We start from the raw sequence: 64,379 nt of genomic DNA on the forward strand, positions 1-64,379 counted from the left end.
TATGTGTGTTATGATTGTGTTTATAGTTTGTTTGGTTGTTTGGTTGTTTGTCTTTTGCACAAAAGTCCGCGAGCATTGCCACTTTCATTTCACTGCACATCTCGTATGTGTATGTGACAAATAAACTTGACTTGACTTGTACCTTGTGGTCATCGCTTTCGAAGAGTCCACTGGAAGTTGGACAATTTTTTTAGGCTGGTCAATTTTTACATTTCAAGAGAGTTAGACAGAGCTCTTAAAGATAGAGGAGTCAAGGGACACGGAGAGGGTGCAGGAACGGGATACTGTGTGGGGATGATCAGCCATGATCAGACTATTATCTAAATGGTGGCCGACTAGGAAAAGGGGAGATGCAGCGAGACCTGGGTGTCATGGTACACCAGTCATTGAAAGTAGGCATGCAGGTGCAGCAGGCAGTGAAGAAAGCGAATGGTATGTTAGCTTTCATAGCAAAATGATTTGAGTATAGGAGCAGGGATGTTCTACTGCAGTTGTACAGGGTCTTGGTGAGACCACACCTGGAGTATTGCGTACAGTTTTGGTCTCCAAATCTGAGGAAGGACATTATTGCCATAGAGGGAGTGCAGAGAAGGTTCACCAGACTGATTCCTGGGATGTCAGGACTGTCTTATGAAGAAAGACTGGATAGACTTGGTTTATACTCTCTAGAATTTAGGAGATTGAGAGGGGATCTTATAGAAACTTATAAAATTCTTATGGGGTTGGACAGGCTAGATGCAGGAAGATTGCTCCCGATGTTGGGGAAGTCCAGGACAAGGGGTCACAGCTTAAGGATAAGGGGGAAATCCTTTAAAACCGAGATGAGAAGAACTTTTTTCACACAGAGAGTGGTGAATCTCTGGAACTCTCTGCCACAGAGGGTAGTCGAGGCCAGTTCATTGGCTATATTTAAGAGGGAGTTAGATGTGGCCCTTGTGGCTAAAGGGATCAGAGGGTATGGAGAGAAGGCAGGTACGGGATACTGAGTTGGATGATCAGCCATGATCATATTGAATGGCGGTGCAGGCTCGAAGGGCCGAATGGCCTACTCCTGCACCTAATTTCTATGTTTCTATGTTTCTATGATCACATTGAATGGCGGTGCTGGCCTGAAGGGCCGAGTGGCCTGTACCTATTGTCTATTGTTGTCTGGAGACAAAAAAGTTGGAGAAATTCAGCGGGTGAGGCAGCATCTGTATCTATGGAGCGAAGGTCTATAATTGTCTCCTAACTATTAGCCCGGGCGGGGCCGTCCAATCGCCACGGCCCGGAGCCGCCGGCAGCCGGGGATGAGAAGGCACCTTTCACTCAATTGACGGCGGTCCCTAGTGGACGGGGAGGGTCACCTTGCCTCTAATTGGCTGCGTCTCAGGGGGAGGGGTGGGTGGGACGGAGCTATCTTTTACCTAATTGGCTGCGGTCCTTGGTGGGCATCTTACCCCTGATTGGCTGTGACATTCAGTGGGCGGGGGTGGGAATCTTGCATCTGATTGGCTGCGGCATCCAGTGGGCGGGGGTGAAACCTTCCGCCTGATTGGCTGCGGCGGGGTGGGTACCTTGCATCTGATTGGCTGCGGCATTCAGTGCGCGAGACCAACCGCCACAACCGCCACCACCCGGAGCCGCCCGCGGAAACCTGCCACCCAATTGGCTGCGGCGTCCAGTAGGCGGGGCGATGGGGTTGTTCACTTGTCACAGAGACGCTCAGTGGGCGGGGCCACCCACCACAACCTGGAGGGGGGGGGGATGGGGGTGCGCACCTTTCACTTAATTGGCCGCGGCGTCGAGTGGGCGGGGCGGTGTTGCGTCATTCAGCGCAAGGCAGGGAGTGTGTCACAAAAGGCGGTCGCTGGGGAGACGGGGTGGCAGAGAGCCGACAGGCAGTCAGACAGATACAGCCAGCGAGCGGCGGCCATGGGCACCTTGGTCGGGGCGATTGACCAGGGCACCAGCTCCACCAGGTTCTTAGTGAGTGCATTCAACCTCCTTACTCGCTGCTGCTTCTCCTCGCCCCGCCCGCCCGCTGCCGCCGGCGTCCAGCAGGTTGTTCGCTGTCAGGCGGTGCCATGTGCAGCACCTGCACCTTGCCCCACCGGCACAGGGCACCGCTCACACCAGCATTGTCCGGGGACTGAGCATGACATTGTTTATCATCTTGTTGCATCTGGCGGAAGCACATTTGCTGGGCGGGGTTGTAATTATTGGGCTGAAACATCAAGGGGCTGTACACTCATGTTGCTCCAGCATACGATTGGCAGTGCAGGCTTGTTGGCAGTGGAGGGTTATGTTATCAAATGCGTTACCATAATAAGTGTCATATTAACTTAATATGATAACATTATATATCATGTTATAATATTAACCATATGTCATTGTACCAAGTTATATGTGGATATTTGATTATATATGGAGACATCAGGAGCTACAGATGCTGCATTCTTGAGCAAAACACAAAGTACCAGACTAACTCAGCGGGTCAGGCAGCATCTGTAGAGGGAATGGATAGGGAAAATATCGGGTCGTGACCCTTCTTCAGACTGATAGGAGGGTCTCGTCCCGAAATGTCGCTTATCCATTCATTCCACATATTCTGCCTGACGTGCTGAGTTAGTCCGGGACTTGCGTTTTGCTCAAGTTATTATATATATATGGCCTACTCCTGCACCTAATTTCTATGTTTCTATATGATGGAAGTCCATTCACTGGAGCGCATTGTAACCGGCTTTCGCAGCAGATCTGAGATTCAATGGACGTTTAAAGATGCTCAAAGCTTTTTTGTTGTTATTCGTAAGATGGGATGGTACTCTGCAGAATTGCACTGCTGTAGCTCGTAATGAATGCTATAAATGAGACGAAATGATGATGACGTTCTGTTCCTGATTCGCCCGATCTCGGTACATGTGTTTTACAAAATGTTCGGTACAAATTGTTGCTGACACGTCCGTCTTGTCAGTAATTCCACAGGTTAGCTGGCAAATGGAATATTATGTCCTGTCTTGGTATGGGGCAGCAAACAATAAACAATAGTCCACTTTACCTTGGGTGAAGGGCAGGCGTACTTGGATAAGGTTGAAACAAAGGTTGGTTGGTTTATATCAAAGATTGACACACAATGCTCTGGAGTAATTCAGGAGGTCAGCCAGCATCTCTGGGGGAAAAGGATGACATTTCGGGTCGGGACCCGAAGAAAGGTCTTTATCTGACACCCTTGTCTCTTTCTCAAGGGCACTCGGATAATTTAGAGAAGGGCAAAGATTATTTCCTTCCAATTATAGTAGGTTGAGATATGGATATTTTCAAAATTATACAGTGTCAGCAATGGAACTGGGAACTATTGCTATTGGGAAATCTTGAGAATTGTAGAAAACTGGTTTAAATTGAGTGGTGAACCTGTAATTCTAAAACAGAATAGTTATTGAAGGAAGATTCTTCAATCATGAAACAAATAAGGTTCATATGTCACAGAAGCAGATCCATGTTGTAATGTCTATAAAAGCACACTTTCAAAAAGAGCTGAAGTATGGAATCCATCCATTCAATCCTTTGTCTTTCAAAAACAGCTGAGGTGCTGCATTGAAAGAGTCAGGGAATCCCCCTTCCCCCTGTACCCTTCCCCTCTCCTTCCATTGATATCCTTCCTCTGGCTTCACATTTTACTCTTCTCCTTATCTGACACCTTTGCCTCTTTCTCATCTCTCTGCCCATCTGCTAATCAAGTTCCCCTCACCTGTGTCCACCTGTCACTTGACAGGTTTGTCCCACCCCCAACTCTTTTCCAGCTTTCTTCCCCCCACTAAAATCATTCTGAAGAAAGGTTCCAACCTGAAACGTCACTTGCCCCTTCCCTCCAAAGATGCCGCCTGACCCGCAGGGTTACTCCAGCACCGTGTGTTTTTAAAATTCTGTAAACCTGCATCTGCAGTTCCTTGTGTCTCCAATGTGACTAACAAGATTGGTGCTTGGGGAAACGTGGCACAGATTTGCTACATCTATTTGCAGACAACACTAGGAGTTGAATTAGAACATTTGTAGACCAGGACTGTGTGCATGTAAGATCCACTGGAATTATGTTATCAATACTTAGCTGAATTCAAGCTCTGCACGGTATATACAAAAATTATTGTACTCAAGTCATGGAGAGAGAGAGGATATGTGTTAGAATAGATCAGCGCAAATCATAACAGAATAGGTAAAGAATTTGATATGGTCCCACGTGGGAAACTTGTCCCAAAGGTCTGACTCCATGGGAAATAAACCGAGGTGGGAAATTGGCTTGGTGATAGGAGGCAGGGAGTAATTGAGGAGCGGTGAGGTTGTGATTTGGAGGATTTAAAAAAAATTGGAAACCAGTGACATACCACATGGCTCAGTGTTGGGACATTTTACTGATTGTATATACACTAATAATTTCTGTATGCATGTCGCTGATATGATTAGTAAGATTTCAGTGCCATTGTTGACAGTGAAAATAGTCTATGGTAACAAGATAATATTGATCAGTTAGTGAGATGGGCTGTGCAATGGCAGGTGGAATCCCGATCAGTGAGATAATGCACTTCACGAGGTATAAAAAGGGTAGGACATATGCAATGAATGCTAGAGCCATTGAGAGCAATGAATTACCGAGGGGTCTTGGTGTACAAGCTCAAGGATCTCTGAAAATGACAGCACAGATAATGTGATTAAAAAGGCAAATGGGGCCTTTGTCTTTGTCAGGACATAGGATATATAGAGCAAAGAAGTCAAGGTATAGCTTTATAAAATATTGCTTGGGACTCAACTAAAGTTCTTTGTACTGTTCTTGTTGCCACACCAGAGGAAATATATGATTGTACTGGAAGGGATGTAGAGAAGATTTGCAAGGATGTTGCCTAGGATAGTGCATTTTAGTTATGAGGAGAGGCTTGACAGATTGTGTATGTATTTTCCTTGGAGCAAAGGAGCCTGGAGGGCAATATGGTGGAGGAATACAAAATTGTATAGGGCAAATACAGGATTGAGGAAATAAACTTTTCCCCACAACAGTTGTCCAAAAGGAGAGAAAGCATAGGTTTAGTGCTAAAGGCTAAGGGATTTGGAGGTCTGAGGAAGACGTTATTTTCACTCAGAGGGAGGTTACATTCTGGAATAACCTGCCTGAAAGCATGGTAGAGCAAGGTACCCTCGCAAAATTTACAATTAAGACGTGCGCTTAAATTGCCACTGTATCCGAGGCAATAATCATGTGCTGGTAAATGAGATTAGTATGGATAAGCACTTTGATCATCAGTGTGGTCAAGTTTATTTTGCTGCTGATACTATGTTACATTGTTTACTTAATAGAATGTCTCACATAGATATCAATGGAAATGGTTGCTTGTCCATTTCCACAGTAACTTAAATGCTCTTCCCTGGTGAAACTGGCAATCTGTTCGAAGGGGACAATGATATCTGATGACTGGGAAGATTACACATAAACAGGATTTTTAAATGCAACACCTGTAATTCCCAGAAGGACTGAAAGACTCTATTGTTTTTCCAAGACAGCTTTTGTTTTTCTCTTGTCAATTTCCAAAGTAGCTCTTTTATCTCATGATGAAATTGGCAGTCCTTGATGCAAGGTTTTGACCCGAAAAGTGATTAATTCCCTCTCAGATTCTGTTCGACCTGTAGATTTCCTTAATTAGATTGTTGCCTACTATTTTCTGTGTGCTTAAGCAAAGCAAGAATTTCATTGTCCTATACAGGGACACATGACAATAAACTCACTTGAACTTGAACTTGCTCCCGTTAAGACAATGCATTACAGTAGAACTACCTGTACTTCAAAGATTGTTGATCCTTAACAGTACAGAAGTCTGGATGTAGTGTATGAGGAATTATTAAGATAATTGGGATTGTAAGGAAGTATAGTCTATGGCTGCAATCATTTAGTCCTTCTGGGAATGACATGTGAATTTGACAGGGAATGACAGCGGATCAGGCAGCATCTCTGGAGAACATGGATAGGTGACTTTTCATGTCGGGACCCTTCTTCAGACTGATGTACATGGTAACAGTGCAAATTCCACCTGGCATGGATGAAGTACTAAACAAGCCTCTGGTCCAACTGAACCCCAAATGCTTTTTATCAGAATACTTTAGGATTGGCACATGTACTTTCTGGCTTGCTTTGGTAGCTAAATTCTATTATGATGATCATTTTATTCAAATTCTACAGTTCCTGAGTGAACTTTCAAAAGGCTTTTGAAAAATGACTGCCAAATAGAATTGTTAGCAGAATTATGGACCATGGGATTACAGCTACAATGTATGCAGCATGAATGCAAAACAAATGCAGACTGAAAGCAACCATACAATACAGTACTGAAGAGAAGTATACAGCAATGTCTATCAGGAGGTAGTTTTGGGACCTCCAACACATAAATGACGTGAACCATTTTTCCCCGAAAAATAGCTCTTTGTTGCCAAAGGGTTGAAGTACCAGTGTAGATAAAAGGCTATTTACAATCTGAGGACTGGCTGTAATGTATCCAGATTTGTTGTTGAGCAAAAAAAGTACATGGAAAAAATAAGCTATTAGTATGTGATGGAGGTGGAAGGGAATATAATCTACATAAAAGACAGGCAGCGAAGTGTGAAATGAGCAAGTAGGAAATTATCCACTCTGTTAGGAAGGAAAGCAGAATGCTTTTTTTAAGTTAGAGTTGTAAATAGTTTTGTTTTCAGTGAGGTGGTAGTTTAAAAAAAAAAGTAAATTGCAGATTGAATTTCATTGCAAAAAGTTTGAAATAGAACACTAGATAAATGTTCTGGAAATTGTATAGGACTTTAAGATTTGGAATGCCATTGGCAGTTTGGTCTCACTGCAGAAGTATATACTTGTTGAGACATGAGACAAAATAACAAATGTCGCCTGTCCATGCCCTCCACACATGTTGCCTGATCTGCTGAGCTCCTCCAGCACTTTACGCCAAAGATTATAGAGGAGAGCTCCTCTATAATCTTTGCTTTACACCTTCTGACCTTGATGTCACAAAGGTTCGCAGTATTGATTCATGGATTGAGAGTGCTGTTCAGTAAGGCGAAATTGACGGTGGGCCTAAACTCTCAAATTGAAAAGAATGAGAAGTCTTGTCATCTACAAATTCGTGAAAATAGGGAGATGATTTGAGAGGCTGATTCCTCTGGTTGGTGAGTCCGTAACTAGGAGTGATGAACACTGGATAATTGGCCAATCATTTAGAATTATGTCGAGGAGACATTTCTGCACCTGGATTAATAATGATGAATTTGGCCTGTATTTGCACATATTTGAGCAATATTTTCTACACTTTGGTAGGTGCCAGAGTTACAGTGTACAGGAGCAAGTTGGCCAGAGAGGTCTAATTCTGGAGCACAGTGACCTCCCCGTTTCTTAACATCATGTAGATTGTATTGAATTGACTGAAGACTGAGATTCATACTGAGGTTGTGGATGTTGCCATTGAATGTATTTAAGAAGGAGATGGATAGATATTGTACAGAAAATGCATGAAAGGTCATGGGAGAGAGCAGGAAAATGAGATTGAGTTGCAGTACAGACTTTTGACAGCAAATGTACCAGAACATAGACTACACTTCCTCCCACCCTGCTTCCTGGAAATACTCTATCACCTACTCCCAATTCCTGTGTCTACGCCGCATCTGCGCCCAGGATGAGGTTTTCCATACCAGGTCATCGGAGATGTCCTCATTCTTTATGGAACGGGGTTTCCCTCTTCCATTATAGACAAGGCTCTCACTAGGGTCTCCTTGATATCCCGTAGCTCCACTCTTGCTCCTCCTCTCCCCATTCATAACAAGGACAGAGTCCCTCTTGTCCTCACCTTCCGCCCCATCAGCCGTCGCATACAGCATATAACCCTCCAACATTTTCACCACCTCCAAAGGGATCCCACTACTGGCCACATCTTACTATCTCCACCCCTTTCTGCTTTCTGCAGAGACCGTTCCCTCCGCAACTCCCTGGTCAACTCATCCCTTCCCACCCAAACCACCCCCTCCCCAGGTACTTTCCACAGCAACCGCAGGAGATGCAACATCTGTCCCTTCACCTCTCCCCTCGACTCCATCCAAGGACCTCAACAGTCTTTTCAGGTGCGGCAGAAGTTTACTTGCACCTCCTCCAACCTCATCTACTGTATCCGCTGCTCCAGGTGTCAACTCCTGGATATCGACGAGACCAAGCGCAGGCTCTGCGATCATTTTGCTGAACACCTCCGCTCAGTCCGCCTTAAACTACCTGATCTCCCGGTTTCTCAGCACTTTAACTCCCCTCCCATTCCCAATCTGACCTTTCTGTCATGGGCCTCCTTCATTGTCAGGGTGAGGCCCAGTGTAAATTGGAGGAACAGCACTTCATATTTCACTTGGGTATGAATATTGAGTTCTCTAACTTCAAATTGCCCTTGCTTTCCCTCTATCTCCATCCCCTCCCCCTTCCAAGTTCTCCCACTAGTCTTACTGTCTCTGACTACATTCTATCTCTGTCCCGCCCACTCCCCTGACATCAGTCTGAAGAAGGGTCTCGACCCGAAACGTCACCCATTTCTTCTCTCTAGAGATGTTGCCTGTCCCGCAGAGTTGTTCCAGCATTTTGTGTCTACCTTCATACCAATGGGTTTACAACGTGAAAACTCCACACATGCTGCACCCGAGGTGTGAATCGAACCCTGGTCTTTGACTCTACCAACCATGCCACTGTGTTGTATTAAAGGTGCCATCTTATCAATTTTCATCGTATTCATTTTCTCTTCTATCTTCTGATATTTTGATAAACCTAATGTTTGAGGGGTGATGTCCTTCTGTGCTGGTGGGTCAAGCTGCTCCAACTTCCTTTCTGCGCATTGCAGCCAGGTCACAAATCAGCTGGATGTTAAATGTCATCTAACCTCTTGCTTGACCATTGGATTTGGCTCCGAGTTAAGGAGCAGACCACAAACATCATAACCTGAGGATCCAGATACTATCAACCGGCCCCTCCTAACTTTATGCCAGCCATATGTGCAATATAATGTGCAACTCCATCTTTCGTTTGATTGGGGTTACCAACCTTGATCGATTGTTTTTCTTACTCTTTATTGTAGGTTATTATACTTGAAGTAAATTTTTCTTTTATAATTTTGTTAGGAATTTGAATCCTTTCTTGAATGCTTAAGTGTGTCTATTTACAGACAGTGAAATAATTCCAAACCCTGAAGCCATTGTACAGTTTAGGAAAATTGGACTCGTTTGTCTGCCTGAAAACACGGAGACCAGGCTAGATCGAGTACAATCTGCCCAAATTTTTCACTTAATATTCCAACAATGCCTATCCCCTTGATGCGTAGATAATCTCTTTGATAAATGAACTTCAGCACTTGATTTATTGAAATGTGTAGCTGCTGATGCTTTGTCTTGTTACAGTTTCTCGTGTCGATTCCAACAGTGAATGTGGGTGACACGATGTAATTTGGCAACAAATACATGCAGTTGTATGTTTGAATGTTAGCGTTTATGTTTTAATGCCTGTTGTGTACTTTGAAGGAGTTGACACTATTTAACCACCATTTTCACAGCTCTTCAATCCCAAGACGGCTAAGGTTGTGGCTGATCATCAAGTGGAAATTACACAGCACCTTCCAGATGCAGGGTAAGTAATTCAGATGCGCACTAAGTTTCCTCATTATATCCAGTAGTTATATTTGTGTATGATTTAAAACACAGAACTGTTGGGGAATATAAATAACCATGACATTCTAAAGTAAGATCATTTGTACAAAATAAGTCTGCAGCCGAATATATACAGAAAAAGATCATGGATAGAGAAGTCCTGCTGAATCCTTGACTGGTATTGTCTAATTTTTCCTTTTTCCCATTATTGTGCTTGGTATTTTAATTTTCTTACTCAGTGGAACATGGGGCACCTCAAAAAAATTATAGTGCGTTATTAATGTGTTCAATATGGCAATGTTATGCTTTGATTGTATTCTGTTGTGACCTAACTTAATGTCATAATGATGTATTTGACAATAGACAATAGATGCAGGAGTAGGCCATTCGGTCCATCGAGCCAGCACTGCCATTCACTGTGATCATGGCTGATCACCACAATCAGTACCCCGTTTCTGCCTTCTCCCCATATCATTTGACTCCGCTATCTTTAAGAGCTCTATCTAACTCTCTCTTGAAAGCATCCCGAGAATTGTCCTCCACTGGATTCTGAGGCTGAGAATTCCACAGATTCACAGCTGTCTGGGTGGAAAAGTTTTTCCTTATCTCCGTTGTAAATGCCCTACCCCATATTTTTAAACTGTGGCCCCTGGTTCTGGACTCCCCCAACATCAGGAACATGTTTCCTGCCTCTAGCGTGTCCAATCCCTAAATAATCTTATATGTTTCAATAAGGTATCCTCTCATCCTTCTAAATTCCAGTGTATACCAGGCCAGTTGCTTCATTCTATCAACATATGACAGTCCCGCCATCCCGGGAATTAACCTCGTGAACTTACGCTGCACTCCTTCAATAGCAAGAATGTCCTTCCTCAAATTTGGAGACCAAAACTGCAAACGATACTCCAGGTGTGGTCTCACTAGGGCCTTGTACAACTGCAGAAGACATCTTGAGTTTTGTAGCTACTGATTCGTGCTAATTGTATAATTTGCCAAGTGTGGCTGATTATCAGCTAAGCATATGGTAAAGTGTGCTTTTGAACACACGTCTTTTTCAAGGCCTATTCCAAATGCAGCAGAAAACAGCATTTAACAAGATATGTGAACTTCCTTCAATTTCCATATGTAGGATTATTGATTGATTTTTTCCATAAATAGACACTCAACACTGCACTGTTCTGTTTGGCTATTGCAAAACTTTCATTAACTTTTTTTTGAGTTATGCATTGATGGTCTTTTTGAGTTATGCAAGATGGTCTGCTTTCTCCTGTGGGCGCATGATCTCATCATTTACCCTGGATTTCTGACTGTATCCGACATGTTTTCTGACCACTTCCCCTTCAGAGGTTTATATTGTGAGATACTTAACTTTTTTTAAATATAAGACACCGCATTTGTATCTTTGCAGTGTGTTTTGGAACTAAAAGATCTTGCATCCCATAATACACAGTATTTGTGGAAACAGTTGTGGAGCAAACTGCCAAGATCTGAAGAAGGGTCTCGACCCCAAAGTCACCTATTCCTTTTCTCCAGAGATGCTGTCTGACCCGCTGAGTTACTTCCACTTTTTGTGCCAAGTACTCTATTGGTCTGGGTGTCCTTTCAGTGCCTGCTTAATGTATTCATGGTCTACTGCATGCTGTGTAGAAGTATGCACAGTATGTTGCATAAGTATGTCTACATCTGTAGGTCACTTAGAATACTATAGATTCTTGCGATACGGGAATCTGGATCTTCCTGCTATATGTGGCAGATATAATCATTGTGTTTGAGAGATTTGTACAGATACTTGAATAAGCAATGATACGGACCTGTTGCAGATGCGTATCGATGGGCAAAACAGCATAGAAGTCTGAATTGCTCACTTTTGCCCGTCCTTGTGTTCTTCACAGGGCTCCCCAGAAAGGAAATCTCCAGACTTTTCATGGAGAGTGATTTAGGACTAAAATGCAGAGATATGGAATGTCCTTTCCAAGCATGGGAAGGAGCTTCATACTGGGTGATTGTGATGGCAGTAATGGCAGATATATAGACAACTGTGCATCAAGGCAGCATTGTTATACTCCCTTATAAAAGTAAATTAGTAATTCCTGTGATCTGTTGGAATAGATTGCTCAATGTTGTGACGTCTGCAAGAACGTCCAAATAACTTGCTTGACAATGACTGAGATTCTGCTGTAGCACTTGTGACTATGATGTCCGTATCCTATACTGCAGTGATAGTTCCAATGTCAATCCTTAATCATTGCTTTGTCGTTGGGTCCACTATTGTGTGAATATTCATAATCCAATGTTTCTAGCAGGATATTTGCCCGCTGTGTGCAGAGCTGTATATCCTGTTTTCAGCATGCATCTTGGCAGACTTCCAAGTATATTTTGCAAAGAACTGAGGTTTTCATTGTGCACAGTCTAATGCTGTCTTTCTTAACATCTGAGTCCTCTGCAGCACAACCCGTGTTGCAACTTTGTTCTTGATGAGCTGATATCTGTGTTTTCTTGTTTTCTGCCGGCTATAAATCACAGGGGAATTAAGAGGGATTCCAATCCTCCTTTAAATTTATAAATCATCTCGCTGTTTCCTCTTCACTGTCATCATCTGACTATTATTCTACTTGCATAGTTGAATTTAGTTTAAGTTTTTAGTTTTAGAGATACAGCGCTGAAACAGGCCCTTCAGTCCAGCCAGTCCACACCGACTAGCGATCCCTGCACGTCTACCCATCACACACTAGGGACAATTTCATTTATGCCGAGCCAATTAACCTGCAGATCTGTACGTCTTTGGAGTGTGGGAGGAAACCGAAGATCTCGGAGAAAACCCACACGATCATGGGGAGAACATGCAAACTCTGCACAGGCAGCACCCATAATCGGGATCGAACCCGCGTCTCTGGCAGTGAAAGCGCTGTAAGGCACCAACTCTACTGCCCTAAGTTGAGTTGAATTTGATTTCTTGTCACGTGTACCGAGGTACAGTGAAAAGCTTTTGCATGCTAACCAGCCAGCAGAAAGACAATACATGAATTAATAAATATAGCAAAATCAGTGTTGAATTTTATGCTATGTTGCATCATAGCCATCCAACAGAAAACCATCCATGCATTTGCAGTTTCTTCTGCCTCCATCAATCGTTACTTTATATTTTGTGCTATCGAACTAACTTTGAACTCAATTTGCCACTCTCTTGGTTCCGAAGAGTTTTTTTTTGACTGACTGGTTACATGGGATCTTATTCAAAGCCTTGCCAAAATTCAGTCAAATTTGTCGATTAAACTTTCCCATAAAATCTTTGTTGACTGTCCTCAAATAATATTTTCTTTCTTGGTGAAGGTTTACACAATACCTCAGAATCTATTCCAACATTGTTCCCAGCAATGCCGTTAAAATAACTTGCCCATTATTATTAGGTTTATGGTTTCATTGCTTTTTAAATCGTGGTATAAAATGAGCACTCTGACTATCATTTGAGACCACTGATCCGTGATACTCAAAAAGAGAAATGTTATTGAATGAACTTTGATCAATTTGTGTGATGTTAGCATCCTGTTTAAATAGCTGGCAAATGTTAATGCTATGCTTAGATGTAATTATGAAATGAAGTGTGAATCTTGGCCGAGTCTTGAAGAATGGAGACATTTTGCTAGATCAGCGATGGAAAATTGTGAATCCAGTGGTGTTAATATATGGTGATTACAACGTGAGATTTGGGGACACAGTTGCGGAGCCATGACCACTCAAAGGGCTTTGTTGAACTTATGATACCATAGGCAAGCCTTTGAGAATTAACTCTTGGCATTGACTTCCACACCTATTATCTTCTAACCCTGTTATCTTCTGACTGTGTGCCTCGTGAGGCCATATCTGTCCTGCTCTACTTTGCAGCGCCTCCACCAGTCTCCATTCTGTAAACCTTTCAACGTATCCTTAACTGTAATATATCATCCTTCAAAGGTTCCCACATCAGATTTGCTTGTGTAATAACCACAATAAACCTCCCTTAAGTGCCAATTTGCTTTAACAGTGATAGCTACAGTTTCAATGATGATGCTTATCATGTGGTCTCCTCTTCACTGGAAGTCAAACACCGATCGGGTGACTGTTTTCAATTCAGTCTGCATTGACCTTGATCTTCCTGTGGCCTGTTGAATTAATTATTCACCCCAATCCTCGTCTGACATGTCTGCCTGTAGCTTCCTGCACTGTGCCAATGAGGCCTGCTGACACCAGCTTACGAAGCACCATCTTGTCATTATCATCCATCTGTGCACATTGCAACCTCTGAGCTGTATCACATTCAACAATTTCAGATAACTTGCATTCTTTGTTCAAATCGGAATTGGTTGTTTCTGCTGGAGGTTAACAGTATGCTTTATGAACTCATTTTCTCCTCTTGGCACTCCTGACTTGCTGGAAATTACCTACATTACCTTGACCCTGCTTTTCACAACTTGTACATGTTATTATATTTTCGTTCTCTGGAATTGCTTTCATTAACATTGAACACAAAATATGATTGTTTACAATAGTCGGCAGTATGATCGGTATGTTAACACTTATTGGAGGCTTTACAATCAAGAATCATGACCTTGAGGTAAAGGGTCAGCAATTTAGAATTTAAACGAGGGAATGATATTTAATAGAAGGTGGCCAAATTATTTAAAATCTCCATTCAAAACTGTCACCAATTAAGTTTTGTATAGCAACGGAATCAAAGAACTATGTCAAAAGAGTAAGTTGAGATAGAAGACTACGCAAGTCATTGGTAAATTTGTAGATGGCAATGGAGTTGTGCTTATCCATACAGTCATGGTGTGAAGAGAGGAGATCAGGGGGCTGAGCAACAGCCCTGAGGTGCACCTGTGTTGATGGTCAATGAGGAGGGGGTATTACCAATCCACGCTGATTGAGATCTGCCGATGAGCAGGTCAAGGATCCAGTTGCAAAGGGAGGTACCGAAGCTCAAAGTAATTCCAGGTTTTCACATAAACCTGCTTTAAGCTTCAGTTGGTTCTTATTGTCCCGTAATGGTTACAACAAAAGGGATCCTAATATGTTTGTATCTTGCGTAAGTTTAAAATGGTTTATGAAAAGCAGCAAACTGCAGACGCTGGAAATGTGAAATAAAAACAAATTGGCAGAAATGTTGTATAGGCCAACCAGCATTTAGTAGTCTGAGAAACAGTTCATGTTTCAAGTCAATGATATTTTATGATTACAAACACAGAAAATTGAAGCATCGATCACAAAACATTCCAAAGATTTACAACACTGCACATAAAAATCATATCATCTCTCTCACTCTCTCCCTACCTGAATCTTTTCCGTCTTGATAAGGCTTAAGGGCTTGTTGTTCATTCGTTAGCTGGCTTTGAAGTTGATCTGAAATTTTATAATTGAACAGATAAAACAACATGCAATAGCTGACACAAACTTGATCATTGTACTTTGGACTTGAATAGTCCCCGCCATACATTGGCATTTTCCATGCTGACTCTCACTTCTCTGCCTGCGCTTGTGCTGTTTGATTTTTATGTGAAATAAAAATTGTCCACCTTCAAGTAACTTATTCTTTGAGGTTAATCATCTATTTCACCTTACTTCCTGTTGTTTGTTGCATGTTGGGTTAAATTGAGGGGCTGTTCTACAGCAGACTACCATTTTTATTTTGCTTACAATTAAAAGATTACTTTCTTAATGTTGGAAGGCGTCAGAGATGTCCTCTTAGTGTTTTACGTATTTACAATGGATTATATATTTAAATTATTCAATTATACAGTTCACAAGTACCTAGGCACAGTGAGATGCTTTGTTTTGCATACAACCCGGTAAAATCGTATGGCAGACCTCACCTCGACAGTTGCCACGTTTCTGGTGCCGACAAAGCACCAAACAGTCCTATCTTCTGCCTGTCACCGCATGTGGCAGCAGGCGGCCCTCCAACTCGTCCCACCTACGCTTTCAGCGACCCTCTTCCCCCCCCGCTGGGACCCACCTACACTCTCGGCAGCCCACCTATGCTGTCAGCGAGAGTGTTGTATTCTACAAATACAATTGTGGTGGTGCTCAAAGTGGTGATTTGCATCTTTCACCCAGGAACTAGAATATCCATCCCTTAAGACAAGAGGCAAATCTTAGTTTTGTTAAGGTACTTGGAGATATTACGGTAATTGTACCATGTGGGGAAATCAATTGTTAGGCAAAGGACACGAGTCACCAGGGACTAGTGTTAGGAATGTTGTTACTTGACCATCTTTAAAAACAAGTGTAATCTGGGGGAAAAGTCATATCTGAAGAAAATATATTTTGTTAGCATTTTGGGTAAGAAATAGCATGGAAATACCCCTTGATTTGTTGAAGTGGGTACATACTTGGCATGTAACATTTGAAGTAGTTAAATGAAGAGTAACATACTTAAAGGGTCAACCCCATTGATATGGATAACGGGCAACATAAGGCTTCTAAGTAGAAGACCCATTGTGTTATTGTGCAAATGTCATTCATTGCTCGCTTGTGTCAAAAAATGTTAGCCTCTCAATCTACCCCTAATCAATGTTCAAGGAATATCTGTGACCTGTTTCTATTTGTGCCATGCTATCCTAATCTCGGTCAACAAATTATTTACAAATCTGTCAAACTCAAACTTTAACCTAAATTGATTTAGCAGCAAAAGACTTTTCTTTCAACTTTTACCATTCTTTGTGTTTAGAAAAGTTTTCCTGAGTTTGCCAGCAGGATCTAACTTGACAATCTGCAAGTCCAAGATTGCCCAATGAGCTGTGTCTGTGTACCTGTCCTAATACCATTTATATCCCCAAAACCCCACTCATATTATCCTATAACCATTATTTAAATGTCAAGGAATACAAATACTCGTACACCTAATTTTTTTTTTCCTGGTGCGGTCTAGCTCCTCCTTTAATCTGGAATAAATTACAAGAGCGCACTTGCAATCCTGCCCCCTGAAAATGTGACACCTAGGCTGGGTGAGGCTGCTGATCTCTACCTCATCGGGACTTCCATGCTGGCCATTTGCCCTCAGCAGCTGGGGCTCTGGAACTCATGCCCGGTCTGAGCCGGCATATCCGTTCTCATGGCTGACTTCCTCTGATTTTGCCTCCTCTGCGGCCGGGATTCTGGAGCTTTGGCCCAGCTGGAACTGGCAGATGCGTTCCATAGCCACCTTCTGAGACCGACTGTGGGCTGGTATTTTTGCGCCTAGGCGGGCCGTTCCGGTACCTTTCAAGTCCTGTCGGACCACTGATCCGGCAAAACGGATAATCAAGAAAGGCTCTGTAACGAAGTCTGCTGGAAGATCGGTGATGGACCTGCAGTAATATATCCCTGTAAATTAATCTTTGTGGCCCGATTTGTTCAGGGTGTTCAGTCGCTCCATCCTTATTTAACAATCTCAGCAATAGAAGCAATGTTTTTCTGATCCATACTTTTCCGGTTTACTTAGTTCACTGGAACAATAGCAATATATCCCAAATATTTTTTCCTGCCCACTTTATTTGGACTAGAAACCATCCTTTTATGGGATCTTGTTGCATTTAATTTCCACCTCAAAGTTGTTATTTTGCTTAGATAGTTGTTATTTTGCTTTAGTGATTTGATCAGGTTGCCCCATGGTACTTCCCTTCCCTAATATGATTCCAAAGGTCTTGATCACTCACTGTATTAACACGATGTAGATAACCTTTTTATTTGGTTAAACTTGGTAAAGTTTAATTGGTTAGTTCAGGGTTCACAAGCTATTAAAATGGCTTAAGTCTTCTATCTCCTTTCACCCCCCATCCAAGATATCCTAAAGTACTTCACCCAATGAAGTAATGATTGAAATTGTGATTTTTTTTTTAGATGGTTGTAATATAATTTAGTCTGCAAACTTAATCTGGTTCATTACTCATTACACCCAATCAGGCCTGCCCGTCTTGTTTCTGAGAACTAATGCAACAACAAAATACCTAACCACGCAATAATTCATTATCTTCTGATGTGAACCACCCAGCCCACCCCAATCTATACTCTCCCAGCTCCTGGAATTGAAACAAGATCTCTTGTCTAAACACTGAAGCATTTATTAGTGATATAAAAATACTTCCATGTTTCTATGTACAGGAACCTGGTCAGATCTGTTCTCAAATGTTGTAATTTGTGAGGTGAGTGAGCGGTCAGTGATTACAATGGCATGAGAGATCCATCAAGAACTGACCCAGATATTTTCCATTTTTTACTTCAATTCATTCGACTTCATCCTTCCAGTCTTGCTCTCAGGCTGTTGTCAGGACGGAACACACTATTCTTGTTCAGTACACACAGTTTTTTCAGACTTTCTGTCAGGTTGATGAAGACGCAATATACATGTGCCCCTCATTTCTGAAATTAAATCACAAATTCAGCCTCATGAGTACTTTAATTAAATCCAATTGAGAGCATAGCCAAGAGGTTTATTTGGTTCCATTATGGGATGCTTAAATTCTCATCGGCATTCTTATTTCTGTATTTCTTGGTAGGTGATAGGTTGCAATGTCTTTCTGTAGTCTAAAGACATTGGGAATTTTTTTTTCACACCCTGTATTCCCTGAACTGACTCCAAACCCATAACTTATGTAGCTCCTTGCCCGACTCCAGCACTCTGGCAAAATGTTGAATAGATGCATCAAAATAGCATATCCTTGTTCATCATATTATGAAATATATAAAAAGGCTTGTGTGGGCTGCCAGCCTAAGAGCTAAATTTAAAAATACAAAAATAATTCTGCCATCAACCTAGATTTATCAGGGAGGGGTAGGTATAAAGGTACAATTTGTGAAATATGAAATTGGATTACATGTTGGTAGATAACTTTGGTTTGTGGCCAATACTTGAACAAACCATTGGGGTGAATCACGGGGTGGGAATGTATCAATCATAGACTTTCAAAAGGCCTGCTCGATTGTCTTTGAGATGCAGAGAAAAACCTTCAAGCATGTTTTTTCTTGTAATAGCTTGATTGCTGCTTTCCAAAAGACTACGCGCATTGCCTGTGGGGATAATGATGCATGTGTGCATACTACGCCAAGCCATTATGGGTAGATGACTGAACCAGGTAGTCTTTGTAAGCAGCATTGTGGTGCAGCTGGTAAAGCCACTGCCTCACCATGCTAGACCTGGGTTCAATCCTGACCTTGGGTACTGAATGTGTGGAGTTTGCACATTTTCCCTTGACCGCGGGGTTTTCCTCTGGGTGCTCCTGTTTCCCCTCTCATCCCAATGACGTGTGGGTTTGTATGTTAATTGGCCTCTGTAAATTGTCCATAGTGTAGATGGAGTGGATGTGCAAGTGCGATAATGTAGAACTACTGTGAATGGGTGAACAGTAGACAGTGCGGACTGGATGGGCTGAATGGCACGTTTCTGTGCTGTATCTATCAATCGATAAACCCCTCATGATTGCATATCTTTTTTCTCAAAATCTATACTCTAGTTGAAATGAATGATAGATGCTATTCAGCCATGAAAAGTTCTGGGGGAAGTTGAGCATAGATGCTGAGAAGCTGGTTCCTCCAAATAGTGAGCCAAAAACAAAGACACTTTCAGAAGTCTGAATTGGGGTGAACTGTCAGGAGTACGTTAAGGAGAAATTGGTTTATACAAAAAAAATCTGCTTTCTACACCTTTGGAAAAGTGTTTGAGACTTTATTGTGATAAATATTTAAGGCTGTAATCATTTTGTTTTGCACACATTGAATTAAAGGAGATGGGGATATGGCAGGGAAGTGAACAAAAGATCACGCATGATTTTATTTAAAGGAATAAATGCAAGAGAGTGTATGGCTTGCTGATGCTTTGTAAACATTTTTATTCATACATTTTCTTTGTTTTCTGCTAAAGATGGGTGGAAGAGGATCCCAAGGAAATTTTGCATTCAGTTTTTGAATGTATTGAGAAGACATGTGACAAATTGAAGCAACTTGGCATAGATATTTCCAGTGTTAAAGGTATAAATATTTTTTAAATCTTAACAATAAGCGCGGTAAAGTGTGATATGTTGACATGTTTGAGAAAAGTTATTGCTCCTAGAGATTGCCAATGGAAGTGAAGTACTCAAGCAATTTGTGCAATGAAAATTATATTACAATAAAAAAACACATTTATTCACTTCTGCCTGCAAATAGTCACATGATTAAGATGATATAGTAAATTGTATTCCCACTTTGTACTTTCCAGTTAAACACATGTGTGTTCATATTTGCAGTGGGCTGCAATTGCAATGTTACACTGTATTTGCATGGAATTAATTTGTTTAACTGCATTTTGGCATTTCGGGTTCAGTTCACCACATCATCGCTCTTTGCAAGGATTTATTGGTCTTGAAATGGTTTGATGTAAATAGCCAAAATTGTCCAAAGATTAAAGAGAAATAATGAGGAATTTAATTAATTTTCACATAAAATTTTAACAAGTGATCTGACTGAATTGACTGAAATGGTATGATAATGGAAAATAAACTTCAGTTATTCCGACAATGCACACGGGAGTAATGGAAATGGTGGGGGGGAGAATCTTCATGGAGAAAAGTTTGAATTTTTCAAGATGACTGCAGAGCAAGGGTATGAATGGATATACAACTGAGTCAGATAAATATGATTCAGATTGACCATATCCAGCCGAATGGCAAAAAAGGGTCAAGGTGCAGAAGTGCCTAATGTTTGTGTTTTTGTATTCATTTTAAGTTTTAATAATTTGCTGTTCTTTTGTACTTGCACTCAGCTCCTATTGAAATTTGTACAACTGTCTACATTGTACTATTGTTGGTATTAGGCTCTATGTTTGGAATAATATCTGCACATTAAGCCAAGAAAGTAGTAAGAAGGCAAATACTAATGCACTATCAAAATAAGGGATGAACCATGAAAACAACAAGTCAATACCTATTGTGGAAAATCAAGAACAAAACATTGTAAGAAAACCCTTGCATAATGTTATTGGGCTGGGGTGCCTGTCTGATATAATTAATTTTGTCATTTGGTATTTTGCATGTTGGGGGGAAAAAGTTGAGATATTTCTGTACAGTCAAAACATTATGGGGCTAATTTAGAAATATGATTGATTGTTTCACTTGGTTAAACAAAACATTTTAATTTGTTCAATTCTAGCAATTGGAGTAAGCAATCAAAGAGAAACAACAATCATGTGGGACAAAATGACAGGATATCCGCTCTACAATGCAATTGGTAAGAAGTTGTCAATTCCTGCTCTACAATACAATTGGTAAAATGTTGTCAATTCCCGCTCTACAATGCAATTGGTAGGATGTTGTCAATTTCAGCTCTACAATGCAATTGGTAAGATGTTGTTAATTTGCTTAGCTCATCACAAAAATGTTGGTTTCCACTAAAGGGATAATCACTATTTCAATAGCCAATGTTAAAACTATCTTTATTGAAAGAGCTTTTCTTTTCAGTTTTGAGCAATATGACTGCAGCGCGACTGCTGGGATTTTATTTCACTAAAATCTGGTAAACTGGCGCCGCACTGAGGTGAAACGCGAGGATCAAGAGTAGTAATGGTTCTTGAAGTATGTTTTGTGATTTGGGTTTGAGTTGACTTGGTATTGAATCCTGGGATAATTGTAAAAGGCTTAATCACAGCTTTAGATGTTAGATTCTGCCTCTAAATCGGTTGAGTATGTGCAGTTCTGTCCGTGTCGTACCTTTCTCTCCAAGGTGCATTTCATATCTTTTTATTTTTTTTTTATATTTTATTTTATTAGAAGTAAGTACAGTCATATGGCACCAAAGTGCCTAATATATATTTTCATAATACATTTTATGTACAACTTCTTTTTTTTTTTTTGTTACACTGAAAAAAGATTAGAACAAGAAAAAGAAGTTAGATAGTAAAGGATAGAAAGATGTGAAATATAGTGTGTGAAAAAAGAAAACGAGTAAATGAAGAAAGTTGAGAGAGAGAATAGAGAAAATAAAATAAAATAAAAAAGAAAAGGAGATCATTATTTATAATCTTGACCAACCCTCGTCCAGTCCTGAAACTGTTATTTTTTACAATTGTGTTGCACCATATGATTCCAAAAAAACGACGAATGGAGACCAACTCGTTATGAATTGGTCTGATTTATCCATTAGGAGGAATCGCATTTCCTCAAGATGAGCGGTGTCCAACATACTTGCAATCCACATTTTAAGCGTTGGTATTGATGTACCCTTCCAAAATTTAAGAATTAATTTTTTTGCTATTATTAAACCATAGTTAAGGAACTTCATATCTTAAGTGAGTCTCTCTCACTCGGCTCAATCTGGGTATTCTTCCTGCCCAACCTGTACAGTTGAAGGATATACAGGCTTGACATTAGGAGGCAGTAACCTCGGTTCTTTGCTCATGCAACCTTCCTGAACACCCTTTTCTAATGTTGCTCCATGTCCTACCACGTGAATATTTTGCTGATGGACATGTATCTACTTTCCATCCAATATAGCCATCACATCTCACCATAATTTTATTCTATAAATGTGCTTCAACCAAATATGCCTAACCTATGATTTTATTTTGCTGTTCTGTGCTTCGGCTTTTGGGCTGCTGGAGGTTCAATTTGCATATCTGTTCATATCTGCCTGTTTTTTTTCAGCTGATAAAGATTAAGACAAGGTGAAGACCAATATATAAACATTACTAAAAGTCATATTTCACATTTTTCTGACTGCGATGCAAGAATTTCTAGGCTCGTGTATATAGCTTAACAAGGTTTTTGTTGTGTTTAAAATATCAGGTGTAAATACTAGCCGTTCAACATGAGGTCCCCTCCAGACTTTCCAAAGCTTTGTGATTATGGTTTCTGCACTGTTTTACTTTATTCAATCTTGACAAACGTCAAGGCAATGGTAGTTACAGATGTAATGATAATCCCTACATTTTGTACTTTCAACAGATTGCTCAACTGATCATGACCCTCGATATTCCTTGCACTAAAAGAAAATATCAAATATTTAGCTTTTGCTAATAAAATGAGCAAATCAATTCAGTAGGATTTCCAGAGATGGCATTCTGTAAAAATGTTTTTAAAAAATGGCACTTGGTCAACATCTTTAACTTGACTGTGTAAGGACACCAAATTCATTTGCAAAGTGTGAATCAAATTCTTTCAGTTGAGTAGCAATTTCATTTCATCTGCAAACATTAAATGGCTTAGCCATTTGAGTCAATATTAAGCTGAATAAATAAGTGTAAATGAGAGAGAGAGAGATGCCAGGGACAGAGAGGTGGACAGTGTTGCACAAGGCCAGTTCATGGGCTCGTCGGCCTCCTGTATTTTTGCGGCGATGTAAAGATCGTGTTCGTGTATATAGCTTAACAAGAACCTGGATAGTGTTGAGAACTTTTGTGTGTGGAAATCATTTCTGATCAAGTATCTATCTATCTCTGCCTTAAAAATATATGTCAGGGGTTATGGGGAGTAGGCAGGAGAATGGGGTTAGGAGGGAAAGCCATGATTGAATGGCAGAGTAGACTAGATGAGATGAATGGTCTAATTCTGCTCCTATCACTTATTACCTTATGACCTCCACTCAACATCTACTCATTCTGTCTTTCGTGGTTTCTGGTAACCTTCCCAAAGCTAACATTGTTTCCCGAAGCAGAGCTCCTGCATTGGAAGAGACAAATGTATAGCATTATATAGTTGGAGGTATTTTCAAACTTGCTCCCTGTGAATAACAATTGTGATTAAACAGTGTGGTTTGTGCCAAACATAGCACTCGTATTGAGGTGAAAGGATACATTTTATGTACCACCTACAGTGGTTCAGACTAACACAAGTTGATTGACCTCCATTTACTCACCTTCCATTTTCTAGTCCAGTTTCTGCAACAACAGTTTTATATTTACATTAATTCTAGATTTAAATGGATTTGTGAGGTTTCTGTATCGAGTGTGCTATCATCACCTACTTGATGTTAAAAACACACTTAATATAGAAACCTATGACTAGCTAAGGGTTATAATTAAGCTTGAAAGTTGTAGTAACGACCTTTATGCATTTTCTACCAGTTTATTTCCTTTTAATTTGGTGATTCATTCATTGTAACAAGCTCTTTTGCCATAAGATTATTAACATTTCAGCAAATTAATGCTCGCACTTGTAAGTGGCTTTGTCTACGTGTCTGGCAAAATAGCTTTGCCGTTCTCTGATCATTTGCTGTGAAACGCCAATGCTGCATTTATGGTCTCTGTTTTTCTTATTAGTGTGGCTCGACCTCAGGACACAGGCAACTGTGGAAAAGCTCATCAACCAAGGACCAAAGAAAGACAAAAATATTCTTCAGGTGAGGGATGTAGCAGTGAACTACAATTTATATTTAGTGTTAGCCAGTGACTAAAGATGTAAAGGTTAAAAAGTGTTTTGCTTGTTTGCTCTAAACATGGTTCATGACCAAGCTATCAAGATGAAGAATGTGTTATATAGAAACATAGAAACATAGAAATTAGGTGCAGGAGTAGGCCATTCGGCCCTTCGAGCCTGCACCGCCATTCAATATGGTCATGGCTGATCATCCAACTCAGTATCCCGTACCTGCTTTCTCTCCATACCCTCTGATCCCCTTAGCCACAAGGGCCACATCTAACTCCCTCTTAAATATAGCCAATGAACTGGCCTCGACTACCCTCTGTGGCAGAGAGTTCCAGAGATTCACCACTCTCTGTGTGAAAAAAGTTCTTCTCATCTCGGTTTTAAAGGATTTCCCCCTTATCCTTAAGCTGTGACCCCTTGTCCTGGACTTCCCCAACATCGGGAGCAATCTTCCTGCATCTAGCCTGTCCAACCCCTTAAGAATTTTATAAGTTTCTATAAGATCCCCTCTCAATCTCCTAAATTCTAGAGAGTATAAACCAAGTCTATCCAGTCTTTGTTCATAAGACAGTCCTGACATCCCAGTAATCAGTCTGGTGAACCTTCTCTGCACTCCCTCTATGGCAATAATGTCCTTCCTCAGATTTGGAGACCAAAACTGTATGCAATACTCCAGGTGTGGTCTCACCAAGACCCTGTACAACTACTGCAGTAGAACCTCCCTGCTCCTATACTCAAATCCTTTTGCTATGAAAGCTAACATACCATTCGCTTTCTTCACTGCCTGCTGCACCTGCATGCCTACTTTCAATGACTGGTGTACCATGACACCCAGGTCTCGCTGCATCTCCCCTTTTCCTAGTCGGCCACCATTTAGATAATAGTCTGCTTTCCTGTTTTTTCCACCAAAATGGATAACTTCACATTTATCCACATTATACTGCATCTGCCAAACATTTGCCCACTCACCCAGCCTATCCAAGTCACCTTGCAGTCTCCTAGCATCCTCCTCACAGCTAACACTGCCATATCTATGAATGCAGCAGATGAGGTAAATAATGAAAGTCTGCACAAAAGGACACAGTGCCAGAGTAACTCAGTAGGTCAGGCAGCATCTCTGGAGAACAGATAGGTAACATTTCGGGCCAAAACCTTTCTTCGGACTGATTGTGTAGGATGGAACTGCAGGTGCTGGTTTACACTGAAGATAGACACAAAATGCTGGAGTAACTCAGCGGGACAGGCAGCATCTCTGGAGAGAAGAAATGGGTGACCTTACGGGTCAAGACCCTTCTTCAGACTGATTGTAGTGGGGGAGGATAAAGCTGGGAAAGGGAGAGGCTTTGTTGGTTCTGAACTGGTGTTTGCAGCTGCAGGTGGCAATGGACAGCTGAATCAAACGACACCAGAGAAAAGCCGCTTGCTTATTTGTTTGTTGTATGCGTATGAGTCCATGTAAAAACTGCAAATGTAACTGGGTTTTGATACGACTGACATTTTTGTTTTCTTTCTCATTTAGGCACAAACTGGTCTCCCGATTAGCACCTATTTTAGTGCTGTGAAACTGCGTTGGCTCCTTGACAATGTGGAAGCAGTTAAACAAGCTGTAGCCAAACAACGGGCTATGTTCGGGACAGTTGATTCTTGGCTTATATGGGTAAGACATCTCATATTTAGGACATTTCCAGCAACCTACTGGTTATTTTTGTGTGTCTCTATCAAAATGCAGATAAATAGGCTTAAGCTGTGAAGAAACTATAGGAACAATTTAGACAATGTTAAGGAGCAAATTGTGGTTAAATCATGCCCTTTTTCAAAGATTTGTATACAGGAAATACTTGAGATTTTGATTCTTCCATTATGGGGCTGATTTTGAAAGGCTTGAAATAGTTAATGTGCTGAATCAGGTCATCATGGAAGGTTAGAACACAAAGTAAACGGCAACTATCTCGATACAGTAGACAATAATGATCCCATTTTCACAAGTGGATTGGTTGTATAAGCTCACTCCATCTCCATCTTAAAATTCTAAGCCATTAGTTTTGATGCAGGTTCCGATTATCCAGATTTATTTGAACAATTTAACTTTTACCATGATTCCAGTGTACGCATTAGGATTTTGGAATCTCTCTCCATTGTTGCTCTCATTGACCAAATGTGTAATATTATAGTGTGGTCCAAGGGTAATGCTTGTGCTAAAAACCTGGACTGATAAAAAGCTTCAAATGCTTCAGCCTGCCCACACCTGCCATAATAAAATGCATAATTTTTGCTCCAAATTAGACCTTATCCTCTTAAAACCTTGAATTCAAACAGTAGAAAGGTTGCCAGCAAAAATATTCCAATTCAACTACAATGCTTTACATGATGACAAAGGTTAGTACCAAAAAAAAAACTTGCTCTGAATAGTTTTATTCCAAGAAGTTAGACCTTTCAGTGTCATTAGGCGAGTACAATCAAAAAGTTTATTGCGTTAATAATGAAAGTTGTGTCTATGAATTCAGTGTTTGACAGGTGCAAACAATGGTGGTGTTCACTGCACAGACGTGACCAATGCGAGCAGAACTATGCTATTCAACATTAACACTCTTCAATGGGACCCTGATCTCTGCAGGTAAGTTGCAAGTTGAAATTGCGGCATTTTATGACGTTGTCAAAATAATTATGTGTCAAAAAAATTAAATTTACATTTTGTTTTTACTCATGTGGGCGGGCTGGTTTTTGAACTGATGCTCAAAATGTCTTAATTTGCAAAATCTTTGAAACAGAGTCAAGTTCAAAGTTCATAACTGTAAACATCGGCTGAGAGGCACTGCATTATAAAACTTTAAAGGGCCTGTCCCACTGTACGAGGTAATTCAAGAGTTATCCCGAGTTTTCCCCTGATTCGCTCGGAGAATGTACGTAGCGGGTCCATAGGAGTTCGTGGATGTCTCGTAGCGGCTCGTACGAGTAACGGTGGGCACTCGTGAAATCCGGTAAACTCGTGACGTTTTTTCAACACTGTGAAAAATGTCCACGAGTAAGAAAATACTCGTGATGAAAAAAATGGTTACTTTTTACTCGTACGAGCCGCTACGAGACATCCACGAACTCCTACGGACCCGCTACGTACATTCTCCGAGTTCGAATCAGGGGAAAACTTGGGAGAACTCTTGAATTATCTCGTACAGTGGGACAGACCCTTAACATAATTTCAATGCAGATTATCTACCCAGAGCCGCAGAATAGAAAACCATGAAAATCTTGCAAATGATGGGAAACTAAAATAAATGTTCAGCAGATCTGGCAGCATTGGCTGGAACAGGAAGAGGGTGGTCTCCCAACAGGTGCTGTTTGACCTGTTGAAATTGTGTAGCATTTTCTGTTTTTTACTTGGGTTGGAGAATAACTCGATTTATTGGCTCCGAAAATAATGACAATTACCAGAATTAATAAAGTACGAAATCACGCAAGAAACATTGGAACCATGGCGAAGGCCATGTGGCACATTGTCCAAGAACAGGAGCATGGCCGCAGAGCTCGGCATGGTGAGTGGCAGCAGAGCTTTCCCTTCAGCTGTCAGCCCAGTGGAAACAAGGCCTTGCCTCCAACTGTCATATTAACCTGATGAAAGTATGAGGCCAAGGCTACTGTTCCAGTCACCTCAGACAGAAATGGTTGCTCTCTCCTTTGCTCCTTTTTAAAATCTCTGCGAGCACTCTCATTTGAAAGTCCACTTGCCTCTTGCTACCTCAATCAGTTGACCAACCAGGTACCCTGGTGGGCTAATCCTTCCTGAACTAACTGCTCTCTTTTTACAGTGACATGGGTTTCATTAACATTTAATGAAATCCGTTTCTTTCATCTGTCTAAAGGTGGGGACCCAGATTCCTTCACATCTTAGTGTGCTTTGTTCTCTTTGCAGAGCGTGTGGAGCTCTGTACCAATGAGCTCAACTGCCTCTCTGAGCTTCAGCCAAAAAACCTTGTTTTCAAACCATTTACACTAAATACCACATTTTAGTTCAAAAATGCTGTTTCATTGTTGTTAATCTTTCCTTTACGTGGCTGTCTCCAATTTCACAATCATTATAGGTTGTGCTATAATGTTTTGAGCAGTGACTGAATTGTGTTATTGTCATCCTGGAAGCTTGTCACCTAATTTCAAAACATTGATAATAATTAATGTTAAAATCTTTAAATTTCACAATTGGCAGATAATATTTTGGAACACACAAGGTTTTTCAGCCCACTGTATATGTGCTGGGTCTTCACCAGAGAAATGTAAACTAATAATTTTGAGGTGCTTTTCAAAAATCACTTAAAGTTTTACATGCATCTGTTTCTTCCATCTTTTGATTGTATTATTATATTTGGGCACCATAATTGGTGAATGGGAAGAATATGACTGATCAATCATGACTTAGATTCATAGTTGCACAGCCATTATGTCTACATGCCTATGCTGACCAAAATTCCTGTGTATATCAATCCTATATGCCTGTGTTTAACCCACATCCCTCCAAACCTCTCCAATGCATGTCTATGTGCTAATGTCTTTTAAACGTTGCAATTATACCTGCCTCTACCACTTCCTAGTGGCAGCTCATTGTATATACTTACTCTCTGTGGAAAAACACGTCTCAAAAATCCCCATTAAATCTTTCCCTCCTCACTTTAAATCTATACCCCACTTCACAGAAAGTAGTATTATTTACCCTATTCCTCATAATTGTATTAAACTTGTATAATGTCACTCCTCAGCCTACTTTGTTCCAAGGACAAGGCCTGTCTAATATTAGGGAACTTCATATTACCTACTATTACAAACCTATTATTCCTGTAGTACGGAAAAATGTAACAAGGAAACACATCACAATGACAACTGTTTTGACAGCAGCGTTTTGTCGAACTTTTTCTGTACTACCTGAAGAAAAGTTTTCATCCTCAGGATCCACCCCCGATGTGTTATAATAGCTGCAGCATCATGACAATTGTGCAGGAGCATTTGTTATTGTTTGGGATGATTTAAAACATACAAGCATTTCATTGTAATGTATATCTGCGGCAATGGTGGACTTTTGAATAGAATGTTTTAAAGGACAGGTAGAGATATCCACCAAGCAATTGTTTTAACCTTCAAAATCAAAATTTTGAGGTCTGTATCTTCTAGTGCTGCTTCTTTTCCCAATGATCAGTTGATTCTTGTGTTGGTTTGATGTATCTTTGCTTTGTTTGTTCACTATTTTAGCTTCTTTGGCATTCCAATGAGTATTCTCCCAGAAGTAAGAAGTTCGTCGGAGGTTTATGGAATAATGGTAAGCAAACCAAATATTATTACATTATTATTATTATTATTATTATCAAATAAGGGTATTCTTATCATTAAATGCCACATGTTTGATGATTCAGTGTATTAAATCTATTCTGTTGCATTATATCTCACTGCCGTAAAATATGCTTGAATTGATATAGGCTGACCATCACAATTGGCAATGTTATTAATTAAAGCATTGAGATTTTGAAGATTGACAAAATATCAGATTGTATAAAATGTGTTCCATATGTTGAAACCTATAGTGTAAAGCCTAAACCGTTTCAATTGCGTAAATGTATCTTGCAAATATGTTTCCGCTGCATGCTTAATAAAGGAATGCTGTTTAATTAGCGATTGGGTTATCATAGGGTCCCTGGGCAATGATTTCATAAACATTCTGCAATTCATTTAAAGGTAACAGCAAGCATCAGATGGCAAATCATCATCATCTAATCTTTCATTAAAAGGGATGCTGAAGGCTAGAAAGTGTATGTTGTATCGCTAATTTTTGGGTCTAGCTCCCAAATGGAGTGGAATTCTGATTGTGATAATCACAACCTTAAGGCATGCCTTGCGCTGTTCATCAAATTGAATCGTGTAGCTCTGTACATGTTGTGTACATGTATGCAATCACATGTGCTCGCACCCCTCCAGAGTACAGTGGTCATTAATGACTCAAGTCCTTTTGTGCAATGCTAAGTTCATAAGTTCTTGAAGCAGAGTAAGTCCATTCGGCCCATCAAGTCTATCCCACCATTCAATCATGGCTGATCGATCTTTCACTCTCAACCCCATTCTTCTGTCTTCGTCCCATAACCCTGACACCCTTACTGATCTGGAATGTCAATCTTCGCCTTAAAAATATCCATTCACGGCCTCCACAGCCGTCTGTGGCAATAAATTCCATAGTTTCACCACTCTCTGACCAAATAAATTCCTTCACATCTCCTTTCTAAAGGTGCGAGAGTGAAGTCCATCTTGCAAGTTGTGGGAGGATAGATTTACCGCACTATGAATCAAGCACCTGTAACCATGTTTGAACAGCATGGAGAAGCTACATCTGCACTACTTTAATACATTTACAAATAATTGTGCAGGAGGACAACTGTCTAAGTCGATGTGAAGCTGAGTCACTGATGTAATTACAACATCAGTATTCAACAGAAGTGGGTAGCACAGTGGGGCTGCTGGCAGTCTCACAGCGCCAGAGACCCAGGTTCAATCCTGACTTGGGTGTGCTGTCTGTGTGGAGTATGCATTTTCTCCCGGTAATAATTTTAATCAATAATTTTGATCTAAAATGTTGTTTAATGCTAGTTTTTGCTGTGGGGATAAAGAATTCTGGAATATATTAATGGTTTAAAATGTCTTTTTTATTATGGAAGGTGGGGCCTGGTTAGGCTGTTATTAAGGGGGGAAGAGTTATGATGGACCTCCTTTTCAATGACGAGTGGTGTATAATAATTTGTCCTACTCTTTAAAGTATAATGTGGTTGTTTATCTTTTAGGGATATTCATTGGTATTAAAAAGTGTTTTTGTTAGTAAAGATTATACAAAACCCTTTCAAATTTCTTTCTTCGTATGAAAGATGTATGTATACTTTTGACAGAAACAAATTTGTGTCACCCTAGTATTTAAGTTTAAACCTACATGACATTGTGTCTGGTTTCATGGAGGATGCTTATCATTTCAAAAATCAATACTTGAGACGGGTTCTGTACTATGGGAATTAAAAACGACACCATCTCCATCTCTTTTATTTGATTCATTGTTAGTAAAAAGGTATTTTTATCAGCTGATCTGATGTAATTTCTATGGTTAAGCAATTTATTTTGAATCTCAATTCAACAAATGGAACCACATCTTTAGCATCCAATTGTAGAAAATGCATTTCTTTGCTATAGCATTGAGATGAAAAAGAATGATGTGAGGGTTCTCATCAGGCATCAAGAGCTTGTTCAAATTAGTCACAAATTAGTCCCACATTGTTTAACATGAATACACTCTGTGCATATTTTAACATATGAAACTTTATTGTCTTTTTAAATAGAAATGTGGAGCGCTGGCTGGTGTACCCATTTCGGGAGTAAGTATATTTTACATATTTACAGTCTGCAGGTGTTGAAAGTTAATTGTATCTCAATTTTTTCCTTTGACTGGAAAGGAGCAGTGTAGCTAACTTTAATTAATCTATTATCAATTTTAAATAATTCCAAGTCTCCAGCAGGGAAAATGTCATCAAGTTGGGTAAGTGATCTGTCAGATCACAGGATTCTTGTAGCAAACCAAGAATGAAAAGCTTCAATTTTAATTAGCTATTAAAATGTTTTGATGAGCCATAAATTTTTTAAAATGGAGCACCCACCACAGTATTCTTTATTTTAATTCGATCATTACGAACTATTGAGCTTTAAATTAAAGTAAGACAAAATGCTGAAGTAACTCAGGCAGCATCTCTGGAGAGAAGGAATGGGTGACATTTTGGGTAGAGACCCTTCTTCAGTTGATGCATGTCCCGCTGAGTTACTCCAGCATTTTGTGTCCATCTTTGGTATAAACCAGCATCTTTCTACACTTTGAATTAAATTCTCCGTTATAATATGTGTTTTCATAATGCAAATCGAATATAATGTGACTGTTAAATTAGGGAAGAACGTGTGTATTATGCCGGCTGAATTGGTTATAAAGAGATTTAGATCAGGAACTGGAAACCACTTAAATAATATTTTGGAAATAGTCAAACAGAAAAAAGCTGTGACTGTCTCCATGTAACTTGCCCGCAGTAATCAGACACTTATAAGCACAGCTAACATTTTAACTACAGACCGCCATTCAAATTAACAAGCACTCACATCTATTGACACATGTGCAACTATACTCTACTAAACAATGTAACAGCCTTTAATATTTTTAGTTTGCAGTAACAAAGATAAACTTAAAGCTGTATTAAGAAGGCCTTTATTTGTTTAAATCCTGCAGGAAAATATATCTTTGTTATTATGAGTTTGAAATTCAGCCCCAACATCCTTTCCTTCATTGATACTCTTGTTTTATAATGGATTTTTATACAACGCAAGGTTTCTTCAGAACCCAACTATTGCATTGCAGTAGAACTATCTGTACATGTAAAGTTTGCTTTGGGGACCAGAGTTTGCTGGTCCATAACAATAATGGCATCGCCTGTCACTTTCTAAACACTTTGATGTTGTGCAACAAAGTGTAGTGCATCTTCCAGAGGCTAATTTTGCTAACATCTTAATCAATTCAGCTAATTTTCTCTGCACTTGGTGGAGAAGAAAGAACAATGGCATAGCCCGTGAATGATGAATAAACTACTGCCAGAAACTTTGTGATCTCTGTGACAAATTTCGTATGCACAGCAATCCTGATGTCTCTATTATAAACAATAGAGATTAGGTGCAGGAGTAGGCCATTCGGCCCTTCGAGCCAGCACTGCCATTCAATGTGATCATGGCTGATCATCCACAATCAGTACCCCGTTCCTGCCTTCTCCCCATATCCCCTGACTCCGCTATCTTTAAGAGCCCTATCTAGCTCTCTCTTGAAAGTATCCAGAGACCCGGCCTCCACCGCCCTCTGAGGCAGAGAATTCCACAGACTCACAACTCTCTGTGTGAAAAAGTGTTTCCTCATCTCTGTTCTAAATGGCTTACTCCTTATTCTTAAACTGTGGCCCCTGGTTCTTGACTCCCCCAACATCGGGAACATGTTTCCTGCCTCTAGTCTGTCCTAACCCTTAATAATCTTATATGTTTCAATAAAATACCCTCTCATCCTTCTAAATTCTAGAGTGCACAAGCCCAGCCGCACCATTCTCTCAGCATATGACAGTCCCGCCATCCCAGGAATTAACCTTGTGAACCTGCGCTGCACCCCCTCAATAGCAAGAATGTCCTTCCTCAAATTTGGGGACCAAAACTGCACACAATACTCCAGGTGTGATCTCAAAAGAGGTCCTTCTGCCCTGTACAATTGCAGAAGGACCTCTTTGCTCCTATACTATTGATAATGCCTTGATAGGTTGGCCTTTCAATGACAAAATCCTTGACTCATTGTACCTGAGGTCTTGAGATTATTCAGGTTTTTCTTTTAATGTTACAAGCAACATCAATGAATTTTTCTCAAATGGTTCCATGAGGCAAATTTGTCTGTTTGGTGTCAATGGTTTTAAGTTTTACAAATACTTGCTAAAATATATTTTTGTTTAAATTTTAAAGCGTGACCAAAGAATTTAATGATGACGGGCAAGTTGAGTTTTATTTGTTCCCTGATGTTATTTCTTTCACGGCCTTTGGTATCCTATTTCAAACCAGACATTTATATCTCTCTGAATTATTGTATCCAACTGGTTAGAACTCCAGTATGAGAAATATTTTTCTTTTAATGATTGTTTGAAAAAACCTACCTTAGATGTGGAGTACAGGAGAAACATTTGGTGTGTGTGTGTATGTTCAGCTAAACAATAAAAGTTATCCATTAATGGAAATCCTTAGATGCACAGGAGAGATTAGCAAGTGCAGACATCTTAGAAACTGTATTAACAATGGCACAATGCTGTGTCACAATTTACTCTCCATTTTGTATTAACATCTTTTTAATAGATTCTAAATACATTTTATACTTGTGGTGTGAAACATTTTTGAGGAAGTATAGATGCTTACAATGTTATTATATTTATCAGTGTTTAGGCGACCAATCTGCTGCCTTGGTTGGACAAATGTGTTTTAAACCTGGAGAATCGAAGAATACGTAAGTGTGAATATTTAAGAAAATCTCCTTCCGTTTGCCACATTGGCGCGTGAAAAGGGTAATAATCAGCTTTGGCTAGATTTGCTTTGAAGGAGACTCTTTCCTTCAGCTTCCTAAAGATCGCCACAGTGATCACTACATTTTTATACTGGATTGGATCATATTGACGTAAGGAGTTAATTATCAGTGTCTTTCACCAGTGTAATTGTCTAGGTTTTACCTGATTATAATTGAGACATGAGGCAACTGTGGCTCTATTGAGCAGCAAGGACAAGCGTGTATCTCCATACCTATTGGCATTTAAGGATTGAGAAATTGATATGAAATAGTGTCAAAAGAGTAGTATGAAGATGCAAACTTTGTAATCTACCTGTTAACTTCCTGATTTTATTAATTTAGTTAGTGTAGTTTATTGTCAGGTGTACCAAGGTTCAGTGAAAAACTTTTTTGTTGCATACTATCCAGTCAACGGAAAGACTACTTGATTACAATCAAGCTGTTCACAGTGTACAGATACAGTATAAAATGTTTAGCGCAAGATAAAGTCCAAAAGAGTCAAAAACAGTCCGAGAGTCCCCAATGAGGTAGATAGAAAGTTAGGACCGCTCTCTAGTTGGTGATAGGATGGTTCAGTTGCCTGATAACAGCTGGGAAGACACTGTCCCTAAATCTGGAGGGATGCGTTTTCACATTTCTGTACTTCTTGCCTGATGGAAGAGGGGAGAAGAGGGTGAACCTCATCCTTGATTATGCTGGTGGTATCAAATATTTTGTGATGGTAATGTAATGTTGCAACAACTTCTACGTCACTGTAAGCATATGTGTTTTTATGCTGCCATTTTTAAATTTCCAACAGCAATTGATTACTTGTTAGGATTGAAATAGACAGTTCACATTGCTCCACTTCTGGCCAGAGATGTTGACCGACACTCCATTAATAACCAACATAACTTTTCAAAATGTTGTTCAGATGTAAAGTTCAGGCACTAACTTTCAGCAGCAGCTTTAACCCACAAGTAATTTCAAAGTGCAAAAGCTTCTCAACAAAATTGATTTCTTAACAAAAGTAAAATGTTTTTACTTTTTGCAAAACAGCAGTGAAGCAGAAATCAGCTTGCAAGTATGGCGACTGGTAATTCATGTTGTTTACTTTACCTCCCCTGAACTCGGTGACAAATGTGCACTATTGTAACTATATGCATCTTTAGGTCATTGTTTTGTCGTCATGTATGAGCACAATATCTGTTGAAATTGAAAATCAAAGAACTACAGATGCTGGAAATATGAAATAGAAATAGAACATGCTGGAAACATTCAGCAGGTCAGACTATCATGACTTTTCCTAACTATCCCTCTCTCACCCTCTCTGCAACTTTAAACTAACTTTTTTTCGCACTTTCCCTGTTCTTAGGAGGGGCCTTTGATCTGAAATATTCACTGTTTTCCTTTTCGCAAATCCTCCCTGACCAGCGGAATCATTTTTATTTCATTATTTAGGATATAAATATTGTGCATAATTATTTCTTATTTGCTAACTATACATAAATTGCTGGTTAATTTTCATCAGTCTGCTCTTTAGTTTTGTTTTAATTGACTGTTGATGTTTATTTTCACAGTCCATTCATTGTACAGAATCTTGTTTCCCAATCGTATTTAAAAAAAGTCTCTTTGTGTACCCCAAACAAATATATACTTCTTAGTCATATTCAAGGAAAATGATTTGTATTTCTATGATTGTCTTTTTTCCCTCTGATTGTGTTTTGTATTTTTCTGCATGAGGAAAGGATGACAAAGGTTTGCCCCCAGGACATGTGCCCTGTGTGGCTCTACTCCTACCTTGCTCTCTTGACTCCACTGCAAGGCTTGAGAATTCTCTTTGCCAAGTTCCTTTGTGGCCAGGCTTAGCACCTGACCCCTGAATTTTACAAGCATCCAGTTAATTTAGACCTTTTTAAAATACACTTTTTGCACATATTAACTTTGTTCTCATCTGACCACCCAAATCTTCCAATTTTGCTTTTCCTCAAAGTGGTATCCTGATTCCATCAAGGTAGCAAGGACAAAATCAGTGCCTTCTCATCAACACTTTATTTCCAATTCTGACTACACAACCTTGGATTAATTTGTGCTCTTTGTAGATTGAATTTGTGACCATTTAACAAGATGAATGGGGTGGCACAATGGCGCAACGGTAAATTTGCAGCCTTGCAGCACCAGAGACCCGGGTTCGATCCTGACTACGGGTGCTATCTGTATGGAGTTTGTACGTTCTCCCCGTGACCGCATGAGTTTTCTCCCAGTGCCACAATTTTCTCCCACACTCCAAAGACATACAAGGTTGGTAGGTTAATTGACTTCTGTAAATTGTCCCTAGTGTGTACGATAGAACTAGTGTACAGGTGATCGTTGGTCGATATGGACTCGGTGGGTCGAAGGGTCTGTTTCCACGCTGTATCTCTAAAGTCTTAAGATTAAGTGTTTTCCTTTATTAAATATTTTATTCTTTTTTTGGTAAATCCTATTCTACCGCAGCTAGAGTAATTGAAGTATTGCCATCTTGTGTTGTGATATACAATTGAATCATTGGAGGTGGATAGAATTCATTCAGTGAAATTATTTAAAGAGCCAATACCAAAGTCGAATAGTCTTTTTTAAATCAGTATGTCAAAATGACAAAATAAGTAACATGTTGTAACATGCTGTGCATAAGTTAAATGGGAACAATGATTACGGTAAACTAATCTATTGTCCTTTGCATGTTTTATATTCACATTTCTGTAGATACGGTACAGGTTGTTTCCTCTTGAGTAACACAGGTCAAAAGGTTAGTTTGTACTTTAGTATCTGAGATTAATGCATAAAATTGAAAACAATATTAAAGAAAAAAAATTAAAGCACTCAACATTATATACTGGTGGCCAAAATCTGCTGTTGTATTAATTTTATAATTTGCATGTGTGTTAGACATTTCCTTGTGACGGGCAATTTTCTGTCAAAATGCTATTTTAACAAACTTGTTCTTTGCAGCCTGTGATGTCTCAGCATGGCCTTCTGACAACAATAGCCTATAAATTGGGCAAAAACCAGCCGACAATCTATGCACTGGAGGCAAGTTGTATTTCTATTGATCCTAAGTTTTTGGAATCTAGTTCTTGAATTTCAGTATGCATTGCAAAGAAGATACAGGCACTCCCCGACTTACATAATAGGCCAGCAACATATAGGCCAGACTAGGTAAGGGTGGCAGATTGCCATCACTGAAGGATATAAGTGAATGAGATGGAGTTTTATGACCATGCAAGTGTCAGTCATCAATAGTCGACATTGGTGTATTTTATTAATTTGGAAATACTTTTTAATTACCTGAATTTAAATTGCCAACGTACCATGGTGGGAGTTGAATTTATATCATTGTATCCCTACACAATCTCCTGCTGGGCCACATGGGCCTTGGGTTAAAGAAATAATGCAATTTGTGACTACACAGAGAAAAGCATTTTGTTTTTTCATATTTGGCTGCCAATTGACATGGGAGGATTATAGTGTTTATTTGATAGCATCAGTATTTAAAGGATAATCAGTATTAATGTTAGCTTTGTGCAAATCAATAGCTGAAATTTGAGCACTAGCTTCACCAGACAGTTTTCCATGCGACTATTTTATTTCTCAGCTTGGCATAAGCGGAAGTTGAGTATCAGAATAATAGTTGCTGTGCTGAGATTTCAAAATGTTAACGTTTTGTTTAGTTTAGCTTAGCCCACCAAGTCTGCACCGACCAGCGATCTCCGCACATTAACACTACCCTACACACATTAGGGACAATTTACACTTGTATCAAGCCAATTACAAACCTGTACATCTTTGGAGTTTGGGAGGAAGTCGAAGATCTCGGAGAAAACCTACCCGGTCACGGGGAGAACGTACAAACTCCGTACAGACAGCACCTGCACTCGGGATTGAACCCCGGTCTCCAACGCTGCAGGCGTTGTAAGGCAGCAACTCTACCGTTGCGCCACTGTGCCGCCCTTGGTGTGTGCAATAATGTGCAATAAAATTAATTAAATTATATTCATATATTTATCAGACGAGTCATTTACATTCAAAGAATGACATTACAACCATGAATACGCTGTTCGCCTTTGACACCTGATCTTTTTCTTGTTTTTTTAGGGATCAGTTGCTATTGGTGGTGCTATAGTGCGCTGGTTGCGAGATAACCTTCGCATAATCAGTTCAGCGGATGAAGTGGGCAAGTATCTTTTTGTATATTTATGAGTACAAAATATTAATAAGAAAAGGGAATTCAATTTGACTTTTTAAGCCTCTCAGTTTTGTGTTCATCCTAGAATAAGCTTGTGGTAATATTTCATTGAAATTCCAGATTTGGAAATGATAGAGTGAAGAATTCACACAAGGGCTATTTATGAGAAATATGAAAAGTCCAGCATTGCAAAATAAACACTGTTTTAGTCCATGACGATGATCTTTAAGTAAATGTATTCAAGAGTTGTATAATGGTTGATCATAATTTCTTTCCAGGTACTCATCAGTAAGTTGAACTATTTCGACTTCCGCTGAGTCCTTTGAAGATCCATTCTTATTTATTTAATTAAACTAATAATTTCTCATTTATCGTCCCTGAAATGTGTTTGCAGAATCCGTGGGTTACATTAAATAAGCTTGGGAAAATTTACATGGTATTTTGTGCTAAAATGGATGCCAGTTTGTCAAGATGGCTTGCGAGTTACATCATTGGCTTAGTCTGCATTTGGTGACAAACGCTAGCTTAGTGAAGGGTTCCCACATGCACGTAAACAGGTTGGAAAAATTGATTATTTTGAAGATCGGTGTCTCCTCTTTGCTTTATACAAAGACTGATGTTTTCACACCTACTTAACATCATCCGCCTGCATTCCTCATCTTTCTTGCAGAGCTCGTAACTTGCAAGGTTAGCTCCATAAAAATTAAAATGGTGCCTCACTTGCCAGTAAGCTGAAAATCACAGTGCAGCAGGTTTTATCCTGCAGAGAAATTGTATAAAGGAACAGTAAAATGTATGAATGTTTCGCTCAAATGGAAGAACTTGGACAAGTATGGCCATAATCTGAGAAATTTCAAAACCATTTCGCAGCATTGGCATGCACTTGTTCCAGTGTAGAAATTGGTCACAATCAATTTGTGACCAAGTGGCCCTGCTAACCTACATTTGAAAGGCCAGGGTTAAACATTATAGCAACCATATTACAACACTATTTAAATACCATTTGGACAGGTACATGGATAGGAAAGGTTTAGAGGGATTTGGGCTTAACGCGGGCGGGTGGATGGGGCGCCTTGGTCGGCATGGGCAAGTTGGGCTGAAAGGCCTGTTTACATGCTGTATGACTATGATTCTATAATAATGGTTGGATCTGTTCTCTTCTGTGAAAGAGTCATGGGTTTTTCAATGCTCTGTGACATGGTCGCAGATTCACGTGCCATTTGAACAAAAAAAATTGGCCTTCACTTTGTGCTCATGTTTCTGAGATTTGAATAAAGTATTCGTGCCCTGTGCCTAAAGTGCCACCCTTGATCCCGAGCTATCTCAGATTTTTGATCATGACAAGTTTATGGAGAGTGCAAGCGGACAAATAATAACACATTAAAATGCTGAGGAAGTGAGAACTACTACTATTTGATATCGCCTATCATTGGACATCAATGCTGAAAGTGCTTTTTTTGAGAAATGCACGTTTTAATTTTGTGTCCTAATGAATCGTTTTTGTTTGTTTTTCAGAAAAACTTGCTGCATCAGTGGGTTCCTCTCATGGCTGCTATTTTGTGCCAGCCTTCTCAGGGTTATATGCGCCATATTGGGATACAACAGCAAGAGGGTAGGAGCTTTATTTTCATGCCTGTGTCAAACAAAAACGTTACTAGTTTGCGGTGTACCTGAATAGATTTGCCATTGTTGCACTTGCAATGGTTTGGTCTTTAGAAATCTCTAGCAGTTCCTATGATCAATACCAATAGACCCAATGGTGCCATTGTATACTAAGCAACTCAGCGGCTTTATTTGTCTGATAAACAATATATGGATTATTTGCTGATCGAGCAGTCCTGTGTAATTTTACGTTGTGCATTCTATGCAGGCCGGACAGTATCTGTGCAGATGTAACAAAGTTTGCTTCATATGGTTGATGACATTGCAACAGAACTGGAAAAGGTTGATATTCAGTTTTAATTTATAGGGAAAAGACGAAGGAGAACCCATTAAAGATATGTATGAAAACATGAAAGGCAAGAGAGACTAAATAACAAAGTGTGTGGGAAGGAACTGCAGATGCTGGTTTAAACCGAAGAAAGACACAAAAAGCTGACAGGGTTGTTGGTACAAGGTGTAAAAGGGAATCAAAATCTGGAGAAGGTGTTAATGCAGAATTATTTGTTATCATTCCCAGAGGAAGTGATTGCCGGGAACCTACAGAAAAGATTGTCAGAATGTTGAATTCCTTGTTGAGACAGTGAGCCAGTATGGCTATAACGTGCTAAGTTGAAAAACAAGGTTGCCGTTCTTCAAGGATATATTGCAGTTCACTGAAAGACATAGCAGGGACCGGCAGGGCAAACGGCGTGTGATGATGATGATGAAGAATTGAAGCGGCCGGTGATTGTAAGCCAGGGAATGAGTGGACATGTTGCTCAATGCAGTCACTAAATTTACATTTTATCCTCCCAATGTGACCAACCCATAAGCAATGTCCACAATTGGTCGGTGTACAAAGCAGTCATTATTTCATCTGCAAAGTATGTTTATTGGCTCTACATTGTCTAAAGTGAAAGGTGCTACAGGCTATCTAAGCCACAAACTATTTCTAAATTTTAGATTTCCATCAAGCACATCTTTAGTTTTGTACATAATTACTTGAATTATTTCTGTAATAATAATAATAATAATAATAATATATATTTTATTGTCATTGCACGTCAGTGCAACGAGATTTAGTGTGCAGCTCCACTGATGTACAAGAAAGGTAAATAAATACAATACATAAATAAGCAAGCTGAATTGATTGACGTGACCATCTGAGGGAGACTGTCCAAAGGGAGTGGGTGGGGGGGCATTCATTAGGGCCGGTTCAGAGCCGCTATAGCTCTTGGGATAAAACTGTTCCTGAGTCTAGAGGTTCGGGCGCAGAAGGCCTTGTAACGTCTGTCGGAGGGAAGTAGTTGAAACAGACCGTGGCAGGGGTGTGATGAGTCCTTATGGATGCTGAGGGCCTTCCTGAGGCACCGCGTGTGGTAGATGCCCTCCAAGGCTGGTAGCTCTGTCCCGATGATCCGCTGCGCTCTGTTGACGACGCGCTGAAGAGCTCTCCTCTCTGCCTCCGTGCAGCTGAAATACCACACAGAGATGCCATACGTTAGTATGCTCTCTGTGGTGCAGCGGTAGAACGTAAGACTTAAAGCTAATTCTTTCAATTAGTATTTCATTCATCACACCTCAAACCTGGCAAGATTTCTTATCAAATATAATTAAATGAAGTAATTAATGCCGCGGAGAGGCAAATTGATGCTGCACTCCCTGTGAGAATATCTTTCATCATAATAGAAAATTGAAGTAATTTTGTGACTCGCTGAACTGATCAGTGTAAAAATTTTTAACCAACTTCACTCATTCCGAAAACGAATGTTTTGTTGCACTCGTGCATTTTTTGCCCCCTAAAGCTGAATCGTACTTTAACTATCTTTTATGGAATCTTCTTTATGTGATTTATTCGGGTTCGACCAATTGACAAATGATATTTTGTTTGGAAAATCATTTGGTAAAGATATGCTCGGTATCAATTTGATCTGGTGGTTTTGTACAAATGATTCACTTTAACTTCACTGTGTGGAGTGACATTAATTGATACATGAAGTACGACAGTTGTTACTTGCATAATGTCTACACCGCACATCAGGATCTCAAGCGTGGGGGTATTTGAACATTCGAACAGGTTTTAACTGAAGGCATACTCTGACATTGGTTACAAAGCCCCTCCCCACATTGGGAGAGACACCGTGAGGCATTAATCTCCCAAGAGGAAGGTTCCCATTTATATCCATATTGAGTGTCACATCCACCCTGTCGAAATCTCTTGTCGCAATTATCCCACCATGCTCCCAATACACAGTGTGATCCTCTGTCCACTAAGGTCTCTCTGCGTCTCGACCTAACCCCAGATTTCTCCATGGCTTCTCACCAACCTCCTTCCTGCTCCCCAGTTATCTTCCAGGAATGAAGCGGCCCTCCATGTTCTCAATTGGTTTAACAGCACCCTCCATGTCCCCAGCCGGATGCTCAGCACTCTCCCTTCATCCACTTCCTCCATTCTGCAGAAAGTGAAAGCCTCACTGTCTTAACCAATCCACACCCATGCTCCTCGGACAGTGTGCCTTCACCAAGTGGAATCACATGATGAAGACCTTGTAGCTGTGGTTAAGTAGAGATTGTGTGACCTTGTCCTAAATGTTGAGTAATTCCAAGTCCATGTCAATTAACGTTTAACATTTAAAGCTCTCAAATCTTTACATTTCCAGCAATCTGCTCTGGGCTTATGTGGCCTCGTATTGTTTAAGTCTACTGCATAAAATAAGTAATACTGATGTATTTTCACTCATAAAATAAAAAACTATTCTTCCCTTAAATACGGCAAGACTCTGATAATCCAGCACATTGAGTTCTTCACTGCTGAGACTTTGGCTGATTTTCAGACCTATGGGATGCCATTCCTAACGAAAGCCCAACACATCATTAATTCTCAATTTTTAAATGTTATTCAGGAATGTGGCATTCTCCAGTGAACTGGGTAAGTTTAAAGGGAGGACCAGAGTGAGAACCCAGTGAATTTCAAGGGAGTGTGTGGAAATGAACTGAGTTGAGTTTAACTGAGGCACTGGTGTGTTAGAGGGAATGAGGGAACCAGAGCAATGATGTGTTCAAGGGAGCTCAGGAACCAGGTGAAAGTGTGTCACAGGGAGCTCAGGACCTGGGCCCCAGTGTGTCAGAGACGGTGCAGGAACCAGGCCCCAGTGTGCAGAGGGGGTGTGGGAACCAGGCCCTAGTGTGTAGAGGGAGTGTGGGAACATGGGCCAGTGTGACCTACAGCCTTTGGTCCTTTCATCTCTGGCCTTTTTCCAACCATCGTCCTCTCAAAACCCCCTCCTGTATCCACCTATCACTTGCCAGGCTTTGTCCCCCCCACATCTCGCTTCCAGCTTTCTCCCCCACTATAATAGTTCTGAAGAAGGGTCCTAATCCGAAACATTGTGCCTATCCATGCTCTCGAGAAATGCTGCCTGACCCACTGAGCAATTCCAGCACTTTGCGTATTTTTTTGTAAAGCAGCGCTTGCAGTTCCTTGAGTCTAATAATTATTGTTACAATACAGTAAAGTAGAATAATGTTACAATGTTATGTTACGAAATTGTTGAATGGTACAAAATGAATAATCATTGAAGATAAAAACAATTACAGAATATAAATGATGTGCATCTTGCTTCAAATTTTTTCCCCTTTGTTCCTCAGAATAATATGTGGCATAACCCAGTTTACAAGCCGAAATCATATTGTATTTGCTGCATTAGAATCTGTCGCCTTTCAAACTCGCGAGGTAAGCTCGAGCTTTGTTCTATGAGGTAATCTTCGGTGCATGTTCAATGTCTCTTTGTGAATTGTTACGGCAGAACCTAAACAGAGCATTGGAAATCCTGCAGCATTGTAAATCTTGTTACTCCAGTAATTTTCCAGAGTTCAATCACTAATCTCTCCCGTAGCACTTTATGGAAGACCAATAGACCCCATCCTTTTACCCGTGTCTATTTAGTGTGCAAAACCTCAACAAAACAATTCCTTTCAAATGTGAATGTGATTTTTCATTCATAAATCCGTGTTGACTCTGTGCAATCCTGCTATTATTTTATAAATGCAAGGAAAATATCTGTGACTTATTTGTAGACAACTGAAAATGTAGCTAATTATAAGAAACTTTGTATTTGCAAAGAATTGTATTTGCAAATATATTTGCAGAATTGAACCAGCAGGCAAGGAATCCAGAAACGTCAAGAATTCCTTGATCCCTTTTGATAGAGTTAGTGTGACAAGGTGAGGATCAGTCAAAATATAGACCTGACCCGACCTGCAACATCACCTATCCATGCTCTTCATAGATACTGCTTAACTCGCTGAGTTACCTCTGCACTTTGTATCCTAAGGTGTGAGTCTGGTTCTTTAAATCTTCCTGTGAACTGTGTGTGGTGAGATTGAAGATCAGCGCAAAAAGGAAAATGGCAAAGACGCCTGATAGGTCCCAATACACGTGGATTTAATAGGGAGGGAGGGAAAAACATGGAAACAGCCCACCAGGTCCATGCAACCATTAATCACCCATTCACTGAAGAAGCATCTCGACCCAAAATGTCTCCCATTCCTTCTCTCCAGAGATGCTGCCTGTCCCGCTGAGTTACTCCAGTATTTTGTATCTATCTTTGGTGTAAACCAGCATCTGCAGTTCCTTCCTACACACTAGGTCTATGTTATCCCATTGTCACACCCACTCCATACACACTAGGGACAATTTTCAGAGGCCAGTTAACCTATAAACCTGCACATCATTGTGAACTATTTGCTGCTGCTGATTATTAGCTGAAATAGCAAGAAAACCTTGGCCAAAATGCAATGTTTGCATCTAAATTCCATGCTTGCATCTTTAAGTGAGTTTTTTTAAGCTTTAGGTGGCAAAGTACATGATAAGACAGAAACTCAAAGCAAATTAATTTAATTTGCAAAGCATATGCAAGATCATAACTTTTCCTTGTCTTCTGTAAATAATTTATTCCCAGAGGACAAATGTACAATTTGAGCACTGCATGTCCATGTGAATCTTTATGGGCCTGTCCCACTTAGGCTACGTTTTGAGCGACTGCAGGAGACTTTGCAGTCGCCACATGTTCGCGGATGGTTGCCGGGGAGTGGCTTTCATGGTTGTGAGGAGTTCCCACATTCTGGGAACTAGTCACGGCCTCATTATGGTCGCCGAGAATTTTTCAACATGTTGAAAAATTAGCGGTAACTAGAATTAAGTCGCCATGGAGATTAGCGAGAATTCTCGAGCCCTAGGTGGGTCGCCAGGAAGTCCTAATGGGTTGCCAGGAGGTCAAAGGTTCTTGTAGGTTGGAGCCAGTGCTGACCAGTGAATTTCATTGGCTCATTGAGTAGGAAAAAAACGTAAACAGTAGTTTTCAGAATCAAGGAACCGACCGATAATGTTAAATGTCCGCCGAACTTCACAGCCGTGTATCTCTGTCTTCTTAAAAGTTGTCTCTACTCCTTCTCCCCCCTCTTTTAAAGGACTTACCGTACACTGTGCTTTAGCTGTCTTAATTACAACGCCAACATTCCTGTTCATCGCGGTGTGTGTCTATCACCTTGGCTTTGCACTGTGGGAATTTTTTAGACAGCGTTCCCCCGCTTGCCCTGGCCCCCACATTTGCGATGTGTTTGTATGTGTGTGTCCCACTCTGACAGTCGCCGTTCCAGTTCCTGGTTTTTCAGGCGAAAGCCGGCAACTTGACTGTCGCCGGCAGTCGGCTGATAAAATCGCCTAAGTGGGACAGGCCGATAAGTCACTGAGGTTTTTTTTTAACTTCCAGTGAGACTTGTAGCATGAAACCATGTCAGAACCTTAAATAAGAAAAATACACACATGCTTAGCGAAAGACTCATTAAGTCAACACTTCAAGTTTATGTCCTAATTTTGAACTGTGCTCCAAGTATCTGGATGCATTAAAATAATTTCACTCAATGGTTCATTGCTGTTTTATTTGTCACATATGCAACTGCACAGTGAAATTATTTTTGCATATATTACACATGCAGACACTCCCATGTTTTGGTGACATTTCCAAAGTCCGGTCGACCCGCATGCTTGATGTACTGAAGCAGTTCCCGTAAACTGACGTTCCTCTTCTCGTCCAGCCATCTTTGTTACAGATGATAATTAAAAACCATTGGACCATTGAGTTAGCATCCCCACTGAAAGTGTAGGGTGAGAGTTTAATTCTCAAGGCAGATGTGTTTTATTTTAGTGGAGAATAAATAAGGCATCACATTTTACAGGTAATATAAATGAAGTGTGCTGACATTTTGTGTAATACAGCATAGAAACATAGAAAATAGGTGCAGGAAGAGGCCATTCGGTCCTTCGAGACAGCACCGTCATTCATTGTGATCATGGATGATCATCCCAAATCAATAACCCATGCCTGCCTTCTCCCCATATCCCTTGATTCCACCAGCCCCTAGAGCTCTATCTAACTCTCTCTTAAATCCACCCAGTGATTTGGCCTCCACTGCCCTCTGTGGCAGGGAATTCCACAAATTCACAACTCTCTGGGTGAAAAAGTTTTTTCTCACCTCAGTCCTAAATGGCCTCCCCTTTATTCTAAGACCGTGGCCCCTGGTTCTGGATTCGCCCAACATTGGGAACATTTTTCCTGCATCTAGCCTGTCCAGTCCTTTTATAATTTTATATGTTTCTACAAGGCATTCTAAATTCCAGTGAATACAAGCCTAGTCTTTTCAATCTTTCCTCATATGTCAGTCCTGCCATCCCAGGGATCAATCCCGTGAACCTATGCTGCACTGCCTCAATCACAAGGATGTCCTTCCTCAAATTGAAATAGGGTAAATAAAAGTAAAAGGTAGACGCAAAGTGCTGGCGTAACTCAGCGTATCAGGCAGCATCTCTGGAGAAATAGGACGGATGACGTTTCAGGTCAGGACCCTTCTTCAGGCTGAAAGTAGGGGGTTGAAGAGCTGGAGATGAAAAAAAAACAGGACCAATCAATGACCTCTGACCACCAGAAATGACCTCTGGCAGGGCGGTGCCTGGTAACCCCATTGTTGGCCAGGGAAGATGCGATCTCAAGAGAGAATCAATGTGGAGAACAGTGGAACTGGTAAAATGATGAGGGTGGAGGAAGGGGGGGAGGGGAGTATATGTTTTGTTCTTACATTTCCATAATTGGTTGTGTCTTTTAGCTTCTTGAGGCCATGAATAAAGACTCTGGCATCGTTCAGACTACTCTCAGAGTGGATGGAGGAATGACCAAAAATAAGATAATGATGCAACTTCAAGCAGATATTCTCGGTATATCAGTTGGTAAGGATCTAAAATTCCTCTATGCCTCTTAATGCCTGCCAGAAAAAAGAGACTTGTTTTGCTCCCAACTATGTTTCCAAGAGTCTTGACTATTGAACAATGCTGTTTGTTCTAGTCAGATGGGACTAGTGTAGATGGGGCATGGGCAAGTTGGGCTGAAGAGCTTGTTTCCTTGCTGTAGAACTCTATGATTCCGGGCACCGCCCGGAGCTTCAAGTCACAGGCGTGGCGCGGACTTACCATCGCGGGGTGGGTGTTCCTTTGCCGAGCATCGCCAGCGAAATCGCTCCGACCGCAGGGCCTGTGGACTTTAACACCGTGAAGCCGTGGCTCTGATAAGACAAGGCCGACTCGGGAGCTCCATGCGCAGAGTGTTCCGATCGGTCCCGACTCCAGTGTTTCCATCATCCCGACGCGAGGGCTTGGACATCGGACCGTCGACTACGGCAAACTGCAGAGGGTTCAAAGGCCCCGACCACCACGGGTGAACAAAGATGACTGAACTTTAATGTCTTCCATCACAGTGAGGAATGTTGATTCCACTGTGGTGGATGTTTATGTTAAATTTTATGTTATGTGGCTGTGTGTATTTTTGCTTTTCACTTAGTATGGCTGTATGGTAACTCAAGTATAACTGTACCTTAATTGGTTAAATGACAATAAACACTGAACTGAATTGGTGGCAAGAGAAACAGAGTTAGCATTATAGGCCTGAAACCCTTTGCCTAAATTGTTAACTGTTTTTTGTTGCAGAGATGCTGCCTGACTTGTTGTGTTTCTACCATTTTCTGTTTCCATTTCATATTTTGAGCATTTGATTTTTATTCATAAGTAAAATCTAAAGATTGCTGGAAGACTGTGAGTGAATAGAGTGGATTAGGATTTCTGCCATAGTTCTCGCAGTTTGTGCTTGAAAGTTAGTGGAAATTACTGAGAAATAGTAAACGTCCTGTGTAGGCAACAGCACTATTTCATTTTTTACAAATGATATTAATTTAAAAACGAAAACAATCAGTTACGAAAGAGAATCGGTCTTCTAGAAGCACCTCCAAACTAATGGGATGGGTGTCAGTTGTTGATTATTTCAGCGGTCATTTTAGCAATAGATATCTTGGAGCATTTGTGGCTACAAATTAAATTCTGCATGGTTGCTGTTACTCACACTGAGATTTTGCCCATGTTAGGTCAGCACCCACAATGTTGTATCCTTTATTTTGGTTTGCACACAATCCAGCGAGTATGGTGTTGTGTGTCACCTATTACATAGACAGCTTCCCCTTTTGGATTGAATGTTGCCAAAATATACCCATTGAACATATAAACTACTGGAATTAGTGCTGTTCCTTTGCTCAGATTATCAGTGGTAGTAATGGATTTATTTTATTTGTGCCTGAACCTCAAAGGTTTCTTCTGTTGTTCTGAGTCCTGTATACATCAAGCAAGAGAAGTAATTGGATTGGTTTTGATACATTATCTTCATCATGTGTAGGCCTGTGTTCCACATTTTCAGTAATACTTTTCAACATAATCAGAAGGGCCATTATTTCTACATATTTAGAAAAGTCCATTATTTCTATATATAGAAAGGTCCATAATTTCTAAGTCCCTTCAGGATCTTTAAAGTTTGTCATTATCTTAACCTGTTGCAACAGATTTGTTGCTACTTTTTGCTTTTTTTCCATAAACTTGAGATTGTCCTAAACAGTGCTGCTTTTGCCCTAACCCACACTAAGTAGAGGAAGCCCAGCATGGAAAGGACAGTATAGGAAAGGGAAGTAGAGTTAAAATGGTTAGCAACCAGGAGATCCAGTAGGCCTCGGTGGATCAAGTGGAAGTGTTTGGCAAAACCATCACCCAGTCTATACTTGGATTCGCTGACGTACAGGAGACCACAGCGAGAATACAAGATGTATATCCTGTATACACAGGGTTAGATGAGGTGCACATGAACCCCACCTGAAAGGACTGCTGGGGTCCTTGGATGAAGGCAAGGGAAGAGGTATTGGGACAAGTGTTACACCTCCTATACTTGCAGGGGAAATTACCAGGGGAAGGGGTAGTTTGGGTGGGAAGGGGTAATTTGGGTGGGAAGGGATGAGTGAACCAAGGAGTTATGGAGGGAACAGTCTCTACGGAAGTAAGGGTTGGTGATGGGAAGATGTTACTGGTAGTGGAATCACGTTGGAGGAGACGGAAATGTTGGAGGATGGGGTGTTGGGTGCGGAGGCTAGTGGAGGAAAGGTGAGGGCCAGGGGAACTCTGTCTTGTTCTGTCTGGGGAGGGATGAGTGATAGCAAGGTCAGAACTACGAGTGACAGAGGAGATATGGGATCCACCTATGACAGTGAGGGGGAAACCACATTTACTAAAGAAAGGACTCAAACCACTGAAAGCTAACATGCAAGTACATCCAGCAGATGGTATGTCAGCCTTGCTTATGAGAACACAGTAGTGCTTCAATAAAAGGTAATAATATAATAATTGTAGTAACAGTCTTTACGACGTCTCAAGGTTTTAGTCCCCGATAGTCACTAATTTGCTGGCCATGGTTAGATAAGTATTGTTACGCATTCCACAAGCCACAAAACATTCCAAGCAGTCGAAAGATGAATATTCCAGAAACAGCCTCTTAATTAATAGTTTCTTTATTGTAGTACAAAGCAGTAAGATAATTCATAAAACTCCTTCTCGTAAAAGCACATCGTCTGACCACAGATATATCAATTATGCTCTTAGCTCCTGGTCATGGGCATGGTCAAAACTGTGTCTCTTCCATGGCCTTCATCAAACTGAACTAACCATCTTGGAATCTGTGCCAGAATCCTCCAGCCAAAAACACGCCCCATACTATGTATAAATCCCACCCACATAATTACATGTGCAGAGAAAATTAAAGGTAACTTTTTTTTTTTAAATGTTATTTTTGGGCGCCTTTCAAAAATCTCAAGGACACCTTACAGAGATTAACAAGAATAATAAAACATATAATCGGAATAAAATAAATAATAAAGACATCACCAAAACACAAATTAAAAACAGAATTCAATCCAAAGACAAAAAATCAAAAACACATTGAGAAGAGAGAGCAGCGGCAGCTAAAGGGCGCCAGCGTCCACTCTCCCTTCCGACAGCCATGTTGGACACAGACTAACATGTTTACTTACACACAAAAAAATCATCCCCCCACAATGGTTACCACTGTGGGGGAAGGCACAATGTCCAGTCCCCATCCCCAGCACCCAAGGTCAGGCCTATTGAGGCCACCGCTATTGCCTCTACGGAGGCCCGGTGTTCCTGGCCGTTCTCACCGGGTGGTGTTGCCCCGGCGTCGGGAGAGTCCTCTCAGCGGCTGGGCCACCTGGAACGGCCGCTTCCTAGCTGGGGACCGCGGCTTCCGAAGCCGACAAGGCCGCGCCGGTTTGGAGCTCCCGATGTTAGAGTCGGCGCCGCCCGCTCCGCAGATCCGCAGCCCAGAGGTGTTGATCTCGGCGGTCACAGCTCACCGGAGCTCCAGCGCTTCGATCCAGCGCTGTGCCGCCACCGAAGCCGAGGTGCTGGGCGGTCCCCGCCAGGAAACGACGCTCCACGCCCGCTGGTAGGCCACGAGGACGGGTCGACGGGGCAGCCCGGAGAAAAAGCTGCCTCACCGACCAGGTAGGGACCTAGAAGTATAATTACCTCCTTCCCCCCACATTAAAAAGTCCATTCTCCAACAGACAAAGGACAGGACTTACTAAAACTCCAAAAAAAAGTGAGTTAAACGGACGGCTGCTGGTTAACAGCCGTTCCCCAAGATGGCTCCTCCTGCGTAACTAGTAATATACTGAGGTAAGCTAAATGGCTACTACAATAGTAATAATAAATGAGTCTGAAGAGGGGACCTGACCCGAAACGTCATATCAGTGTTCTCCCGAGATGCTGCCTGACCTGTTGAGTTACTCAAGGAGTAACTGGAGTATCTCATGTTTTTAGTGCTTCAATAAAGATGTCTTGCTTCAATTAGATATCACTTGGGTGGTGTTAGAACTGAGGATCACAGTTGGAATATGGCATAGTCCTTTTAGGATTGAGATCATAAGGTCATAAGTAGGTCATGTGATAGGAATAGAATTAGGCCATTTGACCCATCAAGTCTACTCCACCATTCAATCATGGCTGATCTATCCCTCCTAACACCCCCCCCCCCCCCCCCCCCCCCCCATCAGTGATGAGGAGATATTTCTTGTCGGAGATGTTAAAATTCACAATGTAATTTAGGCAAGTGTTGCCCTTCTTCAGAACACTTGGCTTCCGAGATCGGAGATGAGTGAGTTGTGCATTTTGCTTTCTTTCAGCAAAGCCGGCGATGGCAGAAACGACAGCGCTCGGAGCGGCCATGGCTGCCGGTGCTGCAGAGGGTATTGGCGTCTGGAACCTGTCCGGTGACAGCCAATCAACGACATCCTGGGAGACATTTGACCCACAGATCGACATTGAAGGTAAGAATGTGTTTGACTTGAACATCGTCACAGAAAGTGATTATTGCAATAAGCCACACTTTGAAAAAATGCCATTATGCACCTTGAACCTGCTCGGAGATTGTCCTTGCCTCTTCTGTAACACGAATGGATATCATCAATATTGATGTCACAATGAGAGCAATGGAAAATAAGACTTAAAATCTTGCTTTGTTGTCCTTCAATTTTATTCATTAGACCTCAATTTGTTTCTCTAATCCACAGCGAGTGCTTGCTGCAATGCCCATTCATTTGTGAACCAGTGGGTGATGTAGCAGAAGTAGTATAAAACAGGATAGTTTTAACAAACAATAAAGTCCCTCGTTTAGTTTCCCCATGTTGTTATGAGTAACACATTTTAAAAAGTAAAATGCCCACAGGTATCTCAGTGAGGTGTTACAATCCGAAATCGATTGGCGTGCAAGAAGTTGTTCGGTGAGAGATGTAGGAATGCCGGATTATAGAGGAATTTCCATAGTGTGAAGTTAAGACAGTTGAAGGCACAGCACTGAGGGCAGGAAGACGATGAGAGAATACATTGTCATTTCATCAATGGATGTGTGACTGCAGGAAATTGAATCAGAAGGGAACAAGACCATGTAGATATCTGGACAAGCTGCTGGGAATTTTAATCATGATAACATTGACAAGATTCATTTACTTGCTTTCAATGTGAATTTGGAATATATATACTGTAGGCACATTGTGAAGATGCAGCAGGACTTGTTACTTTGACAGTCTCCTTCCCTTGAATTAGAAGCCAGCATCGTGTTACTCTTCCTGGTTATTTTCTGCACCTATATGCTAGCTTTCTGTACCTCTTGTGACCCCAAGGACCTTACGCGCGGCAGTTTTCTACAGTCTTTCGCCATAAAATTAATAACTTGTTTTATCATTCTTCTGTACCAAAAGGACCATTTCAGATTTCTTCTCACCATGCACCATTCACAAGGAGATTGCCCACTGACTTAACCTATCAATATTTATTTTATGAACTATATCCATACCAGGACACTGAAGTCGCTTCTGGAGAGGGCACCAGCATGTTTGACAATGCAGGGAATCCTGATGACGCTGTTGACAATTGAAACCTTGACTAAAGCACCAAGTGCTGGAGTAATGCAACTGATCAGGAAGGTAATCTGTGGAGGGAAGGGATTAGCAACGTTTTGAGTCAGAACACTTCAGTCTTGGAACCTAGGCATGGGAATGTTGGACACATTGATATGTGGTACACATGCACAGATGCCATGAGGCTAACCCGCATAACTACTTGAATTCCACTAAACAGTGAAAGACTTTCTTATCAACTATTTATTGAATATACTTTTTGAATCCACAGAAAGTGACAAACGGTTTCGTCGCTGGAAGTTGGCTGTGCAAAAATCAATGGGCTGGGCAACGCATGACATTGAAAATGACTCTGGTAAGTACCAAGTGGTAGCATCCACCCAGTTTCAGGCTGATGACAAAAGAGTCAGAGAAAATAAAATTAAAAGGCAAAGTGAGCGTCTGAGAAAAGACTAACACAAAAGTGGTCTTTTGGGGTCAGAGTGGAGGAGTTAGTAAGAAATATTGCAAGGAAGTGCTGAAACTATTGTCATACTTAAAATATTTGTCCTGGTATTGGCATTGTGCAGTGAATTGGATCTTGCATTAAACTCCATTTGCCATTCCCCATCCATTAGCCCACTTGATCATGGTCATTTTCTAATCGTAGATAACCATCTTCACGGTCCACAATGCTGTTGATGATAGTATAATCGGCAAACTTACTAACCATGCCACCTACATTCACATCCATGTTGTTCCTGTAAATGACAAATAACAAATGACCCTCTACCAATCCCTGTTGCCACGTCAGTTGTTACAGGTGTCCAGTCTGAAAAACAACCCTCTATCACCACCCACTGACTCCTCCTTCAAGCCAATTTTGTATTCAGCTGGCTAGGTCAACGTGCATTCCATGTGACCTAACTTTACTGAGCAACCTACCATGCAGTACATTGTCAGAGGCCTTGCTAAAGTCTATTTAGCTGTTTATCCATTCATGCTGCTCTTAAACCCGAAGGGGTAAACGTGTCACTGAACCCTGTGAGTTGTCCCATCGACCACAGATGGCACAGTGGTTGAGTTGCTGCCTTACTGCGTCAGAGACCTGGGTTCAATCCTGACCATGGGTGCTGTCTGTACGGAGTTTTATACGTTCTCCCTGTGACCGCGTGTAGTTTCTTCGGGTGCTTCGGCTTCCTCCCACACTTCAAAGACGTACAGATTTAATTGGCTTCTGTAAATTGTCACTAATATGTAGGATAGTACGGGACAATCGCTGGTTGGCGTGGACTTGGTGCTCCACACTATATCTCCAAAAGTCTAAAAAAGTTTTCAAAAACCAGAGTTCACTGTGTGAAACTCTAACCAGAAGCAGCTGGATCTGCCAACTCATTGATGGGGCAGGAACCAATTCTGCGTTCCTACATAGCATGTCACTGAAGGCAGGATCATTTTTCTAAGGATCTGGTTAATGATAAATGCTTGGAAAATGTTTCACTTGAATAAAACAAGTTATCTAAAGCGTATGATCTCGTTGTTTTCTAAATTAGCCTGCAGTATAAAACTCTGGCAATCTGCTTTCCGAGTTGGGAAATCCCAATGATTTGGCATTTAGTTTAATGGGCGCTGATTGCAGGAATCCCTTTAATACTGCTGGGTCCTGGTTCCTGTGTCTCCTTTAACACACTGGGGCCCTGTTTTCCCTGGCCACTGCAACATGCCCCTGTATGTTCTGTGCTGCCTTAAACCACATCTGCATTTGTTTCCCACACTGACTTTAAATATACCAGGATCACTGGAAAATGTATTATCCCACTGCGCAAATGATTTTTGTTAAATTGTGGATAGAAATTGCATTGGGTATTATTAGCAATAACATGTAAGAGCCCAGAAAATATATCATTCAGAATTACCAATGGATGGAATGTGCTGGATTAATGGATTTTTAATTAATGAAATATATCGTTAGCTGCATGTTGTGATCTTTTAAGTCGATGATAAGTCCCATAAAGTATGTGCTCCTTTTGAAGAAGGATCCCAATAAGGACTCTATCAAGGTCTATATTGTAGAACTTGGGATTCGAGCACAGCAATAGAAATTTTTCACATGTATGAGTCAATCTCCGGGCAGATCAAGAAATGTGACTAATGTAATCTCACAATGTATTTAACTGCAGATAATTCATAAAGCTGAAGGAAATAATGTAAAAGGATGGAAAGATGCCATTCGGTGCTTTGTAATCTTGCAGCTCCGGATGGTCTACAGTTCTCAAGAGCTTCCAGTCAACTGTCTTCCTCATGAATAGTTTGCCTTTTGGTATTTGGATACAGCAAATCAAAAGTAAAGCATTAATTGAAAGTGCCTTTCGGATATTAACGAGATACAGATATAGGTGCTGGTACTTTAATTACAGAGTCCAATAGAGAAAAGACACCAAGTTTAAAAATTATTTTGGACAATTAGATTGCGAAACAGGATAAAATATACAGTATCATAGTGGAATTATCGAATGCACTGTATAAAATTAAAAATTCAGGACTTGCACTTTTGCACTCTCTCAAACTGAGACGGTTCTTCACTGGTTCTTCACTAGTTTGTTTTATGCCAGATTATGAGCTTGCTAGGGTTAAATCCTAACAAACTAGCACTTTCTCATCCAGTCAAGGGGCCCTTTATGACAGAATGTCTCTTACAATGGATGGGCGACAGCGGACAGAAATGACTTACCGTTATTGATACACAAAAAAGGAGGGAACGGCATCAATGAACTCAGTGACAGGAGAAACAAAAGAGAGATGCAGATTTGAGCAAAGGGAAGAATTTGTAAATGCATAAATCCACAATGCAATTAGAATGCTGCTCCATATTATCCACAGGATCAGTTTTGATGTTAGGATCAAGTTATTTCAGTTAATTGTAATATCATTAAAACACAATACTATGACCCCAAATCAAGCCCTCAGAATTGCAGATGAGCACTTGAATGAGATGACTTTTGCCCGGGTCGCTTTTCACATACCTCAGCACAGATTAAGAAATCCAAACTTTTTAAATTAAACTCGAGTTTTTTTTTTCAATTAATTATCTTTGAATAGGAATTCTACTCAGGACAATTTTAGGTAGAATCAAATGCTGTTCAACAGGAACAGAAATATAAAAGAATGGAAATGTGATGCCTGGATACTGAAGAAAAATTCTGACGAAAGTAAACATTATTAAACAGTCTGAATAAATACCGGCAAGTTGGTAGAAAATTAGTGCAATCAGCTGATTTGAATTCTGCCATATAGCATCAAATAAATACTCGAACATGGACTGTAATAAAACGGAACTGGAATGATGGTTTATACCAAAGATAGACACAAAATGCCGGAGCAGGCAGCAGTTCTGTAGAAAATGGAAAGGTAACGTTTTGAGTTGGGACCATTCTTCTGACTAATTTTAAGGTGGGGAGGGGGGTGACTGGAAGCAAGAAAAGACCTATCAGGGAACCACCCTGCCTGTGGTCATCTGTTGCTGGCCCTAATTTTTCCTGGTCTTTTCTTGCATCCAGTCCTCCCACTCCCCTCATAATCAATCCGAAAAAGGGTCGAAACCCGAAAAGTCACCTATCAATTGTATCCAGATCCGCTCCATGATGCCTGACCTGCTGCTGAGATACTCCAGCATTGTGTGTCGATCTTTCGGATATGGGCTGTAATTGGTTTGGCACCTTTAATTCTTTCAATTCATCACAGTAGAAGCACCAATTGTAATTTGATTCAATGAAAAGGTTCAAAGGTTATTTATTGGTCACATACACCTAGGTGTAGTGAAATGCTTCTTGCCAATGCAGCACATAAAGAAAGAATACAGACATAACATTAATAAGAGATTTAAACATAAAGAACATCCCCCCACAATGGCTCCCACCATGAGGGAAGGCACAAAGTTACCTGAAATATCATTTAAAAAAATGTATACTATATGGTGAGAACACAAGAAGCCTGTTTCATAAGCCACTGCAATTACCTGGGAAAATTGTAGCACCAAACTTGTTTTTTGATACAAAGGACCCAGTGGTGATTACCCAATAAATGTCTCTGACCACCCATTTTAGTGAAAGATTAAAGGCAACTCGGGTTTCTCTTACATAACAAAATCCTCTGCAAAACTGTAAAATCCTTTAACCTTCTGTATGTTTAAGAAAGAACTGCAGATGCTGGAAAAATCGAAGGTAGACAAAAATGCTGGAGAAACTCAGCGGGTGAGGCAGCATCTATGGAGCGAAGGAATAGGTGATGTTTCGGGTCAAGACCCTTCTTCAGACTGATGGGGTGGGGGGGGGGGTGTGGGAAGAAGAAAGGAAGAGGCGGAGACAGTAGGCTGTGGGAGAGCTGGGAAGGGGAGGGGAAGGAGGGAGAAAGCAAGGACTATCTGAAATTGGGGAAGCAATGTTCATACCGCTGGGGTGTAAAATACCCAAGCAAAATATGAGGTGCTGCTCCTCCAATTTGTGGCGGGCCTCACTCTGGTCATGGAGGAGGCCTAGGCCAGAAAGGTCGGATTTGGAATGGGAGGGGTAGTTGAAGTGCTGAGCCACCGGGAGATCAGGTTGGTTAATGCGAACTGAGCGGAGCTGTTGGGCGAAGCGATCGCCAACTCTGCGCTTGGTCTCACCGATATAGAGCAGTTGACACCTAGAGCAGCGGATGCAATAGATGAGGTTGGAGGAGGTGCAGGTGAACCTCTGCCTCACCTGGAAAGACTGGGTCCTTGGATGGAGTCGAGGGGGGAGGTAAAGGCACAAGTGTAGCATTTCCTGCAGTTGCAAGGGACAGTACCAGGGGTGGGGGTGGTTTGGGTGGGAAAGGACAAATTGACCAGGGAGTTACGGAGGAAGCGGTTTGCGGATAGCTGAAAGGGGAGGTGATGGGAAGATGTGGCCAGTGGTGGGATCCCGTTGGAGGTGGCGAAAATGCCGGAGGATTATCTGTTGTATGTGACGACTGGTAGAGTGGAAGGTGAGGACAAGGGGGACTCTGTTCTTGTTACGGGGGCGGGAGGGGGACGGAGTGAGAGCGGATCTACGGGATATAGAGGAGACCCTGGTGAGAGCCTCATCTATAGTTGAAGAGGGGAACTCCCGTTCCCTAAAGAATGAGGACATCTCCGATGGCCTGGTTTGGAACACCTCATCCTGGGTGCAGATGCTGTGTAGACGGAGGAAGCAGGGTGGGAAGAATTGTAGTCCAGATAGCCATGGGAGTCAGTGAGTTTGTAGTAGATGTCAGTCAGTAGTCTGTTACCTGCGATGGAGATAATGAGGTCTAGAAACGGTAGGGAGATGTCGGAAATGGTGATGGTGAATTTGAGTGCCAGATGGAAGTTAGTGGTGAAATGGATGAAGTCAGTGAGTTCTGCATTGGCGCAGGAGGTAGCACCAATGCAGTCGTCAATGTAGCAGCGGTAGAGTTCGGGGATAGGGCCACAGTACGCCTCGAACAGGGATTGTTCAACGTACCCTACAAAGAAGCAGGCATAGCTGGGGCCCATGCGTGTGCCAATAGCTACGCCTTGGATTTTGAGGAAATGGGAGGAGTCAAAGGAAAAGTTGTTGAGGGAACTTCAACAATATCTTCTGAATTGCTGTTTTGTTCCCCAACAAAGACAATTATCCTACGGGGGTCAGAGACGGCTTTTTATCAAAGCGTTATAGCTGAACAGGTTTAGCAGCAACACTTAGTCATCACTGAAGTCTATTACATTTCAAGTTGACACAATGCTCCTTGAGTCCTTGTAGCTCAACAAAATGCTCAGTATATTCAAGGATATTTCCGTTGACTTGTCAATTCTAGAGAATAAATTCACTATTAATTAACCTTTGAATACGGCTGTGTATCAGGATATAGTTCATAAGTTATAGGAGCAGAATTAGGCCCATCAAGTCTACTCTGCCATTCAATCATGGCTGATCTATCTCTCCCTCTCAACCCCATTCTCCTGCCTTCTTCCCATAACCCCTGACACCAGTACTAATCAGGAATCTATCAATCTCCGCCTTAAAAATATCCATTGACTTGGCCTCCACAGTCTTCTGTGGCAATGAATTCCACAGATTCACCGCCCTCTGACTTAAAGAAATCCCTCCTCATCTCCTTTCTAAAGGTACGTCCTTTTATTCTGAGGCTATGGCCCCTGGTCCTAGACTCTCCCACTAACATCCTCTCCACATCAAATTGATTGAGAATATATAATAAAATATCCAATTGCTGTTCACAAAGATTTTGGTGCGTAATGTCAGTCGAGTTCTCACGACCCCAGTGAAAAGGAAGAAGTGAGAACTGCACGAATGTCATTTAGCATGCTCAGAAATCTGCAGCAGTGCATTTCCTTTCCCCTCAGCAACTGTAACGCATGCACTGGCAGTATGCAGTTGAGTCTCCTCACTCAAGTAGAAGCAGCTGGTATTCAGACTATCCTCAACTGGTGCACCCTATATCCAGGCACATCTTTAGCATATGTGTTCAAGAAGGAACTGCAGATGCTGGAAGATCGAAGGTACACAAAAATGCTGGAGAAACTCAGTGGGTGCAGCAGCATCTATGGAGCGAAGGAAAAAGGCAACGTTTCGGGCCGAAACCCTTCTTCAGACTGATGGACTAATATCCTGTTGCTGATCTATTCAGCAGTAAGGACAATGTGAGATGGAAACTTGGTGATTGTATGGTGTGTTTCCGGTTTAACAATATTATTGGGAATTAAGCTTTTAAATGTAACATTGTTTAGATTGAACCCAAGTGAAAAATCTTGGACAAATGTTTTTTTAGTCTGATGTGTGAAGAAGGGTCTCGTTCCTGCAATGTCACATATTCCTTTCCAGACTAAGCGGAGGTTGGGCGATCGTTTCGCTGAACACCTCCGCTCAGTCTGCAATAACCTACCTGAACTCCCGGTGGCTCAGCACTTCATGCCAGAGTGAGCAACACCGGAAATTGGAGGGACAGCACCTCATATTCCGCCTGGGTTGCTTGCGTCCGGATGGCATGAACGTTGAATTCTCCCAGTTTTGCTAGCCCTTGCTGTCTCCTCCCCTTCCTCAACCCTCGAGCTGTCTCCTCCCATCCCCCCCGCCCTCGGGCTCCTCCTCCTCCCCTTTTTCCTTCCTTCTCCCCCCCACCCCCCATCAGTCTGAAGAAGGATTTCGGCCCGAAACGTCGCCTATTTCCTTCGCTCCATAGACACCTTTAGCATATAATTGAAAGCTATTCAAGAGACTAAGTATGATGTTGGTTTATTTTAAACTGACTTATCCAGGCAAAACAGTTATTGTGACAATTACCTTTTCTCAGTGCTTCAAAATTGGAGAAACCAAGTTTCTAAGAGTGAAATCAGATTTAAATTGTCTTGAACTTTATGAAATACTGGTTTCTTTGTGCATGTGTTTTTGAAACTTGTATCAATGAATAATTTAATAAAGGTGCGTGTATCAATCTACATGGTCCCAATTTTAGTGCTGTGTTTGTACATGTTGTTCTTGATAGTCATTTTAAATGCTCTTTATCATACAATACACTGAAGCATATTTATACTAAATAATATCGAAAATTATCTTAATGTACGTCTGCTGCCTAGTTTATCTATTTTAGCATTTATTTATTTTCTGGAACAGAAACCTCACTCACCCATCTATAACGAGCTGTTGGGTCCATGGAGTCTGCCAAACAGCCATTCGTTTGATTCATTGATACTTTATTATGACATGTGACACATAACAGTGATATTCTTTGTTTCACAAACCATGCACAAAGTATGCAAAGAGTCACCACCTATAGTGTGTCGACGAAGTCACAAGTATTCAATGTAGTTCCCCAATGGTCCCCCTCACGCCGGGTGCCTCTTTGTTCCTTCTGCGTCCCTGTCCTCCCCCCCCCCACCATGTTGATTTGTTCTTGCTAATTCATGCTAATATTAAACAGTGACCCATACACATTCCCATTAACTTCTCCCAGGTTCTACCACCCACTTTAATCACACAATGGAAATATATAATGGCCTCATAACTTGGAACCCAACACATCAAGCAATCACAGGAAGATGTCAAGCAATTTGAATGAAGAGAAGGAATGGGTGACGTTTCGGGTGGAGACCCTTCTTCAGACTGATGTCAGGGGAGAGGGAGATACAAGATAAGGAAGTGCAAGGTGTGAAAACGACACATGGAATGGAGGTCAAGGACAATGTAGAATATAGTGTTAGCTGGGAGAAGTTAACAGCAAAGCAAATATAATGTAGTCGGAGACAGTAAGACTGGTCGGAGAACTGGGAAGAGTGAGAGATGGGGAGAGAGAGAGAAAGCAAGGGTAACGAAGTTAGGGAAGTCAATGTTCATACCACTGCCCAAGCGAAATATGAGGTGCTGTTCCTCCAATTTGCGCTGGACGTCACTCTGACAATGGAGGAGGCCCAGGACAGAGTCAGTGTGGGAATGGGAGGGGGAGTTTTAAGTGTTTAGGAACCGGGAGATCAGATAGGTTTAGGCGGACCGAGCGGCGGTGTTTAGCGAAATGATGTTGGAATCAGATATAATAATGCATGTAAGCGCGTACACATACACATACACACACGTACACACACACATACACACACACACACACATACACACGTACACATACACACACACATACACACACACATACACACACACACATACACACACACACACATACACACACACATACACAGACACACACACATACATACACATACATACACACACATACACATTAAACAGTTGTATTGCTGGACAATTATATAGACCGGTTTAAGGTTGCAGAAAACCGTTCAGGTTCAAATCTTTGTTTCACGTGCAATTCAGCTTATTTTAAAAGATATGATCGCAAAGATTCGCTTGTTAAACGTGGCACTGGATGTGGACGGACGCATTGACTGAATGGACTTACTACCTCTCAATAACAGGCTCACCGCGGGGTTCCGTGAGCAGACAAGTTCCAACCTGCAATTTGTTTGTAATACTCTGTTGCCCACAGAAACTTTAAAGCGGATGAAAAGTTCAACAACGAACCGAGCATGTGTTCAGTGTAACTGAGAACCGAATTAAGGGAGCTTCATGGCCATTGACTGTGACTGAAGGAACATGTACTCCAGAGGGGGAGAGAGAGGGCTGACTGGTCTATTACGGCGCTGTCACCCCGGCAACAACAGATAACAATGCATTGAGTGCAAGCGCGTTCCGCCAATAATATATAATTTCCCACTGTTTATTATCTACAAACTGAACGCTGCACTTGGGACAGGAACATCTAACGTAAGTCTGAAGAAGGGTCTCGACCCGAAACGTTGCCTATTTCCTTCGCTCCATAGGTCCATTCCCCACCCGCTGAGTTTCTCCAGCATTTTTGTCTAACATCTAAGGTAAGTTCATTTTTGTTTAAACTTGAGAATTTTAGAGACCGGGCGGTCGGGCACAACACCGGGTCACTGAGGTGGTGGGATTGAGATGTCCAGGGGGGTTTACAGGACAAGTTCGGTGAACTTTTAAAACATTGTCGGCTCCAAAACGTAGCGACACTTGTGTACTGCCTCGGTGGGATCTGCTACATCGTTTCACCGGGTTTGCGGATGACACAAAGCTGGATGGCAGTGTGAGATGCGAGGAGGATGCTATGAGGCTGCATAGTGACTTGGATAGGTTGGGTGGGTGGGCAGATGCATGGCAGATGCAGTGTAATGTGGATAAATGTGAGGTTATCCACTTTGGTGGCAAGAACAGGAAGCAGATTGTTATCTGAATGGTGTCAGATTGGGAAAAGGGGAGGTGCATCGAGACCTGGGTGTCCTTGTACATCAGTCACTGAAAGTAAGCCTGCAGATACAGCAGGCAGTGAAGAAAGCTATTGGCATGTTGGCCTTCATTGCGAGAGGATTTGAGTTTAGGAGCAAGGAGGTCCTACTGCAGTTGTACAGGGCCCTGGTGAGACACCACTTGGATTATTGTGTGCAATTTTGGTCTCCTAATTTGAGGAAGGACATTATTGCTATTGAGGAAGTGCAGCGTAGGTTCACCGGGGATGGCAGGACTGACATATGATGAAAGAATGGGTCGACTGGGCTTGATTTCACTGCAATTTAGAAGGATGAGAGGATATCATAGAAAAATATACAATTCTTCAAGGATTGACAGGCTAGATGCAGGAAAAATGTTCCCGATGCTGGGGGAATTCATATCCAGGGGGGTCACAGTTTAAGAATAAGGGGCGGGCCATTTAGGACTGAGATGAGGAACAACTTCTTCACCCAGAGAGTTGTGAATCTGTGGAATTCTCTGTCACAGAAGGCAGTGGAGGCCAATTCACTTGATGTTTTCAAGAGAGAGTTAGATATGGCCTTTAGGGCTAAAGGAATCAAGTGGGAAAAGCATGAACGGGGTACTGATTTTAGATGATCAATCATGATCATATTGAATGGCGGTGCTGGCATGAAGGACCAAATGGACTACTCCTGCACCTATTTGTCTGTGTTTCTATGTATACAAAACAAAGCATTTCACTGTACCAAGGTACATGTGACAATAAAGTATAAATTAATTCACCATTGTCATATGTCCCGAAACGGAATAATTGAAATTGTTACTTGCAGCAGCACAACAGATGTGAGCCTTTCGGGGGGTTGCAGTGTTTAATAGCCTGGTGGTTGTGGGGAAGATACTAGTGAGTGAAGCCGCTGTCTTGTACTTCGGCACCAGATACCTCGTGAAATGTTCCCCAATTGAAGAGTGAGGTGAGGGTGGATGTTTAAAATGTTAATGTCACGGGTCTCTGGATGTCAGATAACACGCAAGGAGATAGGAATTATAAAGATATACACAAATGCTGGAGTTAACTCAGCGCGACAGGTAGCATCTCTGGAGAGAAAGAATGGGTGACGTTTCTGGGGTGACCCATTCCTCCTCTGCAAAAAATAGATCTGCCGACTTGTAAACCAAGAAGGTGAAACAAGGAACTGGCATATGCTGGTTTACACAAAAGGACATAACATGCTGGAGTAATTCAGCGGGTCAGACAGGTGAGTGCATCATGTTGATACGTTTTTAAAACGCCACAAAGTGCTGGAGTAACTCAAGGGGTCAGACAGCATCTGTGGGGAACGTGAATTTGTGACATTTAGGGTTGGGATTCTTTTTCAGACTTCTGATATGTCACCTATCCATGTTCTCCAGAGACGCTGCCTGACCCGCCGAGTTACTCTAGCACTTTGTGTCTTTTTTTTGTAGACCAGCATCTGCAGTTCCTTGTATCCCCTAGAACTACCTATCTTGCTGCCTTGCTCTTTGACCACACGTATTCTCCTCTTCCCCCTCCCTACCACCCCCCCCCCCCTCCCCCTGCCCCACACCCGTGCAAATGAAATAAAGATGAGGTTAAAAATATGAGTGAGAGATATTGAATATCTCTAAGCCACTTTGCTAGAAATGATTGGCTTTGTCTTTTTCATCATTAATGATTTAAGTATTTCTTACAAATTGCAAAAGAAACATTAACATTTTCCTAATGCTCA

At 41.2% G+C, this 64,379-nt stretch overlaps 1 protein-coding gene across 1 annotated transcript; it reads left to right on the plus strand.

The window, feature by feature from the left end:
* The first annotated feature begins 1,817 nt into the window (after window positions 1–1,817).
* On the plus strand, window positions 1,818–56,914 carry gk (glycerol kinase). Its single transcript, XM_033033182.1, has 20 exons — window positions 1,818–1,968; window positions 9,579–9,652; window positions 19,547–19,653; window positions 20,812–20,889; window positions 23,915–23,994; window positions 25,540–25,677; window positions 26,525–26,634; window positions 29,253–29,319; window positions 31,370–31,405; window positions 34,022–34,089; window positions 36,871–36,913; window positions 37,117–37,197; window positions 38,260–38,338; window positions 39,866–39,962; window positions 43,640–43,724; window positions 47,153–47,273; window positions 51,608–51,751; window positions 53,112–53,195; window positions 55,000–56,595; window positions 56,755–56,914. Exons 1-19 carry the CDS (start codon window positions 1,915–1,917, stop codon window positions 55,008–55,010), a joined length of 1,557 nt encoding a protein of 518 aa, XP_032889073.1. The 5' UTR covers window positions 1,818–1,914; the 3' UTR covers window positions 55,011–56,595; window positions 56,755–56,914.
* Window positions 56,915–64,379: the final 7,465 nt, after the last annotated feature.

Source organism: Amblyraja radiata, chromosome 14, assembly GCF_010909765.2.
Source record: "Amblyraja radiata isolate CabotCenter1 chromosome 14, sAmbRad1.1.pri, whole genome shotgun sequence".
NCBI lineage: Eukaryota > Metazoa > Chordata > Chondrichthyes > Rajiformes > Rajidae > Amblyraja > Amblyraja radiata.

Coding starts and splice junctions, on each gene's coding strand:
- gk (XM_033033182.1), top strand. CDS start 1,915: ATGGGCACCTTGGTCGGGGCGATTGACCAGGGCACCAGCTCCACCAGG. Junction 23,995..25,539: donor AAGACAAAAATATTCTTCAG/GTGAGGGATGTA, acceptor TTTCTCATTTAG/GCACAAACTGGTCTCCCGAT. Junction 26,635..29,252: donor TGGGACCCTGATCTCTGCAG/GTAAGTTGCAAG, acceptor TCACTATTTTAG/CTTCTTTGGCATTCCAATGA.